Source organism: Benincasa hispida, chromosome 6, assembly GCF_027475165.1.
Source record: "Benincasa hispida cultivar pf3 chromosome 6, pf3_genome.v1.1, whole genome shotgun sequence".
NCBI lineage: Eukaryota > Viridiplantae > Streptophyta > Magnoliopsida > Cucurbitales > Cucurbitaceae > Benincasa > Benincasa hispida.
The window spans coordinates 1,388,722-1,460,810 of record NC_143483.1 but is presented as its reverse complement, the minus strand read 5'-3'; the positions used below and the strand labels follow the sequence as shown (position 1 = coordinate 1,460,810).

At 36.1% G+C, this 72,089-nt stretch overlaps 3 protein-coding genes across 5 annotated transcripts; 1 reads left to right on the top strand and 2 right to left on the bottom strand.

Annotated features, from left to right (window-relative positions):
- Positions 1–27,882: 27,882 nt before the first annotated feature.
- On the top strand, positions 27,883–33,514 carry MES17 (methyl esterase 17). The gene is made up of 4 exons (XM_039034542.2): positions 27,883–28,265; positions 28,376–28,516; positions 32,427–32,561; positions 33,055–33,514. The coding sequence occupies exons 1-4, from the start codon at positions 27,996–27,998 to the stop codon at positions 33,337–33,339; spliced, it is 831 nt and encodes a 276-aa protein (XP_038890470.1). The 5' UTR covers positions 27,883–27,995; the 3' UTR covers positions 33,340–33,514.
- Positions 33,468–39,462, bottom strand: LOC120080019 (thioredoxin H4-1-like). 3 transcript variants are annotated; one of them, XM_039034543.2, is made up of 6 exons: positions 39,339–39,462; positions 37,943–37,994; positions 36,334–36,410; positions 35,507–35,621; positions 35,202–35,324; positions 33,468–33,921 (listed from the first exon to the last, which is right to left on the bottom strand). In XM_039034543.2, exons 1-6 carry the CDS (start codon positions 39,344–39,346, stop codon positions 33,769–33,771), a joined length of 528 nt encoding a protein of 175 aa, XP_038890471.2. In that variant the 5' UTR covers positions 39,347–39,462; the 3' UTR covers positions 33,468–33,768. The 3 variants fall into 3 exon arrangements, with proteins under 3 accessions (XP_038890471.2, XP_090170666.1, XP_038890472.1); XM_090314540.1 differs by having other exon boundaries at positions 35,507–35,632; positions 39,339–39,357; XM_039034544.2 differs by lacking the exon at positions 39,339–39,462 and having other exon boundaries at positions 35,507–35,632; positions 37,943–38,208.
- LOC120080153 (uncharacterized) lies at positions 39,346–43,744 on the bottom strand. The gene is made up of 3 exons (XM_039034719.2): positions 43,043–43,744; positions 41,734–42,006; positions 39,346–39,844 (listed from the first exon to the last, which is right to left on the bottom strand). The coding sequence occupies exons 1-3, from the start codon at positions 43,637–43,639 to the stop codon at positions 39,581–39,583; spliced, it is 1,134 nt and encodes a 377-aa protein (XP_038890647.1). The 5' UTR covers positions 43,640–43,744; the 3' UTR covers positions 39,346–39,580.
- Positions 43,745–72,089: the final 28,345 nt, after the last annotated feature.

Below are 72,089 nucleotides of genomic sequence, written 5' to 3'. Positions count from 1 at the left end.
AATGCATAAAATAATTTTACAAATTTTTATACGCATTTTTTTAAAAAAATAATTATTTATATGTGTTTATTGCTTGTTTAATTTGTAACCTAATGCTCATCCATGTCAACGCGACAACAAATATTACTATTCCTCCCATTCTATTTACGTATGAATGGTTATAAAGTTTATAGTAAAAATAAATCTAGCTTAACTAATATAGTATTTATATTATCAATTTCAAAATTAGAAGTTTGATTTTTTCAGACAGTATATTGTAAGAAGAAGGTTGAAAATTTTCATATCTTTTAATAAAAGCATGGAAGACAATTATTTGAATTTTAAGGTCTCTATTGGTAATTATTTGTTTTTTAATTTTTAAAAATTTAAATCTATTTTCTCTCAATTTCTTAGGCTCTGTTTCGTAACCATTTCATTTTTTGTTTTTTATTTTTGAAAATTAACTCTATTTCCTCCCATTTTCTTACAATGATTTGCATCTTTCTTAAGTACAATGGTTGAATTTTTAATTAAATTTTAGAAACAAAAACAAGTTTTTAAAACCTAATGCTCATCCATGTCAACGTGACAACAAATATTACTATTCCTCCAATTCTATTTACGTATGAATGGTTATAAAGTTTATAGTAAAAATAAATCTAGCTCAACTAATATAGTATTTATATTGTCAATTTCAAAATTAGAGATTCGATTTTTTCAGACGGCATATTGTAAGAAGAATGTTGAAATTTTTCATATCTTTTAATAAAAGCATGGAAGACAATTATTTGAATTTTAAGGTCTCTATTGGTAATTATTTGTTTTTTAATTTTTAAAAATTTAAGTCTATTTTCTCTCAATTTCTTAGGCTCTGTTTCGTAACTATTTCGTTTTTTGTTTTTTATTTTTGAAAATTAACTTTATTTCCTCCCATTTTCTTACAATGATTTGAATCTTTCTTAAGTACAATGGTTGAATTTTTAATCAAATTTTAGAAACAAAAACAAGTTTTTAAAAGATACTCTTTTTAGTTTTTAAATTCTGGCTTGGTTTTTTAAACTATTGGTTTTAGGTAGATAACAAATGAAGAAATTTGGAGGTGGAAGTATTGTCCAAAGGCTTAATTTTCAAAAACAAAAAATCAAAAACCAAATGGTTATCAAATGGGACTTTAGGGTTTTATCTTTCTTAAGTAAAATAATTGAATTCTTAGCTAAATTTTAAAAACAAAAATAAGTTTCTAAAAACTAATTTTTTAGTTTTTAAAAATTAACTTTACTTTTTAAAATATCAGTAGAAAATAGATAATAAATGAAGAAATTTATAGATAGAAGAATGCTTATAGGCTTAATCTTTAAAAACTAAAAACAAAAAACCAAGACACCATTTGGTAACCATTTTGTTTTTTATTTTTTTTTTTAAAATTAAGTCTATGGACACTACTTTCATCTCCAAGTTTCTTCCTTTGTTATCAACTTTTCATCAACGATTTAAAAAACGAAATCAAATTTTGAAAACTAAAAAAGCAGCTTTCAAAATATTGTTTTTGTTTTTGGAATTTAGCTAAGAATTCAACCATAGTGATGCAAATTATTGTAAGAAATGTAGATAATATAAGCTTAATTTTCAAAAGAAAAAAAAAACAAATGATTATCAAAGGAAATCTAAATATTTTGTCAAATAATTTTAAATGAAATAAAAAATTTTTTAAGAAAAATAAACATCATATTTTGTCTATTTACAATATTTTTTTAATACAACAAACAAGAGTATTAGAATTTCTATAGATTTCGACTAAAATTTCAAAAGGTCTAGATTTAAATCTCCCATCCTATATTGAAGTATCGTAAATTTGTTATTATTATTATTATTTATTTATTTTGGTTATCTTTATTGAATTGTTCTTATATTACGTTTCAATTTTTTTTTTTTTTTAGTATCTATTTTTTAGCTTTAGCTTCAACTTAGGTTTTTGTATGTTTAATGTTTCGTATTGTGTAGCATGCAAATCTTTAATATTTAAAAATGATTATTAGTTGAGCTATATGCTTAATAAATAAAATATTGACTTTCGGATGGCTGGTTGGGATGTAGAGTTGAGTTGGTTGTGTCGAGTGGGGTCGGGTAAGGGGGTACGTAGTAAGTTGTTCGTGTTTTTTGGTGTGCTTCCATATACTACATCTGGCAAGAGCGTAATCGGCGGCTGCATGGAGGTCAACCAACTCTGGTTCACCTTATAGTCTCTACGGTTCGTGCTCGTGCTACTTCCTGGCGGGTTGACCTTCTTGGTCTTATCTAGTGTGTACAGATGATTTTTCTTAGCCCCTAGTTTGTGGGGTTTTGGGTTCTTTTCTCTGCCTTTCTTCCTGATGGTTTGCGAGTTTGGGTTTTATGTGTTGGTTTTGTTCTAGTCTTATCCTGTTGCTTTGTTTTGGTTTTGTTACCCTATCTTTGCTTGTACTTTGTTGCTTTGATGCTTTGATCCCAAGCTGTGGGATCCCCTTGTTGTTTATAATAATATCACTTATTCTTAAAAAAAAAAAAAAAAATATTGACTGTTTAAATGCTTTGACCAAATTGATAAAATATTGACTGTTTATACGCTTTGACCAAAGTTTATTTAATATAATGTGGCTGCCATTAGTAAGAAGAATAATAAACAAAAATCCAACCAGATTTAGCTCTTTCTGGATTATACTCTAAGATAAACATTAGGCACTCGAATAAAAATGATTATCTAAGTCGCAACTTGATAAATATTTTCATTTTTAATTTTATGCTTGTTCTCTCTCTTTTTTTTTCAAAAATTTAATATTCACCTTTATTTAAAAAATAATAATAAGTTGTAGGGTCCGAGAAAAGAATAGTAAAAATAATTTTACTATGTCTCTTGTTAGAGGTTTGGTGTTAGCAATATTTTTTTAAGGATATTGTGGTTGCTGATGTGACATTTATTATTTTATATCTTTCTTTGTCCTTCAAGATGTCTTTGCAATTGTCGTTCAGATTATCTGATATCCCACGAATCATTGATTCTGCAAAATATTTTTTTCTTTATCAGGAAAATCTTAGTTATTTATTTTTCTGATTTTGCTTCCTTTTCTAGGTTTTGCAGATTTTTCTAGAGTTGTTTCAGCTTTTTCGCTCTGCATATTTAAGAGGTGATGGTTCTCATATAGGGTCGGTCGTTCAAAAGAATATTAGAGTCGATGTTCTTGTGGTTGCGTCAAAAATTACAAGGGTGTCAATCTTATGATTGTGAAGGTTGTATTGCTGTCGATCCGAATGTTTCTCTTAATCTTGTTGAATCGTTCTACTACATCTTAAAAATATTCTTTCAAATTTAAGAAAACTTAAATTCATAAAATAAAGTGATCTTTATTTAAAGATGAAAAAGATAAAAGTCTACTTTATATATAATCGTGAAACGTTCATAAACATCAATAATAATAGTATTACATCTTATAAGAATTGAAGTACTTTTTAAAACAAATTACGGATATATTTTTTTAATAATTTAACCTTTTTATAACTTTTGATGACGTCATTACAGTTGTTCACTTTCAGACTCAAAAAATTTCCCATCTTCAAAGATGCAAGTGCGATGCTGCGTTTTGCCAGATGGATCCCTTTTTAATTATTTTATATTTTTAGGAAAAAAATACATTTCTTATTCTTAGATTTTGGATATAAATTCTATTTAGTCTTTAAGTTTCAAAATGTTATACATTTAGTTTTTAAGTTTTGAGTTTGATTTCAATATAATCTTTAAGTTTTAAAACGTTACAATTTTACCGTTAACATTTGAATTTTGCTTCAATTTGGTCCCTATGTTTCAAGATTTGTACTTTTAAACTCAATCATTTACTAAATACTTATTTTCCATCTTTAATATTAATTTATGTTAATAAATTACAAATCAATAAAAGAATTAAAATTAATTAAGTTTTACTATTTTTTATCACTTGTAAAATTAAATTCAAAATTTTCACTTCATAACTATTTTTAATTAATTAAAAGAAATTGACATAGATGATTGAAAGTGGGTAATTAATGAAAAATTGAGGTTAAAAATGTAAAATCTTGAAACCTAGGGACCAAATTGAAATGAAACTCAAATCTCAAGGATAAAATTATAACATTTTGAAACTTGGGGACTAAGTTGAAACAAAATTTAAAACTTAAGGACCAAATGTATAATATTTGAAAATCTATGAATCAATAGAAACTACAGCCAAAACCTATGGATCAAAAAAGTATTTTACCCTATTTTTTAATATTTTAGTTGTCGACATTTTACTTCTTCTCCTTTGTAATAACATTTTTGTTTTAGATTAAATTTGATTAATTTGTAAAAAAAAAAAAAACATTTATTATACTAAAAATTTCCCACAAAAATCTAGTCGCAAAGATTGTGTAACAAGTCAAATGTCAAGAAATTGCATATATTCTTCTTGATTATTTAGTTTTGGACTTCGAATTTTAGAGACTTAGAATTGGTTTGTTTTGGTTAAATTGATTTAAATTAATCTTGGTCAAGATATAGAATTAATTCAATTATTGGGACTAGGATTTAATTTGGGTTTTGGAATTTTAATTATTGAGTAGAAATGGAATTAAATAAAATAACTTAAATTTTCTTTGTTGTTGGAGAAAGGAGATATTTTTATTTTTGGTTTAGGAAAAGGGGGAAATTAGGGTTTAAGAGTTTATTTATTTAAATGGTAACCTCCTTGATTTGCATGCAATGAAAGAGAATGGAAAAATTAAAAGAAGAAAACTCTTCTTCTTCTTCATGAGCAATTCGCGTCTCCTCCCTTCATGAGTTCTCGCACGCCTTTCGACTGGGAGTCTTAGACGCGACCAGATGCAGGTGTCGATCCAGACACCGTCGCCGATTTGAGTCGCGCACGGCTGCTAACCAGAAGCCCTCAGATGCGAGCCACACACGTCGCCATTGATCTAGCCGCGATCAAAGTTCCTCCAACCGTTGTTCATTGCGTAGCTCCACCGTCGTCGACGCTATTGTCGGCGCCCAGGGCAATTTCGTCCAGACAGTGTTTAGATCGAGAATCGATGTGTTAATTCGACTTCGAACCGAAACAAAAGATAATTTGCAAAATCACCGAACTACTTCTATCACTACTTTAACGTAGCAACAGTGGTAAGTGAAGGGTCGAACCACAGAGAAGTGAAGAATTAATTTCTTTTGTGTTAGATTTAACCGTAAAAAAAAGTAAAAAATTGGGGTTTGGTTTTTGGTTTTAAAATTGAAAACATGCAAGAAAAGGAAATTGCAAGAGACATACGGAACGTCAATGGATTCATCTAGTTCATGGATTAAGTAGCCATTCAATGTAATTTAAATCATTATTTTCTGCCAAAATATCATGTATTCAAATTATGCATGCATAGCTACGCAATCGATAAGAATTAATTAATCTCTACAGACGCTGAAAATCAATTAATCTGAACCAATCGAACGTCCTAATTCGTAATTAAGGCTGAAAAGATAGTTCCTCAACTAACCTACATGCTCCTAGATACAATTAGGTCCTCAGCGGCCATAAGAAACTAGAAACACATGCATTAAGATTCAGGATTCAACTATGTTGATTAAGTGTTAGGAAAACCATGTTCAAAGAATCAATTTATTCTTTAAATCTGGATTAAACGTGCAATGCAAAGATTCAAGGTCACCCTATACACCTAAGCATGCTCTACAAAGGTAAATTCAAAGCATGGACGATTACAAAGATGTGTGTGAACTTGAATTTAACTAGCGAAGACATACAATCATGATAGGGGCGTCAATCCAACACATAAAAAGCAAGTCTAAATTAAACAAGATTCAAGAAAAACATAATTCTAATTTAAAGCATAGAATTGAACAGAAAACTCATCAAGATATAAGAACGCTTGATCCAAGAACTAAACGAAAGATTACCTCGTAGATTCATAGACAAACCAATGGGATACAAACCAAAATACGTCCATTAGTTAGAAAATAAAATAAAACTGACCTAAGAATACTAAATTTTGAAGGGAAAGGAAGACAAATGAAGTTTTACTTTAGCCTCCAAAGTTCAACATGTTTTGACCTAAAACCGAAGAGGAGTATTTATAGAAATCATCCTAGCGTTGCAACACTCGATAGGAAAGGCCACGAGCGTCAGGGGAACATTGCAACGGTGGTGTTGTTGAATAATAGGAGCGTCTGATGCCAGAAGTAGTGTTGCAATGCTAAGTATTCAGTTAGAAACTCACTACTCGAGACCCGATGACTCAATACTCGACGCTCGTTGACTTGATAGCATTTTACTTGATTACTCAACAGCTTTTTACTCGATCATACTCGATGGTTGATTATACTCGGTGGAACTCGATGACATCTTGGTAATTTCAACTCCTTTGAAGCTCGGATGTTCAAATCAACTCCAAATTGCTTCAAATTAACCTGGTTCTTCACCAAATGATTAATTTTACCTCTTGATTGCTCGGTACCTACAAAATAAAGAAATAAACACATAAAATCCACTAACGAGCTCGAATTAAGCTAGGAATAACAACTCATTTTTAAAACTATCACGCAGCTTCAAGTCTTCTCATGTGGCCCTCTGTCCGCGCACTGTTGAGTAAGAATTTGGTTGTCTTTTCTCAGTTTCTTAGGTTTCTTAAAAGATCTTGGCTATTTAGTGTGATTTTGGTATGACACTTGGTTCAATCTTGAATTTAGGAGGTTGAAGTTGAGATTCTAAGGCATTTTAGCAGCTGCCCAATTCTTCATTGGCTTATTTTTGGCAAGTTTTGGGGTAATTTATGTGGGGATTGTTGGTTTAAATTGTGTAAGTTTTGGGGGTTGGCTCCACAAGTTGAACTGTGTGTTTATGGTTGGTGTTAGAGACTTTGATTCAAGCTTTTGCTAATTTAATAGGAAGGTTCAACTGCTTGATTGCTTTTTTGCTTAAGCCTAAATATGAGGTAAGTGCTTCACTACCGGTTCATCCTCGAACCCAAGTTGTTGTTAAGTATGAGATTGTATTGAAAGTATAATTTTGTGTGTTGGTTTGCACTATTATGAGTTACTATGTGACTATCTGTGTTTGACAGCTGGGAGGAGGGGGTTACGGAGGCTTATGTTTATGCCATGAAAATTGTGTTGTATGTGAATGCAGTAGTATCTAAACCGTTAAAATCAAAAAACACACAACGAAGAATAACGGATCAATAAGCATTCTAATTCATTAATTTTAGCTTTAAATTAAGCATGCTCATAAACTAATAAGAGGGTTCTGTGATATACCTTTGAAGAACCACTTGAATCTCGATTCCAGCTGCAAATCTCCTCCAAATCAACTTGTAAACTACCTCAAGGCCTTACCTACTATTGTCTTGGTGCCTTAGATTGAGTTGTGGGACTCAAAATAAGCTTGAATAAAGGAAATTTGGAGAAGAAGATCACTACTGCACCATGGAAGAAGACTTTCTTCAACATTTAGTTTATCAACAAAAACTTAACAAGTGCATCAATTGCATGCCAGATTTTCACTTCAACCTTCTTTATTTATTGTAAAACTATAATGCAAAGAGGATTGTTGCATGAATTGCATCTTATGCTTGAAAATTTGACTCAAGGAAATGGTGAAGTATGTGTGAGCAAGATGGAATGAAAAGTGGAGAAATCTCACTTTTTCCATTTTCCATCTTTTCAACTTTGATTATTAAATTAATTTCCAAAATCAATTTTTATTTTCAAAATTGAAATCTTTATTAATTTTACAAAACTAATTCATCAATTAATTTTCTAATAAAATTAATAATAAACAATTAATTAAACAATTTAATTAATTCTAATTAATTTGATATCAATTATTAAATTAATTTAACACTAATTCCACCATCATGAATCTCTATTCATGAATTTAATATTTAAATCACATTTAAATATTAATTGATTCCCCAATTTCGTTTAATTTCAAAATTAAACGTGTAATTATATCACATATAACTACTAATTCTCTTAATTCTAATTTGAACATTTCAAATTAACTTATCATACTACTCTAAGGCTAATCCATTTGTGAGCTAGTATGGGGACCTCGTGGACCTACAGATCATGGGTTACAACAATTCAAGATTAATTGGTTAAACTGTTTACACCGAATTAACCCCCATTCATTAACTGTTGGATCACTCCACTAAAGCCCAAAGTTGCACTCCCCTCGCTGTAGATATATTATGTCCACTCGATATAACCATGACTAGTAAGTTATGAAGGATCCCATACCGAGAGTTCCATGAGCGTGTTCAAATCGCTCCGATCTCACAATGACCGAAATAGAACAATATACATACAACACATACAGTTATGTAATAAAAACTTAATTAACGGCATGCTACGAATAACAAATTAATAAAGGGAAAGAGTTCCATACCAGTTGAAGACTATCTTCAAACTTCAGAACTCCAATGCAGCGGAAACCCTCCAAGTGATCTACCAACGTCCGGCGAGAACGACGACTGCAGCAGCACGATCAACGCGAACTCACGATCGCAACGGGGACGACACACCACCACTAATGAGCCCCGAGTATTCTCAGAGTGAAAACCCAAAGGGTGGGCTTTGGTGAATTTGGTAGAGGACGGAGGAAATACGAATCGTGTAAGCGATAAGCAAGTGGGAGGGAGAAAGCCGCTATCGCATAGCAGAAATGCTTATCGTCTACAGGAGCTACACGATCGTGTAGAATTTGCTGAACGATCGTTTAGGAAAAGGTATACGATCGTTTAGCTAAACAAACACACTATACGATCGTTTAAAGAAGCTATCCGATCATTTAGGCGATAGTGTGCGATCGTTTAGGCACGAGGTATACGATCGTTTAAGTGGAGAACATCTATCATATAGTCTCTCGAGCGATCGTTTTTACAAATCACCAGCGTGCTTTCGAATTCTCTCGGGCGAATGACGGAAGATCGATTGCACGATTCAAAAATGAAAATTTTTTTCATTTTAACTCATTGGTTACCATAATATATATAATCATATATAATCGAACTTCCTCTTATCAATTTGAACATTTCAAATTAACCCAAATACTGGTTCTTGACTTTATCCAAGCTACCCAGGGGACCTAATGAACCTGTGGCTTGAAGCTCCAACGGTACGTGAATAGCTGACTAAACTCTTTAGCCACGAGATCCACCATTCGTTAACTGTCAGGCATTCTACTAAAGACCAAAAGCTGAACTCTTCTAACCACAGATATATTTATGTGCCCATCAAATATAACCAATCATAAGTACGATGACCCTTCACAGATGTTCGTAAGTAAAGTTGAGCCAATTTACCGTTTTGCCTCTGTAGTTACATCTCACTCCTTAAGTACCACTGATTTCTCTAATGAACAATACAATATAGTCCTACTATGTGTGAACACCTCTTGGGCCAGGAGAAGGTGTGTGGCACCACATCGTTCAAACCTCGGAATCAGCCCTTAAGGTAGCCATCTATCTAATTACCCCTGCTTCGGGAAAAAAGTGAATTCCATCTTGTGCAGCAGAGTTCCCAGCTCCCAAATCAGACGAATCCCCAAAATGGTAGGTTTGAATTGGCGACCTGGCCACTCGCACCTATACAAATCAAAGGACCACTCTCAATGGCAGAAGTTCCCAACTCACTCAAGATTGAGGTCATGTTACTTATGGTCATCCTAGTGAAGTGAAGTCTCTGTCATGAACGGTGTTATATAACGAGACGTTAACACTTCGTGGTCAAGTCTTATACAAACTCTTTGTATAGGACACCCCCGCTCGCATGTCCCCCACATGAATGATCAGGATCAGACCATCTGTGACAAGTCACAACACTTGTGACCATTCCACAAAGCAAGCCGCGTCCGTAGCATTACCAGGATAAGGTTTCCCTCCTTTATCCATATATTACAGACCATTTTGGTTATCACTCAAGACATGATCCACTTGTATGTCACCACATATATGCTTGAGTCATATATAGATAACCAAGGATTTTATGTTTAATGGTTTGTGGTAAAGCAAATAAAACAAGTAACTGAGCAATAACACAAGATGTGAAGTAAATATCATATATTAACAACATAACCGTTCGTACAAACTGTTTACAAACTACAGGAAATGGGACTTTAGGGCATCAACCCAACAATCTCCCATTTGTTCTAAAGCAAAGTGGGGTGTACAATAAACTAGTACAAAACAATAAACTAGGGCATAAAAGCCCAGTACAAGAAAATTTCCCACTTGCCCTAGTCCAGCCGCAGGCGATCCTGTAGACCCATGTTCCGTAGGTGACCCTCAAACACTGTAGCCGTGAGAGCCTTCGTAGACGGGTCAGCAACATTGTGCTTCGAAGCGATCTGCGTGATGATCACGTCCCCTCGATGCACTATCTCACGGATCAGATGATACTTCCGCTCTATATGTTTGTCGCGCCTATGACTCCCTGGCTCTTTGGAGTTCGCCACTGCCCCACTATTATCACAATAGAGGGTAATGAGCTTAGACATATATGGAACAACTTCTAGGTCTGTCAAGAACTTTCTGAGCCAGATGGCCTCCTTAGCAGCTTTTCAAGCCGTTACGTACTCCACCTCCATAGTGGAGTTGGCGATGCACCCCTGCTTAGTTCTTCGCCACGCTACAACTCCTCCGTTAAGAGTAAAAACTGACCCTAATGTGGACTTGTGAGAGTTCTTATCAGTCTGAAAGTCAGAATCCGTGTATCCTGTAAGGATCAAATCCTTCGAACCATACACGAGCATGTAGTCCCTCGTCTTCGAAGATACTTGAGGATGTTCTTCACTGCGGTTCAGTGACCCTGGCCTGGGTTAGACTGATACCTACTGACAATGCCCACAGTGTAGCAGATGTCCAAACGAGTACAGAGCATCACGTACATCAAACTGCCAACGGCAGACGCATATGGGACCTGTCTCATCTCCTCAACCTTTTGAGGTATCTTAAGACACATGTCCTTAAACAAAGTGATTCCATGCCTGAACGGCAGTAGGCCTCACTTGGAGTCCTCCATCGAGTACTTGAGCAACATTTTGTCAATGTATGATGCCTGAGACAGTGCTAGCACTTTGTTCTTACGATCCCGAAAGATCTATATACTTAGAACAAACTGAACCCCTCCCAAATCTTTCATTTGGAATTAGGTCGCTAGCCAGTTCTTAACTGCAATTAGTAGACCTACATCATTCCCAATGAGTAAGATATCATCTACATACAACACTAAGAAGACTACTGAAGCATTGATGATCTTCTTGTAGATACAAGATTCATCAACGTTTTGATCAAATCCATACGACTTGATCGTAGTATCAAACCCTATGTTCCAAGATCGAGACGCTTGTTTCAGTCCAAAATGGACTGATTCAGTTTGCAAACCTTTTTCTCTTGACCTTGGGCTATGATTCCCTTGGGCTGCACTATATAAGTGGTCTCCTCAAGATTACCATTCAAAAAGGCCGTCTTGACGTCCGTTTTCCAAATCTCATAATTATAAAAAGCTGCAATGGATAGGAGGATGCGGATCGACTTTAACATGGAAACAGGAAAGAAAGTCTCCCCATAGTCGACTCTCTCTACCTAGGTATAACCCTTTGCCACAAGTCGAGCCTTGAAGGTCTGTACCTTCCCATCAGCACCCCGTTTGGGCTTGTAGATCCATTTACAACCTATAGGGCGAACCCCATCAGGCTGATCTACAAGATCCCATACTAAGTTGAAGTACATCGACTCCATCTCGAAATCCATGGCCTTGACCCATCCATCTTGGTCAACATCCTCCATTGCCTTCATATAAGACAACGAATCCTCAATGCCGCCATCTACTACATAGCAAGGATTTTCGTAAAACCCAAATAATGAACGGGTGGGTTCGCAACCCTTCCACTACATCGAGGTTCCCTCAACTCTTGAGGTGGAACCGACCTACTGGATGAATTCCCATCAACAACTCTTCTTAATATAGCACGCTCTTCAACAACTCTTGTTGAAGTTTTAGTAGTTTCATTGGAAAGTTCACGTAACACGACTTTGCTTCGTGGACTGTGCTTCCTTATATGATCCTCCTCCAGGAAAGTAGCATTTGTGGAAACAAACAACCTATTTTCCGTCAGATCATAAAAATAACCCCGTCGTGTACCTTTGGGGTAGTCTACAAATAGGCATAACCTCGACCGTGGTTCCGACTTCTTAGGATTAGCCTCAAGCACATGTGTAGGGAAACCCCAAATGCGGAAGTGACGTAAACTAGCTTTACGCCCATTTCACAACTCCAGAGGTGTTCTTGCAACACTCTTGGAGGGAACACAGTTGAGTATGTACACCGTAGTCTCCACTGCGAAACCCCAAAATGAGTCCGGTAAAGAAGCGTAACTCATCATCGAGTGAACCATGTCTAACAAGATCCTATTTCTCCTCTCCGCTACACCATTTTGCTAAGGTGTACCCGGCGCTGAAAGTTAGGAAATTATTCCATGTTCTATCAAATAGTCCTGGAATACCGAGTCGAAACACTCTCCACCTCGATCCGATCGAAGTGTTTTAATCCGTCTATCTAATGCGTTTTCAACTTCAGCCTTGAACTCTTTGAACGTTTCAAAGGATTCAGACTTCCATTGCATAAGATAAACATGCCCGTACCTAGAGTAATCATCAGTAAAACTGATAAAATACTCATAGCCACCTCGGGCTCGCACATTCATAAGACCACAAAGGTCAGAATGTACTAACTCAAGAGGCTCCTTAGCTCTATAAATTTTTCCAGTAAAAGGTCATTTAGTCATCTTACCCTCAAGGCAAGATTCGCACACAGGTAAAGAATTTTCTTTTAACTCACTTAGAAGTCCATTCTTCACCAATCTCTCAATCCTATTGAGATTATTGTGCCCTAAACGTAGATGCCAAAATTTGGCATTTTCTTTTGTAGAAATTCGTCGACGTTTTAATTGTGTTACGGAAGTTCTAAACATTTCAGTATTATGGAGGGAATTAATGGCTAACAGCCTTAACACATATAAATTCGATTCCAGATTTGCTGTACAAATAAAAACACCATCTTTATGAATAAACGCTTTATTCACATCAAAAGAGACAGTATATTTACATTGCAATAAATACTTTATAGAAACAAGGTTCCTTTTTAGTTCAGGAACAATATATACATCATTTAAAATAAGAAACCTATTCTATAAAGCTAACTGGAGTCCTCCCACTGCCAAAGTTGAGACGACGTACCTGATGCCTACTCACATCGTCATCTCACCAGCCTCTAGCTGTCGCCAAAATCTAATCCTCTGAAAAGAAGAAGAAACATAGTTAGTGGCGCCTGAATCAATTATCCAGGCAAAATCATCATTCTCCACTAAACAAGTTTCAAGCACAAGTAAATCATATTTACCTTTATCGGCCTTGGCCTTAGCCTTGGTTGCTTTCTTCTCTTTTAGATACTGAGGATAGTTCCTCTTCCAATGTCCCTTAACAACTTGTGGACGCCTCTTTAGGGCAACAGGTAGTGGGTTAGCAGGTGCCTTCCTTTTTCCCTTACCACCCTTCTTCTTCTTCCCCTTTGCAGAGTTAGAAGCAGAAGGTGCAGACTTCGTTTCTGAGGTCGAACCTCTGTGGAACTTCCTAGAGGATGAAACTACATTTACCTCACCCTTCTGCCTCTCCTTACTTTTCAGTAAAGATTGGTATGTTTGTAACTCGTTGAGGAGAGTTGTAAGGTTATACTTCACTTTGTTAAGAATCACATTACTAACAAAGTGCAGGAAGCTCTCCGACAAAGAATGCAGGATTATGCTAATCTGGCTGCTCTCATCGATGGTAGACTCATTCAACTCCGCCACATTAAAGTGGACCATCATGTTTAGCACATGTTCACGAACAGAGGTACCTTCTTGCATTTTGGAGTTGAATATGTATTTAAGAGCCTCATGCATAAGCTGTTTAGATGGTTGTCCAAACATCCCCCACAGGGACTCCATGATCTCACGCGTTGAGACCATAGGCTCATGTTTCTTGGCCAAGACTTCAGAAAGACTTGCCAAGATGTAGGCTTGGGCCTTCTCATTCGCCCTTGTCCATCGCTCGTATGCCTCCCAAACATTTCGAGTGGCATTTGGAGCTGGAATAGGAGGACAAGCCTCCGTGAGAGCGAACATGACATCCTCGATGATTAGGATCGTCGTGATCATGTGTTTTCATGTTGCGAAATTATCGCCAGTAAGTTTTTCGGCGCTTAACAACGATAACGTGGTTGTTGCCATTTGAAAATGTTGTTGAAAATACGAACAAAACTTTATTATAATTTGCTAAACCACTTTTAAATCAATCAATTTTGCAAAACAATTTCAAGTACCTAAGTTATAGACTTCTATTTTGCAATGATGCTCCAGTGAGGCAGGACAAACGCCACCGGTGGGGTGATCAGTTGCCCCTTCGCTGGGATGAGACATTCTCGACCATTAGGCAGAACCAACTCTTGAAACTGAATCTAACAGCCACCATTTTAACTATTTTGCGTAAGTGTAACCCCTCGCTTTCGGTGCTAGAGTCCCGCCCTAATGCACTTACCATAGGGAAAAGAAAGATTAGGATAAGAGACTAAGTTACTTTATCATCTTATAGGAGATCAAATAAAGAAACGCGCAAAACTGCCATCCTTTAGAGGGACACTCCCAGGGTGCCTCGAGGCGATGCGCAGTAACTTTATTCAACCTAATGAGGGAGACCGAGGGATATACTGTCTCACTTCCCAAGTACCTCCCAATGAATGTTTTAACTAGGGGGACACACCAAAGGTGCCACGAGGTCGATGATAGATCTCACGGTGTGGACTATTTAGGAGAAAATGAAAGGTTTAAGTGAGGCATCTCATGCCCCAAGTACCTACCAATGAATGTTTTACCTAGGGATTCATTAACCTAGACAATCCAGCTACTGATTTTAGTCTAAGTCATTTTTTTGAACTCTGCTCATAAACAACGTTTGTCTATGAAATATGAACAAGTTCAAGTAGTCACATTTAAACACTTTAATGGACTATCCTTAACTTACATGCATGCATCAAATCTATCTAATTCAGCTTTCCAGGTAAGTTCCCAGGTAGGGGTGTTACGTTTCCATCAACCTAAATACCCCAGCCTAGACAGAACCCGCCTTAGACAAAAGGTCCCTTATAGATAGATTTGCTACACTTTAACCTTATATTAGCCAATTTAATCCTATTAAACTGATTAAAAGATTAAAGCCTTAGGGTTGCTAATCGTATTAGAACCGTGATCTTATGTCTATGTGATCCAAGTTTTAAACACTTTAAAACCATGAATTAAACCTAAGTGAGCATGCATGTCTTTCTTATTTCTTTTCATTCTAATTTCTCTTTAACTTTTAAAAAGAAACAATTAAAACCATTGTGCACAACGAGGCGTTTATAACATTTATAAATATAACCTATGTGTCATGCTTTATGCAATGTCCGGTCATTACTATATATAACTTTTATATAACGCATAACAACCAAGCAAACATGTTATCATTCACCCCTTATACTATAACATTTATAATATAAAAATGATGCATGTCGATGCCTTTTATACATGCATAAATATAACTCTTATATTATATGATGCATGAGCATGCTCTTACATAATTAAATCATGCTTCTCTAAATTATAACAATTACAACAAAGAGATGATGCATGACCATTGCATAACCTAAGGTGGGATTTACTATATGTGCATACCATATGACACATAAAAACATATATCGCATGTAATAAATAAAGGATTAATGGACCGGGATGAGCCTTTATAAAAACCGGAATGAAAAAATCCTATCTATTACATTTTTCATCGAGCAAACCGGTTCATAGGCCCTGCCAAGAGGTCTTCATCGTGTAGCAAACTTTAGTAGGTATACGATCGTTCAGCGCGCACTAGACGATAGAAGCATAAGTAAACGATCGCGTAGACGAAGATGACATTGCGAAGCCAGATCATCTATGCGATCGTGTAGTGCGACGACAGGTAAACGATTTACCATGAGTTACTAAGCGATCGTTTAGTCAGTTACTAAACGATGAAGCTTGCTGACCTAAACAATCGTCTAGCGCACACACTTTAAACGATACACCAGTATCTCATCATCTACACGATGCATGCAACCAGGTAAACGATTTATCTTGCGATGCTAAGCGATCATTTAGTAAGTTACTAAGCGATGAAGCTTGCAGACCTAAACGATCGTTTAGCGCGCCCGCGTGTTAAGTGATCCACGAGCATCTCATCATCTACACGACGCGATACTCAGCGATTACGTACCCGATCGTCAAAATAATACGATCAACTCTTAATACCATACCCCATAGTTTAACCGATGCGTTCAACCACGATCGCATACTCCTTCATCTTTACGATGCGATCAATGACGATCGCGTAGAACATCTTCTGCACGATGTGATCAACCCTAGATCGCCTCCTTCTTCGAAAAGCCACAACCTTTGCCCAGAACTTCGACAAACCACTCAAAACTTCAAACAAACTTTGAATACCGACTTGATAACGAGGCTAATCATCCCGAAAATGTAAATCGTGTAGAACATCTTCTGCACGATGTGATCACATATCTACTATAGTATTTTCTTCTCTACTTGATATAAATCATATTTATATCTAATTTCCTCCATAGTAATGTATCTCATACATTTGCCAATTATATCATATATAATTAACCAGTCCAATTATATCATATTTAATTGAACTTCCTCTTGTCAATTGGAACATTTCATATTAACCCAAATATTTGTTCTCGACTTTATCCAAGCTACCCAGGGGACCTAATGGACCTGTGGCTCGAAACTCCAACGGTACGTGAATAGCTGACTAAACTCATTAGCCACGAGATCCACCATCCGTTACTGTCAGGCATTCCACTAAAGATCAACAGCTGAAATCTACTGATCACATATATATTTCTGTGTCTATTGGATATAACCAGTCATGAATACGATGACCTTTCACAGATGCTCGTAAGTACAGCTGGGCCAATTTACCATTTTGTCCCTGTAGTTACATTTCACTCCTTAAGTACCACTGATTCCTCTAATGAACAATACAACATAGTCCAACTATGTGTGAACACCTCTCGGCCCAGGAAAAGGTGTGTGGCGCCACATCGTTCAAGCCCCGGAATCAGCCCTTAAAGGAGTCATTTATCTACTTACTCCTACCTCGGGGAAGAAGTGAAATCCATCTTGTGCAGCTGAGTTCCCAGCTCCCAAATCAGACGAATCCGGAAAATGGTAGGTTTGAATTGGCGACCTGGCCACTCGCACCTATACAAATCAAAGGACCGCCCTCAATAGCAGAAGTTCCCAACTCACTCAGGATTGAGGTCATGTTACCTATGGTCATCCTAGTGAACTGAAGTCTCTGTCATGAACGGTGTTATATAACGAGACGTTAACACTTCGTGGTCAGGTCTTATACAAACTCATAGGATGCCTCCGCTCGCATGTCCCCAACACGAATGATCAGGATCAGACCATCTGTGACAAGTCACAACACTTGTGATCATTCCACAAAGCGGGTCTGTAGCGTTACCAGGATAAGGTTTCTCTCCTTTATCCATATACTACAGACCATTTTGGTTATCACTCAAGACATGATCCACTTGTATATCACCACATACATGCTTGAGTCACATATAGATAACCAGGGATTTTATGTTTATTGGTTTGTGGTAAAGCAAATAAAACAAGTAACTGAGCAATAACATAAGATGTGAAGTAAATATCATATATTAACAACAAAACCGTTCGTACAAACTACAGGATACGAGACTTTAGGGCATCAACCCCAACAAGTTAACCCTTCACAAGTTGTTCGTAATAACGGCTGGGTCAAATGGCTGTTTTACCTCCGAGATTACCTCTTGTTCCTTAAGTCCCACTAATTCTCTAATGAACAATTGGTTTGTGATCTGATCAACAAACCGAGTCCCTCTCAGGTCAATGAGAGGGTAGGGCCCCTTATTCAAGACCCGGAGTCAACATTTAAGGGAACAACCTCTCTACTATCTCTGAAATCGGGTAGGAGAGAATTTCATCTTGCACTCTATGTCCCCAACTGTCTACCCAGTCTTAGCCCTGAAATGGAGGTTTATTGAGTCGACGCTGTTAAGCCAAACCTCACCTACGCAAATCTAAGGATAATCCCGAATAAACAGGACTTCATAGTTAGCTTAGGATTAAGGTCAAGTTACCTAGGAGTTCATAGTTAATATGCAAATCATATTATATTCTTAACCTATAGTTTGATATCATATATCTACTATAGTAATTTCTCCTCTACTTGATATAAATCATATTTATATCTAATTTTCTCCAAAATAATGTATCTAGTCAATTATATCATATATAATTAACCAGTTCAATTATATCATATATAATCGAACTCCCTCTTGTCAATTTGAACATTTCAAACTGACCCAAAATCTGATTCTCAACTTTATCCAAGCTACCAAAGGGACCTTATGGACCTATGGCTTGAAGCTCCAACAGTACATGAATAGCTGACTAAACTCTTTAGCCACGAGATCCACTATCCATTAACTGTCAGGCATTCCACTAAAGACTAGTAGCTGAATTCTTCTTACCACAGATATATTTCTGTGTCCATTGGATATAACCAATCATGAGTACGATGACCCTTCACAAATGCTCGTAAGTACAGCTAGATCAATTTACCATTTTGCCCCTGTAGTTACATCTCACTCCTTAAGTACCACTAATTTCTCTAATGAACAATACAACATAGTCCAACTATGTGTGAACACCTCTCGAGCTAAGGAAGGTGTGTGGTGCCACATCGTTCAAGCCCTGGATTCAACCCTTAAAGGAGCTATCTATCTACTTGCCCCTGCTTCGGGGAAGGAGTGAATTTCATCTTGTGTAGCTGAGTTCCCAGCTCCCAAATCAGGCGAATCTCCAAAGTGGTAGGTTTGAGTCGGCGACCTGGCCACTCGCACCCATGCAAATCAAAGGACCACCCTCAATGGCAAAGGTTCCCAACTCACTCAGGATTAAGGTCATGTTACCTATGGTCATTCTAGTGAAGTGAAGTCTCTGTCATGAACGGTGTTATATAACGAGACGTTAACACTTCGTGGTCAGGTCTTATACAAACTCTTTGAATACGATGCCCCCACTTGCATGTCCCCTACACGAATGATCTGGATCAGACCATATGTGACAAGTCACAACACTTGTAACCATTCCACAAAGCAGGTCGTATTCGTAGCGTTACCAGGATAAGGTTTCCCTCCTATATCCATATACTACATACCAGGTTATCACTTAAGACATGATCCACTTGTATGTCACTACATACATGCTTAAGTTAAATCCAGATAATCAGGGAATTTAGGTTTATTGATTTATAGTAAAGCAAATAAAACATATAACTGAGCAAAATCAAGATGTGAAGTAAATATCATATATTATACATCACAAGCATTCGTACAAACTGTTTACAAACTACAAGATACGAGACTTTAGGGCATCAACCCCAACACGGGGAAAGAGTGAATTCCATCTTGTGTAGCTAAGTTCCCAGCTCCCCAATTAGACGAATCCCAAAGTGGTAGGTTTAAGTCGGCAATCTGGCCACTTGCACCCATGCAAATCAAAGGACCGCCCTCATAGGCAGGAGTTCCCAACTCACTCAAGATTAAGGTCATGTTAGCTATGGTCATCCTAGTGAAATGAAAATCTCTGTCATGAACGGCGTTATATAACGAGACTAAACATTTCGTGGTCCGGTTTTATACAAATTCTTTTGTATAGGACACCCCCGCTCACATGTCTCCACATGAATGATCAGGATCAGACCATCTGTAGTACTTTACAACACTTGTAAAATCTACAAAGCAGGTCGTATCCATAGTGTCACCGGGATAAGATTTCCCTCCTTTATCCATATACTACAGACCATTTAGGTTATCACTTAAGGCATGATCCACTTGTATGTCTTTACATACATGCTTAAGTTACAACGATAACCATGGATCTTAGTTTATTGGTTTGTGGTTAATGCAACTAAAATATCTCATACGTCATAGGCAACATTGAAGAAAATATCTCATATTATTACATCACAAATGTGTGTTCATACACATGTTTACAAACTACAGGACCCTACGAGATTTAGGTCATCAACCCTAACAGTTCGATCTCATCCACGCATTATCAAGAAAAATAATAATAAATAGGTTTAAATCCTATTTTGGTCCCTGAACTATGAGCTTTGTTCTATTTTGGTCCTTAAACTTTTAAAAACATTCATTTTGGTTCTTAAACTTTAAAAGAGTGCTTGTTTTTATCCCTATTGTTAAGATTTTGTTAACTCTAACATAACTGTGAGGCCGCTTTTATTTTTAGATGATTTACATCTAAATGGCTTGGTCAATATTAGGTTAAAAATTGTTGCATCTTGAGGTCTCTTCTACTGATAAGCATTGTGTGGTTAAAACATTTTGTTATCTTATCACATGTTCAACTAGAAACAAGATTCATTACTTCATCTTTCTGATTAAAATTTTTTAGAAATGGAGAAAAATAATGTCGAAAAGGACATCAATTAAATCAATTTTAACGAAGAAAGCGAACAAGTGTTAATACTAGTAGTGGCTTCCTAACCAGACTAAAGGAGCATAGCAATGTTATATCTCACGTAATTCACCATCGCCTCTAGCTTGTTCCGCAGTAGCTTTATCCTCGTCAGACCATTTCCATTGTCGTTTTGTTGTCATCAAAACCCCACTAAAAAAGGGGAAAAAAATCAATCAATTAATCCATCTTTCTGTTATAAGGAAATAATAAAAATTGATGAATAAAGAAAACCCTATTTCTCACAAGCTTTTTGTAATGCCCCTAAAATTGATGGCGACCATTTACCTACATTTTAAAGCAAAATGGGGTGGATCAGAAAACAAAAATCCAAAACCCATTTATGAAAAATAAAATTAATACCATTGGAGGAGTTGTAGCCATGACGGAGGACGGTGATGAATTGCTTGACGATCTTGATGGAACAAGTAGTGACTTCAGTGGTAGCGCCCATGGCTAGAGAAAAAAAAAAGGGGGTGACGATTTACAAAGAAGAAGTAGAGTGACAACGAGAAAGTAAATAAAAACTACAAACCACCTCACAGTTATGTTAAAGTTAACAAAATCTCAACGATAAGAACCAAAATAAACATTTTTTAAAAAGATTAAGGGCTAAAATGAATGGTTTTAAAAATTTAAGGAAAAAAACGAATGTTTTTAAAAGTTTAAGGATCATAATAGAACAAAGTTCATAGTTCAAGAATCAAAATAAGATTTAAACCTTATAAATAAAGATAAATACCTCTTTCATCGATTGTAACGTAATAAATCTTTTTATTGCGAATTTGAAGATTTTATCACAAAGATTCATTCTACAAGCAAATGTTCATGTTTCATATTAAAAGCAAATGTTCATGTTTCATATTAAAAGCAAAAGTACAAGAGGGCAGTTTATACTTATGTAAATTGGGCTGAAACTGTTTGCAACTTTGTAAGGTGGTTTTTATTAAAATTGTGGGTTTAATTAATTTTTATATTTCAAAATATTATACATGTAGTTCTTGACTTCTGAGATTGATTTTAATTTAGTTCATAAAGTTTTAGATAATAATTTTATCTCCGATATTTGAATTTTGTTTCAATTTGGTCTCTCGATTTTAATATTTTTATTTTTCACCTTAAATTTTTTACTAAAAACTCATGTCTTTAGTGTTAATGTCTATCATTAATTTAAAATAATTATGAAATAAAATTTAAAATTAATTTTAATATATATATTTTGCCAAATGGAAAGTATCAAATTCTTAAAAGTATTCGTTTTTGTCTTGTTCCACTATTATTAAAAAATAATAGAAATTATTATCGTCAATTTAGGAGTCACGCTAAATTTAAGAATTATTCTCCTTCGTTATTTGATTTTATAAGAACGAAGAATGTCATTCTCATTCTCTTATATTTTGACCTATAACCTTTCATTATAATTATTCTTTTTTTATTTCATAAATAAATAATCCAGCTAATCTTGAGGATTTTTTTATATATGAAAAAAATTGCTAAAGTTGAAATCATTTTGATAACAATAGTTTCATCTCATTTTTTAAAATTATTTTCAAGCTAGATAACTATTTGGTATTTAAAAAATTAAGTTACTCATATGTTTGGATGTTTTGTTTATTAACAATTTTAAAATCAAATTAAATTTTGAGGAAAAAAATCTCATTAAGTACTGATTTTGATTTTTGTTTCTGATTTGGAAATGTATGCATGTTTTCTCCTAAATCCACACATTGTGTTCCTTTATTTTTGCTTTTAGAATTTAACTAGAAATATAATATAAGTAAAAACAATAATTGAGAATTTGAGAAAAAAACAAATATAAATTTTAAAACTAAAAATTAAAAACTGAGGCCCGTTTGGTAATGATGGTCTCATTTGATAATCATTTTGTTTTTTGTTTTTGTTGTTAAAAATTAAGTTTATTGGCTTGGTTTTTTAAACCATTGGTGATTAGTATATAACAAATGAATGAATTTGGAGGTGGAAGTAGTGTCCGTAAACTTAATTTTCAAAAACAAAATGGTTACCAAACAAGACCTTAGTTTTTTGTTTTTGCTTTTCGAAAACTAAGTCATCTCAATTTTTTTTTATAATGATTTGCATTTTTCTTAAGTACAAGAATTGAATCCTTAGCCAAATTTCAAAACCAAAAACAAGTTTTCAAAAATTATCTTTTATTTTTAATTTTCAAAATATGACCAAGTTTTGAAAATATAAGTAAAATGTAGATCACAAGGCAAGAAATTTAGAACTGAAATGGGTACTTATTGGCTTAATTTTTAAAAAATCGAAAACCAAAAACTAAATAATTACCAAACGAGGACCTTTGTTTTTTTTTTTTTTAATTGCGTTTGTTTCTCACAATGTCTTACTCTTCTTAGTCAATCTCTAAAAAAAAGAGTTTTTGAAAACTACTTTTTTTAAGTTTCGTTGGATAACCATTTCTTTTTTTTATTTTGGGTTTTTGAAAATTAAGCCTATTAACACTATTTCTACTTCCAAATTTCTTTATTTGTTATCTACTTTTTAATAATGGTTTAAAACACCAAGCCAAATTTTGAAAACTAAAAAAATAGCTTTTAAAAACTTGTTTTTGTTTTTGGAATTTGACTAAGAATTCAACTATTGTACTTAAAAGAAAAATGTAAATGATTGTAAGATATTTGGAGGAAATATGCTTAATTTTCAAAAGAAAAAATCGAAATGGTTACTGAAGGGGACCATAGTTTTCCAAATTTGATTTTGATTTTGAAAACATTTCTAAGGTGTAAACAACAAAACATAGAAAACAATAGATGGAAGTGATGTTTCTAGGTTCAATTTTCAAAAACAGAAAACAAAAAATCAAATGGTTATCAAATCGGGGCCTAGTTTTTTTCAATTCTCAAAAATTTGGCTATGAGGTTAAAAACACTCCTAAAATATATACTACAAAAATATAAAAACCAATAGACAAAAGTAATATTTATTGACTTAATTTTCAAAAACAAAAAATAAAAATTCAAATAGTTAACAAATAGAGGCTAAATCTTTAATCAACTGGACCTAAACTTTATAGAATGATTTTCAACTGCAATCTAAATAAATAAACTATAGAAGTGAAAATCTTACCTCCAACATTGATATAAATAGATGTATTAACGCAAAGATGAACATAATTAAACTATTATGCAATTTTTATGGTTGAGTTCGAGATTAGAAGTTTAGTTCTCTTCTTTTCGTTTACATATCTTTTATAAAATAATTAATATAGAGTAACAATATTAAAAAAGGGATTAGGTCAGTGGGTAATTAAATTAAAAGATATAATCAATGAATTTAGAAAAAGGAAAATAGTGAATTTGTTTTATAATCCAAAATCCTTATCTTCAATACAAACAATAAATAAGACAACGAAAGGGAAATCAATGAGGATATTGTCGGGGGCCTGCAAAGTGGGCATAAACAAACAAAACAAAACCAAATTCGCCTCAAAACATGGGATCCCAATAAAACCTCCAAATAAATTTTGCATTTAATAATATTCTGTTTGTTTTTATTTTCCACCCCAAAAAATATATATATTTGCCATCTTCCACTATTTTGCTGATGTGTCTCCTTTGCCAAAATATCCTCGATGGACGTTGACATGTGGAATAGGTCGAAAGATTTAGGTAGTCTGAATTTAAGAAAATTGTGTTTGAAATACCTAGACTGTAAGGTTTAGGTAGAATAACTATTAAAGTTTTTAGTATAAAAAAATTATCAATTTCGTCGAGTTATTTATACTATTTATTTGAAGAAGTTGTTTAGTCTTGATCGGACTAAATTAATCAATCATGAAATTATATTTTTTAAGTAGTGGGACCCACAAATTCATCAGACCAAATAAAGAATATGATATCTCAACTTCTTACTTATTGCTCTAATAAACTTAATAAAACATTCATGAAGTTTCATTTTTGTTCTTAACTTTTGAAATTTTTCTCAAAGTTCTTTTGAGCTTTGAAATGGTTTAAAAAACATATCACTTTTATTAAATTAAATTATGAAAATTGACATAACATGATGTGAAAATTAGAAGATATATGTAATAATATTTATAACTATATGGAAAAATAAGATTATGGTTATAATTTATTCCATCTAAAAGATACGTTAAAGTAATCATTTAAATTAATATATTTTTAGTCAAATATCAATTCGTGCCTCTAAATTTTGAAAGTCATATTAATTAACATCATGAACTAATAATTGTACCAACGTAAACTCTGAACCTTCATAAATGTATGAATTTATGCCCTCCCTCCAAATTTCGTTTGACGAATATTATATGAAACTTATTATTTAATTGAATTAAACTTCTCGATCTTCACAAACCAAATAATTTAGACCATTCATTACAATTAACTTTAAAAATAATTCTCAAATGTGTATAGACTTATTTAAATATTGGTTTTACAAAGTGGATAATTAGAGCAAGTGCATGGTCGGTTTTAAAGTAAATTTGTCTAAGAATCTAAATTGATTTATTTATCAAAATTTAAGAGTTTAATTGACACAATTATAAGTTTCACACGAGTTTTTTCCAAATGGATCATAATATATGATGTAAACTAATAAACTTACAAATGTTAAGTGTTTAAATTGATACAATTATTAATTCGGTGTTTAAATTGATACAATTATTAATTTTTTAGTTTAATCCATTTTTTTACAATATTGTGGAACAAGAGATCAAATCTCAAAACTCGACATTCATCATATAACTTCATGATAATTGAGTCATGCAGGTTAATAAGTTCAAGCTACCTTAAGTTAATAACATGAGTATGTAACACAACATAATTTTTTATGAAACTTCTATCGAGTAATTGAAGGTTCGAAATTTCTCATTCGTTGCACCAATAAAACCACACAATTTTTATTTTTATTTTTATTTTTATTTTTTTTTTTTTGCTAAAGGTCACATGAATACTAAGGAAAAAATTACATAAAACTGAGTTGACATCCTCAAAAAACTTGGATTTGTGAAGTTTAGAATTTTTTTTTTTTTTTTTACAAATAACATTTTTATACTGTCTTTTAAATTACTAAATCTTAAAAGTTATTTTTTTTAACTAATTGTTATAAAAATTAATTTGAAGAACTAAATTCTAAATATATTGAAATCACATCAACTAAATTTAATATTTATTGAGGGTACATGAATTAAATTTAGACAATTGAAAGCATGTGGAATAAAATAGAATAAAAAAAAAAATACAATAACTAAAATAATATTTTAACCCATTTTAGTACAACAAACTACGAGTGATAATTTGAACCTCCGATCTTTAAAGAATATGTGTATCCAAATTAACACTCATATTGGCAAGTTTAAGATTGTTTTATATGTTAAAAATGTATTATAAAGCAATGTTCCCATGAATTAAACTATATGAGTCAAGAATAATTAAGTCCACTTGTATGTAATCGATATTTAGTTTGTACTAAAATAAATTGTAGAAACTATAATTTATATTGTTGAGTTTTAGCAAAATAATATAAGTGAAGCAAATGTGTAAAACTTTATAAGTTCACTAAAGTTTGAAATGAAAAAAAATTGATGGAATGTTTCGGCTTGTAGCAAGTGTAAGATGGAATTCCAATGCAATTCCGGAGGGATTCCACCATAGGTTCAAAGAAGAGAGTTTTCAAGTAAAAGATAAGTTGTTGGGAATGCGAACAGTCTGGGTGCATGACAAATAAAATAGGATTGTCAAATGGCTCTAGATCAAATGTTGATGTTGTCTTTCTCATTAGGGAAGATGATGACTTCCTCTAAAGAAGACGGAATTCATCCTTATGGTATGCTCGCTTTACCATGATAGAGATGTTAGCAGTTCCATAAATTTTTACACACAGACATTGACTTGATGGTTTTGCAAGGTGTGTGTTAGAAGTTATATGTTGATGGCTAGAGAACTTCCAGGGAGCCAAGTAGGAAGTTGCACATGATGAAATATCTTGTAAATATAGAATTTATTGAGTTTTGGCAAAATAATAGAAGTGCAGTTGTTCCACATTCGAAAAAGTTCAAGAAAGTGGTGGGCTCCAAGCACTATAAAAGGAGTCTATGTCGTTAATTTCAAATCATCCTGATTAAAAATACTTTAAGCTTGAGTATGTCAACTCTAGTTAAATTCCCTTTTGTATTCTTAGTTTGAAAGTGGAAATAAATGGTATGAGTAGTAAAAAAATTTTGAAAGAGTGCTTTTGTAATTGGAGCCGAAGAGAAAAATTTATGTGATTGTAATATTTTTAATATAGTGAGTTTTTTTATCTGTAGTTTTTTTCTCTGATTTGGAATCTTTTCTAGATTAATTATTGTGTTCCCAATTTTATCGGTTTCTTTTAGACCCCGTTTGGTAACTATTTTATTTTGTTTTTGAAAATTAAATCTATATCATCCACATTTCTTACCATGATTTGCATCTCTCTTTAGTACAATAACTAAACTCTCAACCAAATTCCAAAACAAAAACAATTTTTTAAAGTACTTTTTTTTAGTTCTCAAATTTTTGTTTGATTTTTTAAATCATTCGTAAAAAGTAGATAATAAAAAAAGAAATTTAGAAATGGAAATGATAGATTTAATTTTTAAAAACATAATGGTTATCAAACGAAATCTTAATTATTTTGTTATTTTTTTTTCTTATTCAGTAGTAATAGTGAGAGGTTTTTCCCAATATACATATAAGATAACATGTGTTTAAATCATATATGTGTAATTTATTTTAAAAAAAATAGTATTGTACATTTAATTATTTAACCATTTAAATAATACAATTAAATCGTCCAACAATAACTAGTTCAACCGACATAAATTAGTACTACCAATTTCAAGGTCGAGTTTTAGATCCCATTTTTCGATCCAAAAAATCTATCTCTTGACAGTCAAATTATTTACACAAAATTACATCACCAAAATTGGCATGAAATAACTATATCCTACTGCAAATTCTGGAATGTTATCCCATGCAGTCGCACACACAGAAGGCTCAATATGAGCGAGACTCTTTGGTCACCAACCCTCACTGGGATTAAATCTGGACCGTCCATTCCCCTCAAACTGCATCAGAGCCCTAGTTTCTTCAACGATGGTGGAACTGAAAGTAAGAATAAAATATAAATAATTAAAGCTTGTAAGTCCGACGAAACCAAAAAAAAACATTATAATGATTTCAAGGACTAGTTCAACTACACAGAGCTATATATATATATATATAATGCACATCTGCAATCATGATTTTCCAATTCATAAATATTTGAAGAACCGCCATGGGAGAGAAAGAAAACCTGGCGCCAAGTTCAGTGGACTCTGTTTCAGTGCAGAAACCGCCGCACTTCGTTCTCGTTCATGGCATAAGTGGAGGAGGATGGTGCTGGTACAAAATCAGATGTTTAATGGAGAATTCTGGCTTCAAAGTTACCTGTATTGATCTCAAAGGCGCCGGAATCGATCGCTCCGATCCGAATTCCGTCCTCAAATTCGACGATTACAATAAGCCTCTCCTCGATTTCATCTCTAGTTTACCGGAAAACGAACAGGTAATATTATTATACATTCGTCGTTTTGTTTTTGTAATTTCGTTCTTCGTCAATCGATTACGATCGAGTGGAGTTCGATTAGTTCAGAGATCGTTCGATAACTTTTACAGATCATTCTGGTTGGACATAGCGCTGGAGGTTTAAGTATTACTCAAGCGACGCTCAAATTCGCGAAGAAAATCCGGTTGGCGGTGTATGTAGCAGCGACGATGCTGAGATTTGGTTTCCAGACTGATCGAGATTTCAAAGACGTAAGCAGATTCTTCTTCTCGCTAGTTTTAATTCATGTTTGATCTTACAAATCGTAATTGAAAGTAAAACTTGGCGTAGTAGTGCGGCGGCCGGACGACGAGGTTGTTCTGAAGCTCGTCACCGGCCGGTGGTGGTGATATGATGGTGAAAACGTGTGAATAGTTTTGACCGTTAGTCGAATCGCTAAGCTCTTGCTGTCATCGCAAATCGCATGAGGCAGAGGAAACGCGCCGGCTGCTAAATGATTTTCTAATTCATTCGGTTAAATTGCAAATTTGACAGCAGCATTTTAAAAAATAGAAAAATAACGAAAATTATTTATATAAAATAGTAAAATTTAGACATCATCGATATCTATTCGTAACAGAAATCAATAAAAATCTATCTTTAATGTGATTAAGTTGATAGAAGTCTTAGTCTCTATGAGTTTTTTTTATTATTATTATTTTTATAAATAATTTGACATTTTTTCTATTTATGACTCAATTTTATAATTTTAATAATCAAAAGATTAAATTTATAATTTAAATAGAAAAGTTATTAATCAGGTTTTTTTTAGAAAATTTATTATTAGGTTAATTAAGTATATTTGTTTTGCCTTTTTAATTAGGAAAATGAATTCTTAAAAAAAAAAAAAAAAAAAAGAAAGAAAAAGAAATGAATTTAGAGACAGCCACCAGCCAGCTGGTTTCTAAACTAAACCGTTCCTATTGCCATCCTCTCACTCTGACTCATAATAGTCCGATTAACGATTCCATTTATAAGTAATCCAATTTGCAAAATTTAAATCAGTTGAGTGTTAATTGTCTCATTGATTACTTCATTTTCTTTATTAAAAATTTCATTATTTTTTTAATATTTTTTCTTTAAAAAAAAAAAAACCGTATCACTAAAAAAATTTAAACTCGAAATAATGTATTAATCGAGCTATATTCAAGAACATTCTTTTTTCCAAACTAATAAGTAGAAATTTATTTTTGTAAACAAACAATGCTATACAATCAAATTTGATTATCGAGCTAGTGTTCAGAAAGAAGAAAATTTAAAAAGTGAAATGAGAAGTTTTTTTTTTTAAAAAAAAGTTATATATATAATTTAAAAAAGAAATAAGAATAATTTACCATATGGTGGATTGTGATTGGACAATTTAGTAAAATCAGATTTGAGTTTAAGAAGAAATTTTTAAAAAATTTCTACTTCATGAATATTTTTATAATGCTAGTGGATTTCAGGCTATTTTTAAACATGTTGATGTGATATGTAATAAATTATAGTGTAGTATTTAATATGCTCTAGTACTATGAGATATAGTAAAGGTTTTTTTTTTATTATAATTGAAAAGGATTTTTTTTAGTACTTATAATTCAAAAGGTTAATGTTATGAAATTTGAAAAATAAAAATACATAATTAAGAAATTGTCGTAAATAATATAAAGTTGAGGTTACTTGGATGCGATTTTTATCCCCAAGTAGATTGGTACGGTGGAATTCCAGCGGCAGCCAAGAACGTGTCCCCCTTTCTTTGGTGAAAAGTTTCTTTTTGGGTGGTGTAATTTTTTTTGCTACAGTCCACCGTATGATACAAACTTTCTATATAATTCTTTCGGAATAAAATACACTTTTTAGTCCTAATTTTATAATTAAAATCTTATTGGATTCTTTTAGTTTTAAAATCTGACCTCTCAACTAGGTCTATAGGACAATGAGTTAATTATTATACTATATATTTATTATAATCCGTTAATTTGTATGTACAGTGCGTGTAGACTATTTTAAAATTTGACTAATTATTATAACTAGAGTTTCAAATATGAAGTGGGTTTTTCCACTTGAAATCGAGGCTCAAACACTAAGTCTTCAATTTTGGAAAATAGTTTTAAAATTTTATTAGTGTCTTTAATTGAAACATGATATCATGGTCAACTTTAGCCTACATTCTCTATTTTAGTTCAACATATATTAAATTTATATTGAATTAGAGCTTATGCGACATATCTTTATTATTTTTTCCTTTCTTCCTTCTTCTTCTTGGAAACGTCTTCCTTCTTTAATTTACACGATTTTGTCCTTTCAAAAATAAATATATGAGATTGTATAATTAAAAATATATATGTGTATGTAGTAAACTTACCAAGATAGTTTATTAAGTTATTAACACGTGATAGTACAAATAAAATCACATGAAAGTTATAACAGGTAGATTTATTTTTTTCTTAATTTTAACTTAAATAAATTTAATCTAAGATTGAAACATTCCATTAGAAGAATATCGAGTGTATTTAAATAAAAATAAGGATGTAATTAAATATTATGTTACAGTGAATGGAATAGAAATAAAGTCAAAATTAGGTTAAGCAAGTTGGACTTCTGAAGTCCACAAGTTAGTGTGCTGAATAGGAGCCGACAACTTTCACAACTTCGCGGTTCTCACGTGTGCAGTCATTGTATTGTAGGACATGATTTATACATCTTTTTCTTTATAAAGCTAATTTCTTTAATGATCAAAGAAAAATAGCATAATACAATAGTATAAAAAAAAATTAATTTATTATTTAAATATAGTTACAAATATAGCAATAAGATTTAAAGTATTTACATAGTACAGTAATATAATAAAATTTAGATCAGCTTTCAGAATTGATCATACTATTGATACTATATTTACAATTATTTTAAAATGTCACACACTTGATTATTAGTTTTAAAATTACTAGTTATTTCAATTACTGTATTATTTACTAGTGTCATTCTATTTCTATTTCCCTCTTGACTGGGCAGAGGACAATGTCATTCTATTTCTATTTCCCTCTTGATTGGGCACAGGAATTCCTGCTCTGCCCAAGTGGCCCAATTGGAAAAGGACATTTCTTATTTATTCAAGTCAATTTCTTTCATTTTCCTACATTGAAATAAATAGTGTCCCACCCTTTTATTCCTTTCCCTATCAATGTCCCTCTCCCTACTCATGAGCTTAATTTCTCTATTCCTTCCCTTTCACTCTCTCTACTCTCTAGCTACCAATACTCGGCTCGAGAAAATGCTCGACGGTTGTAGTATGGAGCTGTTGAGAGAGAGAGAGAGAGAGAGTGAGTGAAGAAAGCAGTATAAGAGTTAGTGAGAGGGAGTGGGAATAGGGTGGGATACTATTTTTCTGGATAAAAACCACTGTAATTTTAGATTGAGCCACGTGTCCTAAGCAATAGGGGAGTAAAATTTCCGCATGTCTTATTGTCTTAGTACACCCGTGTTACCTCCTCCCTACCTCCCACTAGAAATTTTCTTTCCATAAATTATTGTTTAGTGTCTAGATATAACTCTCTCGAGACTTTAGTCCTATGACTTTATACATTGGTATTAAATAATTCAATTCCATCAATTTCAATAGTGTTATCTATCGAAGTTTGTACATTCATAGAAAAATTCTATCTTTCTCTCTTTTGTACATTTATTGAAAAATTTCATCTTCACATCTCTACACCTCAAACACAGACTTTTTAATTTCATATTCTATAATTTAACACAAAGTCCAAACACCTTAATCAAGTAATGGGATTGTGTGAACATTTTGAGATAAGATAGAGAGATAATGTGGAGATTTTTTATTAGGATTTCCAACTAAAGTTACAAAGAGATTGAAAAGGATCATAAACAATACGTCTAGGCTCAATAGGTTTTTACATAAGGAAATAAACATAAGTTAATTACCAAATGTTATTACATTAGCGGCACGTATTATGGTAGTGTAAGAAATTTTCCCTACAAATATTGGAAAAGTCTTCACTTACTTTTTCTTATATTAAGTTATCAAAGATGAAGATGATTATGTCATTATTAACGAGTTAATAATTTCAATTATGATGATTACCTTTTTCTTCTTCTTTTTTTTTTTTTTTTGGGTAAAATTTGCAGGGAGTGCCAGATTTATCCGAGTTTGGGGATGTTTACGACGTAGAATTTGGACTAGGACCCCAACAACCTCCCACCACTGCTGTCATCAAGAGGGAATTCCAACGTAAAATCATCTATCACATGAGTCCCCACGAGGTGCTCAAACCCAAATTGTTTTTCACACATTTTCTAAGTTTTGGGAATCATCCGATCCAACCATATAGCTCCATTTGATTTGGTTTTTTAAATTATTTATAAAAGGTAGATGAAAACGCAAAAAATTTAGAAGCAAAAAAAATGGTTACCTACTTGATTTTCAAAAATTAAAAACAAAAAAATCAAATAGTTACTAAACGATACCATAACTTTTTAATTCTAAACATTTATTAGGTCTAGATAAGAGATAACTTTAGTGTGCTATGACTTTGTAATAATCCTAGGACATATTTAGAAGTATTCTAAAATAATTAAAATAATTTTTATTAGGTTTAAAATCACAATCAAACACGTTTAATCATTCAAAATTTTACACAATCAAACTCAATTTTCAAACTTGAATAATTAAACACATGTTTTTGAATAGCATGTGTGATATTGAACATGACATCCCAAACCTGCCAACAATTCATGTTTGATGTTATTTTCTCAGGATTCGACATTAGCCGCCATGCTTCTGAGGCCAGGGCCAATCCTAGCGTTAAAGACCGCACAGTTTATGGAGGAGCAGGACGGGGCCGATAAGGTGAAACGAGTGTATATAAGAACAATGTATGATCGAGTAATAAAACCAGAGCAACAAGATGCCATGATAAAGGGATGGCCACCCGAAATCGTATATGAAATGGATACTGATCACAGCCCCTTTTTCTCCGATCCATCCCTACTCTTTGGCTTGCTTGTAAAAAGCTGTAGCCTAAGTATGGGATGTAACTAAACAAAACAAAGGGGAGTAGCCTAAGTATGGGATGTAACTAAACAAAACAAAGGGGAGGGACATTTTTTTCTTTTTTCTTCCTTTCTTTCTCCTCCCTAAAATAAGAAAACATTATCTCATATTCTTGTGATTCAACAATAAAAACTACAATTATAAGCTTCGTAATTGTTTCAAATTGCATAGCGTTTGATAGCAGTACATCATGTTCGCTTGCAAGCAAGGAACCATAAAAGAATGATTTATCCTCTTGAGTATGTATGAATTTCATACTGAAATTGATAACAAAGCAGAAAAGATTTCCTCCTCCTACACTTTGTTTGGCTCAATGACTTTTTTTTTTGTGTGTGTGTGTGTATGTGATGGGAATTCTCTTTTGTGCTTTTAAGACTTTTCTATGTATGATATAAAATGAGGAAGGAAAAAAAAGTATCAACTCTGAGATTTGATTACCGATTCGTCCATTGCAGCTATCTTTTGTTGCAGATCTGACTTGTCAGCTCCTACTAATTTATCTACTTGGCGACCATCTTTAAAGAACACAAATGTCGGAGTGGCTTTGATATCCCATGATGTACTGAGCTCCTGCGGAAACCCACCCTCACCCGAGATTAGTGTAAGAAACTTCCATTCAACTCATCATCTAAAACAATAAACTTTAGAACTCAATGACCTGTACAATCTATAGAATTGATCCTCCTCAAGTAAGGTTGTCCAGAAACAATAAACGCAAACTAAATCAATAATGTAAATTAGGAGATGTTATTTGGTATTCTTTTCAATTTTTTGTTTATCATTTTTTTAAGAAATACAAGCATTTAGTAATGGTTGTTTGTGCTAATCTAAGCATAACTCAACTAGTTAAGTCATATATTCCCGACCAAGTGGACCCCACATGTTATTAGAACTAAAAAAGAGCAATGGTTGTTTGCAAACGTTCAAAATTATATACAAATTTAAGAAATAATTAAATCTAGTTTCTGGCATCACATTTCATGTTTCTAGTTTTTCAAACGCATACTAAATTAACATTTATTAGGAACAAAAACCATATATACAATTGAAAGGATAGTTACCGACAATTAAAAAAAATCAATAAAGAATTACAAAACATGATTAAACAAAAAAAACAAAACAAAACCAGGGGATGGGAGTCAAGAAATAAGAAACCAAAACCATACAACTGTTATAATCAAAGAGTAAAGTCATGGACAAGAACACCGTCAATGGAGAGAGCTATTTAGATTCATATTCATATATGCCTCTGAAAACATCAAGCTAGCTTATGTACACCTTAACTAATCACACGAGACAACTCACCTAATACTACAACTAAGAAGTATGGACACTTTAGTTTGGCTAGTGTATCCGTGTCCGGCACGTATCGGACACTTGGACACTCCGACACTTGTTGGACACGTATCAGATGCTTATTAGTGCAATAGATATATTAGACACTAGTTGTAGAAGTCAAAATAGGACCAACATTTGGTAGACATGTTATCAAAACACTTCCTACATATTCTAAGTCATCACATATATGACAAAAATAATAAAATTTGAGAGCGAAATATATCGAATTAATTTTTTAAGCATAGATAAATAAACTCATTGATTTTGAATTTCCTTCTCGTTTAAGAATGATATATATTTTAAAGAATGTATGTTTTAATAAACGTGTCCTTGGCATGTCCATGTCCTAGATTTTTTAAAAAATGACGTGTCCACTCCGTATCCGTACTTCTTAGTCCTACAACATTTGGGCTTCAAGGAAGCTTATAGGATATTAAATCCTAGGTAGGATATTCATCAAGTATCAAGTTATATAAATAAACAAAGGGTAACCAAAAGATGCTTTTACTCACAGCCAGTTCATCAACGTCAATGGCCAAAAATACCATGGAAGTATACTTATCAGCAAGCTCACAATATGCTGGCGTCATGGATTTACAAGGTCTACACCATGGTGCACTGAAGTTTGCAATAACCTGTTGCATAGTTTTAAGATAAAACGCTCTGTATAGTTTTCCTCACCGTTCACTTATATAAAGCAAAAAAATGGAAAAAAAAAATCCTGAATTTGTTTAAATGTCAAACACAATGAATAAATTAACTAGAAAATTATTTGTCATCCTAACATCCAGGAAATAATACTTGGGGAGAAACTTACAATCTTGCCATCTTTGGTTGCTTCCAAAAGCTTCGCCTCCCACTTCTCCATCGACGTAATGAGATGTACATTTTTGCTATCAACATTCTGGACTTCAGCATAGTCTTCTTGGACACTATTGAAAAACTGCAAAATGTCAAGTGTGGATGTAACTCACTTAGAAGATACAAAAAATTAATTGAGCAGGTTGAAACAGCATGATTTACAATTTAATCACATTGGAGATATGACAAAGAATTTAAAATTTGTGGTTTCATCGTACATCTAATGAATAGGAGATGACCACGTTCACATTTACGTTCACATCCAATAATTTTTCGGAGGATGGGTATCAAGGATGGGCACTTGGACACTAACACTCCTACGCTATCATCTAAGGGTCAAACATTGACATCATGTAAATGAGGAAAGTGGAACAAATCAACACTGACCATTAGCAGGCATAGACAAGTGGAACTCCGAACAAAAATTTCAGGATGAATATCTTTAAAGTAGATTTATTTAAAAAATCTATGTGAAAGAGAGTTCAGATATGATATTTAAAGAGAGAAATTTTGATCCTCTGAAAATTTAGAGGACTTGCATGATTCTGAACAAGTAAGAATCCACAGAAGAGAAGTGTTATTTTTTTTTCAAACCTCCTCTTGATTATGTGGACCCAGATGACCACGAACTTGATGAATAAAAATAAAATGTATAAGAGACATGCCAGAAACTGTGGGGCTAGCAAACAAAATAAATCAGAGAGCACTATACCAGAAATTCAATACAAGACCCTGAAATAATAAGATGGGAGAGAGAGAAAACGAACTTCCAGTGAAGCCTACCTTAGTCCAGCAGTTTCCCATTGAAAATGCAAGATCGAATCTGTCTGAAAAATTAAGGTTGTCTCCAAACAGGACACCTGTTAAGTTGCATAATATGTATCAGTCCAGAGTACATGTAGGATTAGGTATTAATTCAATTTCCAATGGAGCCTGCAATCAGTTGCACTGGAAACTTGAAGAAAAAAGTCTCACACTTTGTTCAAGTTTTCACGAAACTCTATTTTGAACTTCTTTTTCCTTTTGCTTTGTGCAATTGTCATTTTTGTTCTAACCCTATACGATAAAAATGCTTTAGATACAGACAAGGAGGGCATAGGTAGATTTCCCTTCATAATCGATCTACTTTTGCACTAAAATCCAACGAATTTCTCATCGGTAAATTGACATCGCAAGGTACCATACTTTCAAGCTCAAATATATATGTCTTTTCCAAGCACACGAGTAAAAGAAAGGAAAACGAAAAAAAGATGTTCTAAGCTAATGCAAGACCCCGAAATCCTACACGTGGAAACATAAGTTGCTAAGTCTTCTTCCCATTCTTTTTGCTCACCGGTTTTAAGCTGGGGAATGCTAAGTCAAGTCAACTCAATATTTTTTTGACCGTGACCTTAAGACATGTAAAGTGAAGGTGAAAGGAGGAAGATGTCCTAACAGTCAATGCATCCATTGTTGTTATCATAATAATTACAATTACAATTACTATTATTATTAGTTTGAGTTCAACAAAGTCAAGGAGTTTAATCTTCATTCTTTAGGGAGGTAACCAATTGAGCTAATCTTTCATAGGAGAAATGGCATTTTTTGTTTTTCAAATCTCATGTCTAATTCTAAAATTTGAACCTCATCAGAAATAATTTCAAGTCAACTCTGTTTTTCATTCATGGAAACAAAGATATGGAACAGTGAATAGCAAATACAAATACAAATAAACTATTTCTCCTAAAAGATATTGAAAAATAAAAAGTTACCTTCTCTTTTATCTATTAATGAAATGGTGATGAGAAACTGAAACAAATGGATCATCCGGAAACTGTTATTTAAATGCTCCCCTTGTTTAAGGGGAAAAATCAAATTAACATGTTCGTTAACCATTTCACAAAATAGTCTTTCTTCCTTTCGTAAAGCGTGTTTTCAGAAATGATCGGTTTTAAAAAATAATTAAAATTATCTTCCAAAATCATGAACAGGGATTACAATGTCAATATATCAGTTTCTATAAACCATTCGATCACAATTCTAAAACAAACTATGAAAATAAATACGAAAAAAAATCGTTTCTAAAATAGCCCTCAAAGATGAACAAAACGGTCTCTCTTCGAAATTTACAACCACCGCCATGACCACATTGCATCAAAGCAGAGGATTTCATTTCACCTCAGAAGCAAATGTCAGATGCAGATATTAAGCAAAGGACAAAGAATCAGACAAAAAAATAACACAAATAACTCATGATCAATGAATACAAATAATGAGCGCAAAAGAACTAAACATTCAGGAATATAAGGTTTAATCGAATCAATATAATTCCGTATTATCTCCATATAAAGAAGCTCGACTACCAGAATAAAAAAAAAAGTGCAAAACATGGACAGATCATCTTATTCTTTACCTCGGGATAGCGTTGATTCAGCATCTTGTACAACTCGTCATTGAAGCCGATCCTGAAATTTCAGGAGAATCAGCGCCAAAGAGAAGGGAAGAGGACGAAGAAGAAAACGAAAATTTCGAGAAAATGCGGTCTAATTAAGGCTGAAATGCATTGATTGAAGGAGAAAGAGGATTATCAGAGCAGAGGGGAAATTATCGAGAAGGACAAGCCAATTTTTGCGGCGAGGGATCAAAATAGAGATCAACTTCCATTTGTCACGATCGGATGAAGAATAACAGCTGCCATCGATCGTCAAACAAAACTTCCATTGAATCCAAAATTTTGAGATTCTTCCAATTTTTTTAGGTACAAATCTGTTGGAAAGATGATATTTGAAATAGAGATTTATGGATTTAGGTAATGTAAAATCTATTACATACCAAAAACTGGCGGGAGAATTTTATATTTATATATATATACATCCTTTTAGTCCCTCAATATATTTTTTTATTTACATATAAACTAATTATAATTTTGGTGACTGCAGTTGAAAATTTGTTTAATTGTAGTTTTCGAATATTTAATTTTAATCTCTATTTTTAATAAAATTTAAATTTAGTGGCTGATGAAAAAAAAATATATATATACGACAAAATGGTACTTTAATCATTATTATGCTAGAATAATTTTAAAAATACATTTTTAGTTTCCAAATTTTTATGAATGTATTTTAGAAGGTTACTAAGTAATTTTTTTATTATTTTAAATCAATAATAATAAATAAATAAAGGAGGAAGAGAATGAGGTAGAGGAAGAATAGAAAAATTAATTACTATTTTTAATTTAAAATGTCATGTCAAGATTTTAAATATTAATAAAAAAAATTGAGAAACATTTTAAACATATCCCTCCAAACTCGAAAAATTAAAAATATATATTTTAAATCTTGTGGTAGAAAATTCAATGACAGAAGGTATTTTTTTTTTATAAATGTTAATTAACTCTAAACTAATTTTAACATTTTCAAACAAACCATCCAATTTTCAAACAAACCATCAATTAGAGATAAGTATCTAATAACTTCAATTTTTTTAAAGATGTTGTATTAAAACATGGAGTGAAGATATTGAATCTCGAACCTCAAGATTGATAGTGCAAACACAATAACATGTGAGCTACGCTCATATTAGTCTCCTAAATTTTTTTCTCATGCTACACAAAATAGTACATCTTTCACTAAATTTAGAATGGATGATGGATGATTTGTTTAGAAAAATTAAATAAATGCATTTTTTATTCTCAAACTTCGTATGGATTCAAACACTAAATGTATATGTTTAAACTAGTCAAACTAAGTTCATTTTGAAAGTTTTATTTGGATTAAATTAGTAATAATCACAGGCAAAAGCATACATACATAAACATGACGTAATAACATTGCAAGCTTTATTCAACATTTCAACTTGCTTGCCGGAATGATCCTTGTGAAAACTCTAAAATTCAAAGGAAATCTTGCACAAAGTCAAAAAGTGAGCCTTCAAAAAATACAATAAACATACAGAGTTGGGGTTCTTAAAATCAAGTGGATTTTTCTAAGATGAGGTTAGATACTCAAAACAGCTCCAAAGAATTGCTATGAAGACAATGATGTTGCAAAATTCATCGCCCTTTCTCGAGTTTTTCGATCTCTTCTTGGTGCTTTCTCTCTGCCTCTTGAAGTTCTCTCTCTGCATCCTCCTTTTCCTCAATTTGGTCGAGATCATCAAATTCCTTGGTAGCAGCCATAGCTTTCACAACAGGGTCCCTTAGTTCAGATATCAGTCCACCACCTATTTTGTATTCTTCTTCGTTTCCAATCAGAAATAACCGCTGGTCGGGTCCCGATGCCATGGGAATGTCAACTGCCAGTAGCTTCATATCATACTAAAAAGAAAGATAAGACCATATATTCAGATGAGGGAAATTATTCTACTTAAGCACATTGTACAATATGCAATAGAATTTCTTCAGCAACTTCATAACTGATCTTTTGGTGTGTGGGTTGGTGGTTAGCCATGGGAGGATGTAAATAACTACAAATCATGAAATATCCAATTCCGAGTTCAATTCCAAATAACCATCATGCCTTAGCCTAATGGTAAATAAATGACATTGAGTTTGATAAAATGCTAAGGGGGATGAGTTCAATCCACTGGTGACCACCTACTCATGATTTAATATCCTAAGAGTTTCCTTGACACCCAAATATTATAGGGTCAGGTGGGTTGTCCCAATTCCAGATAATAGACTGAAACATCTAAAATTAGTTCTTCTTTTATGCTACTACTGTGGCTCACGTTTTAAAAGAAATTGACCATATTTCTCCCCGAGTATAGACTTGGTAAATTTGTTTTGTTTCTACAGGATTCCTTGAAAATTAATAATTGTCCATTGTATGACTAAAGAAACAAAAATCCATGATTGATAGCATTTTTCCAAGTCCTTGACAGATTCAACTACAATTCTTGGATGTGAATGTGCAAAACACAAAACTTGGGATCACAGGATTCACCACTTCCCAATCAATTGCAGGATGATCATTTGTTAAATACAAGTAGCCTCCACAAAGAAAAAAGATTCTGCAAGTTCATCACACGGGCAGAGTGAAAAAGGGAGGGGCAAAAACTCCACCTCTAGTTGATCACCGTCGATGTTCCTATAAGGCAGTTGCGTGCACTATTTGAAACCTCTACCTTAATATAACTTAGTAAATTCAAGCCAGATCATCTCTGATGGTTTATCCTTAACTTGTTAATGAGTGTAAATCATGGGTCCACAATCTTGCACAAATGGTACTCTTCAAGAGGACCCTCAACCATCCTCCAGGAATGGTCGAGTCTCAACCACAATGGGTTGGCCTAATGATCAATAAAAGTCAATATAATTAGCATTTAGCATTTGAAATGACATCAAGAGAATGGGTTCAAGCCATAACAGCCACATACCTAGGGTCAAATATGCTGTAAGTTACTTTGTCGACTAAATGTAGTAGGAGCAGGCAGTTCTTGAGAATGGTTGAGATGCACACAAGTTTGCACAAACATTCACAGATATCCAAAAAAAATTATGAGTCTCTTTCTCACTAATTAGTTTATCAACTCCTCTCAATATTGTTGTCTTCTCTTCAACTTATTTATTTAGTCAGCCTTCCAGATTCTTTTCATCCATGACACCAATGATGATTCTCTAAAAGTGATAGGAGCTCATTATGTATATTTGTGTAGATTAGGATAATACAAGGTCAATCGCGTGTTGAGACGACTCTCTTTCCCACAATTCTATCCCTATATTTGGATAATTCTCCAACAACATCCTTCATAACTTTTAGCTCAGGGCCAACAAACTCCTTAAACCATATTTCAACACTCAAACCAACATATGTCAGCAGCTAATCTATGTCAACTAACTCACGTATCTACTTCACCTGCCTATCAAAGATCTATTGGGAAATCCAATTACAACAAACGGGTATGTTCATGTAACGTGCATTCGTATAACCTCTTTGATGCATTATGAATTAACAGGCATTCGTTATACGTTAACTAACTAACTTAAAGAACTAGGTAGTGGAAAAATAAAGAGGGAAGGAAGCCAAAATAGACATTTCTCCACATAAAAAAAATCATAAAAACATAGTGATCATCCAGAAATTAAAAAGAAAATCCATATATAGCTTCATGTCAAGAAATAATACCAAAATGATTCTTCTAGATTAAAAAAATATAACTTCGTGATATTTAAACATAAAGAAAGTGGCAAGCAAAAAAGCAAACCTGGCCCTTCTTCTTTTTTACTTCAACACTGACTAGACCCTTCCTTTCAGAACCTCTAATCGGAAAAATAAGAAAGCACCGCTTGCTCCGACGATTTGGTGTGAGATTCTTCAGAGTAAACCCGCCTCCTGACATAACATAAGCTCTCAAGTCTGATCCTGTAAGAGGGGCACCCATAACCTCAAGAATTCCTGCTGACGTATTGAGCTTTCTCATGGCCATTCTATAAACTCTATCAGGATTGACAGTGAATCTCGAGCGCATATAGAGGCCCTTGAAATGAAAAAAAGGGCAGATACCATTCAACATTGGTAATCCACAAAGTAGGCTATAAATTTTTTTATTGCACCAAAGTAGGCCAATTCTTCATAAAGAAAAAAATAACATTCAATTTTCACAAACTGGAGTGAGGAGAAAAGGTCAAGACAAATAGGAAAGCTAGGTCTCAACAGAAGCACAAATGGACTCTGGATTTATATAGAAACAAAAATAATCTGTGCTTGTTGTGTGTAAGCAGAAGGTCACCTTCAAATTCCTTGACTAGAAGCTTAAAACGAAATAACAGAAATCAAAAGTAAATTAATGAGCTTCTTAATGAAATCATTAAGTTCTGAGCCTATCAATGGACTGGCTAAGGCCAGTAGTACTTTTAATTGGAAATGAGAAGGTCATATCATCCAAACAGCTAAAAGCCAAACAAAACATCGTAAAGGACAAAGGGACAAGAAGTCCCTTCTCCAACAGAGGGGGCCAAAAAAAAGTCCTCCATTCTAAACTTTTTTTAGAAAACGATACGAAACTTTTCATTAAGGTAATGAAAAGAGACTAGTCCTCCAATCTAAACTGATCGTATAACGGTATAAGTAGAATAGTTTGTAGAAAACTTGAGTTCAGCACTCCATTTAGAGATGTCGAACTGTACAAGGTCACAAGTAGTACATTTTCTTTCCTTCTTTCTTTTCCATAACTATCAGAGAATAGTTCAAAATCCAAGAGAACCTTCCAAAGTGCGGAAATCAGAAATAGAAGGCCTTAAAATTTCCCTTCCAAACATCAACACAAACAAAAAGGTTTCCACATGGTTTTCTCTTTAATAAGCAGGAATAATTTCTATACCAGTCCCATAATTTGTCATCTCAATCATATCTCTTCGGGGTACACGAGGAACATATCACCGCATTTCCACTGATGACAAGTAAACAGCAAAAGCTCAACACAACCATCATCAAGGCAAACAAAAGGATCAACAAATCCATTTTCTTAGATAATGAAGTTAACACAGGGCAGAGAGATAATAAAGAAAACTCACAGCAAAAGCAACGATAGCTGAAGATAAAGCGAGAAATCCATACTTGGCCATGCCTTCAGAGAGCCCAACAAAGGTGTTGGCAATACCAAACATAATCCTCCAGAGCAATGCACAAACTAAAGCTGCTCCAAACCCCAGTAAAACTAGATAGTTTCTCTTGAAGAAAGCCTCAATCTGCAATCCAATAGCTTCCCGATACCGCGAAAATGCAGAACTAACAGCCGTAGCGGGCTTATCAAGGACTTTCTTAGCGAAATTACCATTGATTTTACCCCCAAAACCGGGAATCTTAACAGAGAAGAATCTAAACCTAGAAGCAGAACGATAGACATTGAATTGAGTAGCTAGAGAAGAATTTCCGGCAGTTAATTTGGGAGAATAGAGGATTTGGGACAAACCCAGATTTGAAAAGATGGGTTTTGAAGGGAATTTCGATTGGAAAGAGGAAAATGTAGAGAAGGAATTTGCGATGATTGGATCTCGAAGAGGATTGGCATTGGAAGAGCTGATCGGATGATGACTGAAATGGAGTCTGAGCCTGAGGGCGAGAAGACCCTCAGCAACTCTTTGAGAGGGTTTTGAGATTCGGGAAAGCATGGAAATTTTTGAGAGAGATTCACACAACAAGAATTGCTGGAGAGTTCGTAGTGAACAAGTTCTGTGTTCGGTCCAAGAAGAACGGGACACACAGAAGAGGAGACGACCGCAGCGATTACAAGAAAAGGAAATTCCCTCGCAGAATCATCCAGCCGGACCGGGTTTGGACAGAACCGACCGTAGCTACTTGGTTCGGTTGGATCGGATCAATTTCATACAGTGAGCCGTTTTTCTCTTTCCATAAATATACAAAATAGAGAATATTAAAATTGAATTGTTTGACACTAACTTGCAAAGTTGGTGAACTAAACACCCTAACAAGATTTGTTTTAGAAAATGACATTAACGTATACATTTTTATTTTTGTCTACATTAAACAAGAATATGTGCATCAATAATAATGGTTAAAAGTAACTATAAATGTGACGTCCTAAATTGTTTAGACAATTTAAATTTAATGATCTTGAATTATTTTGGGATTATTTTGGAATTTTGAAGTTAAATTGAATTATTGGGCAAGGATATTCCAATTTCCAAATTTGCTTCGATGAAGCATTTGGAAATTTAAACTTAATTTAAGGAGAGTTTGGATTTAATTTAATATTTAATTCAATTTGAAAATTTTAATTAAATTTGGGAGATTTAGAAATTATTTATAATTTGGAGAGAAAATTAATTTAAATCGATTTTATAGATAATTGATTTAAATGTGTTTGCAAAAGGATTGGGTTTTAAAATTCAAAAAATTTTGGAGTTTTATTTAGACATTAAGAGGAAAAAGGAATATGTATATAATTAATTGAAATCCAATTAGGATTTGGCTTTTATATATATATATATATATATATATATATATGTTCTATTAGAGTTAAGTTAAAAAGAAAATAAAGGAAAATAAATAAAATAAATAATCTCTCTCCTTCTTCCCGTGACGAAAAAAAAACACTTTAGCATTTCTCCTCTCTCGCAGATGTGTTCAAGCCTTAGCCGTGTTAGAGAAAGAGAAGAACAAGTCAGTAGCATACATGGACAAATAGTCAGCACACTCAATCCATGCCATCATCCTTCTAGAAGAAAAAGTTGTTAGAGGGAATATTTATCTCAGCCAATCAAAAGTGTACAAATATATTTGTTATTCTTTATTATTAAAATTGTGTAAGGCTATTTAATGCCTCTGTATACCAACACTAAATACAAGGGAAGAAATACAAAGAAATATTCACAAAGAAAACGTCTCATCTTCTTCCTCTCTTTGCCGCTTCGTCTTTCTGCCTTTTCATCTTCTTTGTCGGTTTTAATTCTCTAACTTGGTATCAGAGCGTATTGATGGCCAACGCCTCTTCAAACGCTTTATCTTCCTCAACCACTGCCATTTTCACCAACCCACCCTTGAATCAATTGTTAAACCAAATCAACTCCGTGAAACTCGACCGAAACAACTACCTATTATGGAAAACCCTCGCATTACCCATCCTAAGAAGCTACAAACTAGAAGGCCATCTCACAAGTGAAAAATCCTGTCCTCCGAAGTTCGTCTCAGCAATGACTGAAGATTTCGGTCTCCTTTAAGGTGGGGACGTTGCCGAAAGCACCGATGAAGCCTCGTCTAGCTTCGCTCGCTCCAGAACAGTAAATCCTCTGTTCGAACAATGGGTCATAACAGATCTCCTACTACTCGGATGACTCTATAACTCGATGACCCCTGAAGTAGCCTTGCAGCTGTTAGGCTTCAACAGCACTAAGGATCTGTAGAAAGCTACCCAAGACCTCTTCGGTGTGCAATCAAGAGCAGAAGAAGATTTTCTTCGCCATGTTTTTCAGACTACCAAGAAAAGTAACTCTAAAATGGAGGACTATTTACGCATTATGAAAACTAATGCTGATAACTTAGGACCGGCTGGAAGTCCTGTACCTAGATGATGTTTGATATCTCAGGTTCTTCTCGGTCTGGAGGAAGTGTACAATCTGGTCATCGCTGTTATACAAGGAAAACAGGATATCTCTTGGCTGGATATGCAGTCCGAGCTCCTCATCTATGAGAAACAGTTGGAACACCAAAATGCTCAAAGAAACCTTGGTAACATTGTCCCTGTTGTAAACATGGCTCAAAGTCGAAACTTCAATGAATCCAGACAGATGAACATCTACCATCAGACCAACTCTCGACCCTTCTTTAATCAACAACGTGGAGGAGGCAATGGCAACTCCAACACTGGTCGAGGACGTGGCAACAAACCTACATGCCAAGTTTGTGGTAAATATGGACATTCAGCCCTTGTGTGCTTTAATCGTTTTAACAAAGAATTTGTTGGGAATTTTAGATAGAACAGGGGAGGACAGAGCTCAAATCCTGGTAACAATACCCACCCAACCCCACCGCATTCATAGCTGCCCAAAACTCCAATCCTTTTGCTGGTCCAGAAACAGTTGTTGATCTGAATTGGTATGTGGACAATAGAGCTACAAACCATGTCACGACTGATTTTTCAAACTTGAACAATCCAGGGGAATACTCAGGTAATGAGAAAGTTATAGTAGAAAATGGAAATAAACTACAAATATCTTGTGTTGGTAATACCTTATTATCTGATGGAAAGAACACTGCCATACTTGAGAATGTATTGTGTGTTCCTGAAATTACAAAGAACTTGGTTAGTGTATCTAAGTTAGCCCAAGATAATAACATCTACTTTGAATTTCATAATGTGCTTAAAGACAAGCGTACAGGTCAAACGCTACTGAAAGGAAACCTTAAGGATGGGTTGTATCACCTGGACCAAGTAGTTATGGAAAGGAAAGAGGGGTGGAAGAATCAGAACATTGAGGACAGAAGGCCTTTGAACATAAATAAGAACATTTCTACATTAGTTTTGTCTGGAAAAATAGCAAGATTTAATGTAGCTATATCTAAAGCCATATGGCATAGACGTCTAGGTCATCCTTCAATGAAAATTTTGAATTCTATCATTAGTGAATGTAATCTGAAAGTTCAAAGTAATGAAGAGAATTTGTTTTGTGAATTATGTCCTTTGGGTAAAGCTCACTGTCTACCTTTTTCTAAGTCTGGTAGCCATGCTACTAAACCTTTTGAACTGATTCACTCTTACCTATGGAGACTTGCCTCTATTGTTTCATTAGATGGTTTTAGATATTACATACTGTTTGTTGATGATTACAGTAGATACACTTGGATTTATCCCTTGAGACAAAAAAGTGCTACCTTGGAAGCATTTCAACACTTTCTTATTTATGTTAAGAATCAATTCAACAAAACAATTAAAGCTCTACAATCTGATAATGAAGGTGAGTATGCTAAAATTCATCAGCTATGCAACTCAAATGGAATCCTAGTCCGGCTATCATGCCCTTACACTTCTGCTCAAAATGGTTGAGTAGAAAGAAAACACAGACATGTTGTAGAAATCGGCCTCACACTGCTAGCACAGGCCAGCCTACCCTTGAGTTTTTGGTGGGATGCCTTCCTCACTGCCACCATGTTTATTAATGGACTCCCAACAGAGGTACTGCGAGGTAAATCCCCTATCTCTATTCTATTTAACAAGAGCTTAAATTTTGCAAAGCTAAAGGTCTTTGGTTGTGCTTGTTTTCCATACCTCTGGCCCTTTCAGCACAACAAATTCAACTTTCACTAAAACAAATATGTGTAGTAGGCCCCAGTCAACAACACAAAGGATTCAAATGTTTATCCAAAGATGACCGGATCATCATCTCTTAGCATGTCACCTTCAATGAGGATGAGTTTCCCGTCACCCATCTATCCCAGTCTAATACCAAAAACCAGCTCAATCCCTCACCCACACACACCCTGCCCATCCTTCCAACTAATAATCTCTGCCCACAAGTAGATGATCGTTTACCCATTGCTCATCGCCCATAAAATCCAATTGATCGTTTACCTATCACCAATCATCTACCCGATCGTTTACCAATTACCACACGATCGTTTACCCCACATCTACATGATCGTTTACCTATTGCTCATCACCCACAAAAATCCAACTGATCGCTTACCTATCACCAATCGCCTACCCGATCGTGTATCCAACCAATTATCACACGATCGCTCACCAAATGCTCATCGCTTACCAAATTCATCACCTGATCGCTTACCTACTACCCATCTCTCACCTTCTCTAAATCGCCTACCCGATCGTATACCAAATTCATTTCCACACGATCGTTTACCAAATACCCATCGCCTACACGATCGTTTACCAAATCCTTCACTACACAATCACTCAACCAATCGCTTACCCCTACCAGATCGTCTACCCGATTGCTTACACGATCCATCTCTAAACGATCGTCCACCTCTTGACGATTGCTTACCTACCATACATCGCCTACCGTCACGTAATCGTCTACACGATGGTTTACCAATAACATCTCTACGTGATCGTCTACCAATATCAATCCAACCCGATCGTTCACCTCTCTCATCCCTAAACGATCATTTACCCACACCCGATTACCTACACGATCGTTTATCTACATCCACGATCGTCTTTCTGTCCCTTCCTCACCTGATCGTCTACCAAATCCTTTTCTAAACAATTGTTCGCCTATACCTAATCGTCTACCTGATCGTCTACCAACATCATCACCACTTGATCGTGCACCCTCTGCCTCCTCCACTCGACACCTTCAACCTGACCTTACCAATCCTTCATCAGCCAAACCTATTCCCTTACCTACTCATCCTATGATAAACCGAAGGAAAGCTGATATCTTCAAACCAAAAATCCTCACTACCTCATCCTCTGTTGACTGGTTGGCCATCGAACCTACTCGAACTCAAGATGCCTTAGCTTCCCCTCCATGGAAGTAGGCCATGGATGCCGAGTATGTTGCCTTAATGAAAAACCAAACCTAGTGGCTTATACCTCCTACATCAGACATGAATATAGTAAGGCACAAATGGGTGTTCAGAATCAAGCGCAATTCTGATGGTTTAGTTCAAAGCTACAAAGCACGACTTGTAGCTAAAGGATTTCACCAGAACTCAGGCATAGATTTCTTTGAAACATTCAGTTTGGTTGTCAAGCCTTCAACAATTCAGGTGATTCTTAGCATTACTGCCTCTCATGGTTGGAGTCTACGGCAACTAGATTTTGACAATGCATTTCTGAATGGAACTCTAGAAGAAAATGTGTATATGAAAAAGCCCTCCAGGTATGTAAATCCATCCCACCCACATCACGTCTGCAAGCTTGAAAAAGCTCTTAACGGCCTAAAACATGCACCTCGGGCCTGGAATGCTGCTCTCACAAGGGAGCTTCTTCAATGGGGATTCACAAACTCATGGTCTGACTCTTCTCTATTCATCTACAATAAGCAATCATCGGTAATTTTCCTTCTGGTTTATGTTGATGATGTTATTGTAACTGGTAATGATCCCTCAACAATCAATCAACTCATTCGGTCGCTGGACAACACTTTTGCTCTCAAAGACCTGGGGCAACTCACTTATTTTATTGGCCTTCAAGTTCACTATCTTGATTCTGGCCTCATTATAAATCAAGCAAAATATGTTGATGATCTTCTACATCGTTTACAACTCACAAACTTGAAGACCACCCCATCCCCCAGTGTTCTTGGAAAGCACCTGTCTATTACCGATGGCATTCCTCTTGAGGATCCATTTATTTACAGAAGCACCATTGGAGCTTAGCAGTACCTCACCACAACCCGATCGGATATCTCCTATATAGTTAATCACCTAAGTTAGTTTCTTCAAAAACCAACGGATGTTCACTGGTAAGCTATAAAACGCATCCTTCAATACATCAGTGCAACCAAACATTCTGGTCTATTGTTTCAACCAAGCTCTAACCTATCAGTCTCTGTCTACTTGAATGCAGATTGGGCTTCCAACATTGATGATCGAAAATTCATTGCAGCTAAAGAATATAGCCAACCTAAAGGTATATCGTTAATGATGGTAAGCTATTCAAAAGAGGCTTATCGGGAATTCTGTTGAAAGATCTCGAAGAGCAGGATGACAGAGCTCAACAAAGGAATGCAAGAGATAAGAAAAGAAGAAAACCACTGTAGCCCGATAGCCCGATATAGTACTGAATTTGAATATCGGGCCTTAGCACACACTGCATCTGAAGTCATATGGCTCAATCAACTGATGTCGGAACTTGGGATGTGACAACTTAAGCGCTGCTGCCATAGCCACTAATCCAGTGTTTCATGCCAAAACAAAACATATTGAGATCGATGCTCACTTTGTACGAGATCATGTCCTTCGTGGAGCCTTGGAAGTGCGATATGTTCCTTCTGAAAGTCAGCTTGCTGATTGCCTCACAAAACCTCTCACATATTCTCACTTCCAGTCTCTTTGTTCCAAACTCAGTGTACTTGACGTACCCTCTCGTTTGAAGGGGGATGTTTGAGAAAGAGAAGAACATATCAGCAGCATACATAGACAAACAGTCAGCACACTCAATTCATGTCATCATCCTTCTAGAAGAAAAAATTGTTAGAGGGAATATTTATCCCAACCAATCAAAAGTGTACAAATATATTTGTTATTCTTTATTATTAAAATTGTATAAAGCTATTTAATGCCTCTATATACCAACACTAAATACAAGGAAAGAAATACAAAGAAATATTCACAAAGAAAACGTCTCATCTTCTTCCTCTCTCTGTCACTTCGTCTTTTTGCCTTTTCATCTTCTTCGCCGGTTTTAATTCTCTAACTAGCGCAGCCCTTATCCAGCCACCGTCGGTCGGCCTCCTTCGCCACTTGTATCCGCCGTCCATTGGGTTTCGCCGTCGCGCCTCTCTTTTGCTCATGCATCGACGTCGTTTGCCGAGGAGCCGCTCGTGCACGCCACCTGTTCCCGCCACTCCGTCACTGCCTAGATTTGTTCCAGTCATCGCCGACACTCCTTTCTAACACCTCCGTTCTACCAATCGTTTGCCGCTGCCTCTGTGGACGTTAGTGAGCGCTGCCCAGCTGTCGTTGATCGCTTCCATCGCTGACCTGTCATCTAAAGTAAGTCTTCTACTATTTTGAAAGGATATTTTTGCTAATCTTAAATACCTAATAACGTTTGGTTCCAAGTTGTTAACACCCACTGGATTTTGGATTTTAAGCTCGAGATTTGAAGTTTTACTTTGCTGTCCAGTGGAGTTAGAATGGTGATTTTGACAATTCAACAGTGGAGTTGGTTTGGTTTTGAAGTTTGGAGTGGTTTCGAGTTAAACCACGTGTTGGGTAAGTGATTAGGAATTAGTTTTTGGAAGTTTGTGACTAAGGTCGCCTATGTTCTTATGCTCAGGTGATTCGAGATTTTTCTGATTCAAGAAGGAGGTTCAATTTGCTAATTGTTTGAGGTAAGTGATGCTACTACTAGAATGTCTTAGTGCCAGGAAAAATTAGATATAAGTTGATGTATATGTTTTCATGTCATCTGTTTTAAAACTATGAATGTATGCCATGTGATTTAATATGAAATTATGGAAGATTTATTATGTACATGTTTTGAGTCTAGTGCATGAAAGTGATGAATTAGGGTCGATTCATTAATATGAGATTATGCATGCTTGTCAAAACTTTTTAGCATGATATTATTTATTAGATTTTACATAGGACTCATGTATATGTAGATGTTACATGAAATTATGAATTTGGATGTGATCTCTTTTTCTTATCACAGTATTGACTACATGAAAGTGGTGCATGTCTAAGGGCTCTAGTGCATGAAAGAGATGTGTTAGAGTCGGTATGTATGAAAGTGATACATACCTAAAAGGGACTAAAGTGTACGAAAGAGGTGCATGCTCGACGGGTTATGCGTATACGAAAGAGGTATATTCACAACCATGTGTACGAAAGAGGTGCACATCCCGACATAAATAAAGAGGTCTGTGGTGTACGAAAAAGGTGCATGCTCGATGGGTTATGTGTATACAAAAGAGGTATACATAACCATGTGTTCGAAAGAGGTGCACATCCCTACATTGTTAGAGAATACCTGGGATGTATGAAAGTGATACATTCCTAGAGGATACAATGTATATGAAAGAGATATACATCGAATCTGGTGAATGTGAAAGTGACACACGTTTAAGGAAAAGGTAAGAGAATGAGCCAAGTAAAAGAAATATTCAGGTTCTACTAGTATAAAGTTCCAATTCATTTTGAATTTTTATTGGACATAAATGCTTAGTCTGACCCCAATAGTAGGGTTACTTATTGAGTATTTCATGTTCATTCATTCTCATATTTCCTTTTTCAAGAAGATGTAAGCACGCACTGACGAATGACAGACGAGATCCGTAATCGTGCCATTGGGACTAAACAAAATTTTTCTGCTCATGTCTTTCTATGTTTTTATGGTTTTAAACGTAGTCAATTGTTGAATTTAGAAAATTTTCAGTTTTTTCACTTTTGGTGGTTTGGACAAAATTTTCTAGTAATCTTTTATTTAATTTTAGGGTATCTTGAATTCTGATTTTGAGCTAATTTGATTTAACAAAATTTATTTATTTTAGTCTTTTCTTTTGTCTTTTCATGAAAAATTTCATTCCCAAATATATGTATTCGCATAGTAACGGCCTAGCATAAGTTCTAGGGAGTCGAGTCATTACAATAAAACCAGTGACATGATAGAGGTTCAAATCTACACTTTGAATTGTTAGTTAAGAAAACATATTTTTTTTCTTAGCAGTATTCAAAAATTGCCATTAGTAAAATTAATATGGTTAATATTGATTCACATCGTGAGCAACTAATTTGATATGAAAATTTTGAATCCCTAGTGCTGCCAAAAACTTTTATGGGAATAGTTTTTCAGATAATGGTAGTCGAGTAAGGTCTTGAATTTTTTTTTTTTTTTTTTAAGAATAGATGATATTATTATACAACAAGAAGGATCCCACAGCCCGGGATCAAGGCATCAAAGCAACATGCACAAGCAAAGACATGGCAATAAAATGCAAACAAAGCCAACAAGAAAAAAACCTGAGCAAACTAAACATAAACGTAAAAAAAATCCTCAAAACACCGGAGAGAAAGCCAGAGAAGAAGAACCAAAACCCCACAACAAGGGACAACAACAAAATAGAGAGCAACAGCAAGTTCAAAAAGAATAAAAGCAACTGTAAACACGTTAGAGAAGGCCAAGAAGATCAACCCGCCAAGAAGCAGCTCGAGCACGAACCGTAGAGACCATAAGGTGAAACAAAGCAAACACCGACCTCGGACAACCTCCATGCAGCCCACGATTAAATTCCTACCAGATGTAGTAGATGGAAGCACACCAGAATACATGGAACAACTTGCTACGCTCCCTCTTACTCGACCCCACTCGGCACAACCAACTCAACTCGATATCCTAACCCGCCATCTGATGCAACGAACCCAACTGATGCAAGACACTAGACCACACCTCTCTCCCAAACCCGCATTCGAAAAATAAATGATCCCGAGACTCTATACCTTCCCCACACAAAAAACACCCCCCTCCCTTTCTGACAACATACCTCAGCTTCTCAACCAATCCCGCGTACCCAACCTGTCCCTCACAGTTAACCACGCACAGAAGGAGTGGTACGGAATACCACCCTCCGCCCACAAAATACTAGCCCAAGAAACCCTAGGACGATGAGGATGCAAACTCTCACATGCACTATTGATAGAAAATCGTCCACTAGCACCCGAATCCCAAACCCAATAATCCTTCCCCCTCACCCTAGGCCCCACTACATGAATAAGACCCCAGATCTCAAGCAACTCCCAAGTCACTGTAAGCCACCTCCAACCTCCCTCATTATCAAAAAACTCCGACAACCGCGCCTCCAAACTATTCCCTGCATCATAAACCATCGTAGATTTATATGAATCCAAAATTGCACCCCCAAAAACCAAGGATCCCACCAAACAAAACAAGACCGACCATTGCCGACCATCAAACGAACCAGATGCTTGAATCTATCACTATAATGCAAGATAGCCCTCAAGCACCAAGAACTTTCAACTCACTACGAACAGCTCACAAAGACCGCCCATGCAAAACATATGCCTCTACCCACGCCACCTATAATGAACCCGATCGAATTCAGAGAAGCCAGAGCAGTTTCATAATAGTAGCCTGATTCCATAAAGCCACATGTTTCACACTCAACCCCCCCTCCCAACAGCAAGCACACCTCAACCCACACCACCTGCACACCACCTCGACTCATCGCACTTCCCTTCCATAAATAACTACATAACAGACGATCAACCTCATGAGTTACACATGCACGCAACACGAAGATGCTACACCAAAACACCTGAAAGGACTGTAAAACAAACTAATAAACTGCAACTTTCCAACAAAAAAGAGGGTTTGCACCGCCCAACTTTTAATACGAGTTGTAATCCTATGAATTAAAGGCGCACAATCCACAACCCTCAACCGACCAGTCAATAGCGATAAACCTAGATACCTAACAGGCAGCAAACAAAGAGAGAATCTCATAAACACAGCTAGTTCCTCCGCCTCACCAAGATCCACACCCGCAACAAACATGCTCTCTTCCCAACATTTGCAACTAACCCAGACAGCCCTACAAAATCCACTAGGACCTGTCTCACAAACTCCAAAGAATCTCTCTCAGCTGCACAGAAAATCATCAAATCGTCTACAAAAACCAAATAAGTCATGCCGACATGCTCACACCGATCATGGAACCTAAACCACACAGGAGGTTTATTCAACAACCTGGACAAGACCTCCATCACCATCATAAAAAAAAATGAGACAACGGATCTCCCTGCCTCAACCCCTTCCTGGTAGAAAAAACCTCTCAAGGGAACCATTAATCATCACAGAGAACGTAGGTGACGTAACACAAGCCCTCACCCAACTGACAAACTGAAGAGGCGTACCTATAGCCAACAACACACCAAACAGAAATTCCCAATTCATCGAATCGTACACCTTTTGAAGATCTACCTTCAACACACAACGCGGATTCCATTGTCCCTCCTTGTAGCCCCCCACAAGCTCTCGACACAATAAAATGTTATCGAAAATTGACCTACCAAGAACAAACGAATATTGGTTATCACTGATGAAAGAAGGCAACCACAACATTAATCTCTTAGCCAAGATCCTCGAGATACACTTATACATAACATTGCTACAAGAAATAAGGTGAAACTCCTCCATACGTTCAGCTCCCCGCCTCTTTTCCATAATGTAATAATAGTAGAATTAACTCCACCAGGCAAGTAACAGGACTAAAAAAAGTTCAACAAAAAATCACAGAAATTATCCCCAACCACACTCCAATCAGCTCTGTAAAAATCCACCGAAAACCCATCAGGCCTAAAAGTCTTCCCAAACTTCATCGAGAATAAAGCTTTATGAATCTCATCCTGACTCACTGGACTACCAAGCACCTCCACCTCTTCCTCGGACCACCTGAACTACACAATATCCTCAATCCAGGCAGTAAAATCCCTATACCCCACAGGCTGAGACCCCAAACTACCTCGAAAGAACTCAATCGCCACCCCTGCCACTCTATCATGCACCGTCTAGCGCGTCCCCCCAACATCCACAACCGTAAATAAACCACTGCAACTATGACAAGATCGAACACAGTGATGGAAAAAAGCCGTGTTCATATCCTCTAACTCCAACCACCTCACCCTGACCTTTTGTCGGAGCGATGCCTCCTCCAATCTAGTCACTAACCAGAACACCTCAGTGGCTCGAGCAGCCTCCGCACATACCGACTCTGAGTGAAGATCCCTCTCCACCTCAGCCTGAGCAGCCTCCAAAATCTACCTAGCCATCCGCATCTTCTCAGATAACACAGAGATACACCTACTAAACGATGCACGTAAAACCCACTTCACTGCCTTCAAATTTCGCACAAAGCTAACCATGGGAGACACATCCTCTAACCTTCTTCACACTGACCTAATAGTATCAATAAAACTATAAGCCTCCGCCCAATGAGAAAAATAGCAAAACGTAGGAGGTGGCCTATTTCTCATCTCCCCCGTAGAAACCAGAAAAGGGCTATGATCAGAAATCTCATACTGATATAATTAGCTAAATGTATGAGATACATTAATTTGGAAGAAATTAGATATAAATATGATTTATATCAAGTAGAGGAGAAAACACTATAATAGATATGTGATATCAAACTATAGGATATAAATATAATATGATTATATTTATTAATTGATTGATTGATTAATTATATGATAATTAACCAATTCATCCACGTTCATACGTGGGTAATGGGCTGCGTTGGTTATGGTAACCGACGGGTTAAAAATGAAAATCGTTTTCATTTTTCAAAAGAGTGCATTCATTTTTTCGTCCGCCCAAAAAGAATTCATGGAAACGATCGCAAGAGCCTATACAAGAGAAGCTCTTCTGTCTACACGTTCGTCTACCTCACGATCTCTCTAAACAATCACATACGTTTTTCCTAAACTATTGTTCAGCCTTTCCTACACGATCGTGTAGCTCTTTTATATAATAAGTACTTCTGCTATACGATAGCACAGTTTTACTTATCGTCTACACGACGCGTTGTCCTCCGTCCTCTACCAAACTCACCAAAGCCCACTCTTTGGGTTTTCACTCCGAGGATACCTGGGTTTCTTTCGTGGTGGTTTCGTCCCCGCTGTAGTGTTTGTGTTCATACTGATCGTGTTGTTGCAGTCGACATACCCGCCGGGTGTTGGTAGAACTGTTGGAGGTTTCCGTTACTTAGGGTTCGTTCGAAGAGAGTCTTCAAATGGTATAAACCCTTTCCCTGTTATTCATTGTGTTCTGAGCATGCCGATAATTAGGTTTATATGCATAACCGTTTGTGTTGATTGTATATCTTTTGTGTTTCAGTCACTGTGAAATCGGAGCGATCTGAACACGCTCATGGAACTCTCGGTATGAGATCCTTCAATTGGTATCAGAGCCAGTTTCTGATACTCCAATTTCATCTGTTGCAACAAAATAACATATACATTCATGGTGGGTGCATTTCTACGCTATTTTAATTGTTAAATTTGCTATGGTTATGCCAGATTAATGGATGTTTTCGAGATGATTCGCTTTGGTTTATTTAAGATCCTTTTACATTTGCGATTATTTGTAAAGGCCCCTGCGTTTTCGGGCAATGATAATCGTTATCGAGTATGTATTCAAAGTTGTTTGAAGTCTTAAGTCATTCATCGAAGTTCTGGGCAAAGGTTGCAGCTCTTCGAGGAAGAAGATCATTTAGGGTTGATCACATTATGCAGAAGAAGTTCTATGCGATTGCTATCCATCGCATCATAAAGATGAAGGAGTACGCGATCGCGGTTGAACGCATTGGTTAAACGATGGAGAATGTGATCAAGAGTTAGTCGTATCGGGTTGATGATCGGGCACACTATTACTGAGTATCGTTTAATGTGCGCTCATGCTAGACAATCGTTTAGGTCAGCAAGCTTCATTGCTTAGTAACTGACTAAACGTTCGCTTAGCATCGCAAGGTAAATCGTTTACCAAGTTGCATGCATCGGTTAGAAGATGAGACATTCGTGTATTGTTTAAAGTGCGCTAGACAATCATTTAGGTTAGCAAGATTCATCGATTAGTAACTGACTAAACGATCACTTAGTAACTCAAGGTAAATCGTTTACCTATCGTCGCGCTACACGATCGCATGGACGATCAAGCTTCATAGCCTCATCGTCGTCTACGCGATCGTTATCTTATGTTCCTATCATTTAGTGCGCGCGGAACGATCGTCTACCTGCTGGAGTTTGCTACACGATGAAGACCTCCTGGCGGTTCAAGACCCGGTTCACCTGTGAACTGATATGCTCGATGAAAAATGTAATAGATAGGATTTTTCATTCCGGTTTTTTGTGTAAAGGATCATCCCGGTCCATTATTCCTTTGTTTATTACATGCGATGTATGTTTTATATGTCATATGGTATGAACATATAGTAAATCCCACCTTAAGTTATGCAATGATCATGCATCATCCCTTTATTGTAATTGTTATAATTTAGAGAAGCATGATTTTAATTATGTGAGAGCATGCTCATGCATCATATAATATAAGAGTTATAATTATGTATGCATATAAAGCTTTGACATGCATCATCTTCATATTATAATTGTTATAATATAAGGGTGGATGATAGCATGTTTGTTTGGTTATTATGCATAATATAAAAGTTATATATATAGTAATGATCGGACATTGCATGAAGCATGACACATAGGTTATTTTATAAATGTTATAAATCCCTCGTTGTGCGCAATGGTTTTAGTTATTTATTTTTAAAGGTTAAAGAGAAATTAGAACTAAAAGAAATAAAAAAAACATGCATGCTCACTTAGGTTTAATTCATGGTTTTAAATTATTTAAAACTTGGATCACATAGACCTAAGATCATGGTTCTAATATGATTAGCAACCCTAAGACTTTAATCTTTTAATCAGTTTAATAGGATTAATTAGCTAATAAAAGGTTAAACTGTAGCAAATCTATCTATAAGGGACCTTTTGTCTAAGGCGGGTTCTGTCTAGGCTGGGGTATTTAAGTTGATGAAAACGTAACACCCCTACCTGGAAAGGTGAATTAGATAGATTTAATGCATGCATGCAAATTAAGGACAGTCCATTAAAGTGTTTAAATGTGACTACTTGAACTTGTTTATATTTCATAAACAAACGTTGTTTATGAGCAGAGTTTAAAAAGACGACTTACACTAAAATCAGTAGCCGGATTGTCTAGGTTAATGAATCTCTAGAAAGAACTTTTCACTTTTCTCTTAAATAGTCCACACCGTGAGATCTATCCTCGGCCTCGCGGCACCTTTGGCGTGTCCCCCCAACGGATGGTGTTTAGGTAGGTCAATATCAAGGTGGATGGAGAGAATGTTCATAATAAGTGGGAGCGGGCAGTGCGACAGCATATCCCTCGGTCTCCCTCGTTAGGTTGAATAAAGTTACTGCGCATCGCCTCGAGGCACCCTGGGAGTGTCCCCCTAAAGAATGGAAGTTTTGCGCGTTTCTTTATTTGATCTCCTGTAAGAAGATAAGGTAACTTAGTCTCTTGTCCTAATCTGTCTTTTCCCTATGGTAAGCGCATTAGGGCGGGACTCTGACACCCAAAACCAGGGGTTACACTTACACAAAATAGTTAAAGGTTAACGATTCTGGACCGAAAAATGGTGGCTGTTAGGTTCAGTTCCAAGAGTTGGTTCTGCCTAATGGTTGAGAATGTCTCATACCAGTAAAGGGACAACTGATCACCCCACCGGTGGCGTTTGTCTTGACTCACTGGGCATCATTACAAAATAGAAGTCTATAACTTAGGGTACTTGAAACTGTTTTGCAAAATTGATTGGTTAAAAAGTGGTTTAGCAAAATCTAATAAAGTTTTTTTTTGTATTTTCACCAAGTTTTTCATATGGCTACAACCATTTTATCGTTGTTAAGCACCGAAAAACTAACTGGCGATAATTTTTCAACATGGAAACACATGATCACGAAGATCCTAATCATCAAGGATCTCATGTTCGCTCTCACGGAGGCTTGTCCTCCTATTCCAGCTCCAATTGCCGCTCAAAATGTTCGAGAGGTATACGAGCGATGGAGAAGGGCGAATGAAAAGGCCCGAGCCTATATCTTAGCAAGTCTTTCTGACGTCTTAGCCAAGAAGCATGAGACTACGGTCTCAGCCAGTGAAATCATGGATCCCTGCGGGGGATGTTTGGACAACCGTTTGAACAGCTTATGCATGAGGCTCTTAAATACATATTCAACTCCAAAATTTAAGAAGGCACCTCTGTTCGTGAACATGTGCTAAACATGATGGTCCACTTCAATGTGGCGGAGTTAAATGGGTCTACCATCGATGAGGGCAGCCAGGTTAGCATAATCTTGCATTCTTTGCCGGAAAGCTTCCTGCACTTTGTTAGCAATGTGATTCTTAACAAAGTGAAGTATAACCGTACAACTCTCCTCAATAAGTTGCAGATATACCAATCTTTACTGAAAAGTAAGGAGAGGCAGAAGGGTAAGGTAAATGTTGCTTCATCCTTCAGGACGTTCCATATAGGTTCGACCTCAGGAACGAAGTCTACACCTTCTACTTCTAACTTTGCAAAGAGGAAGAAGAAGGGGGTGGTAAGGGAAAAGGGAAGGCACCTGCTAACCCACTGTCTGTCACCCTAACGAGGCGTCCACAAGTTGCTAAAGGAAAGTGTTTCCATTGCAACCAAGATGGACACTGGAAGAGGAATTGTCCTCGGTATCTAAAGGAGAAGAAAGCAGTCAAGGCTAAGGCCAAGGCGGATAAAGGTAAATGTGATTTACTTGTGCTGAAAACTTGTTTAGTGGAGAATAATGATTCTGCCTAGACAATTGATTCAGGTGTCACTAACAATGTTTATTCTTCTTTTCAGGAGATTAGATCTTGGCGACAACTGGAGGTTGATGAGATGACGATGCGAGTAGGCACCGGGCACGTCGTCTCAACTGTGGCAGTGGGAGGACTCCAGTTAGCTTTACAAAATAGGTTTCTTATTTTAAATGATGTATATATTGTTCCTGAACTAAAAAGAAATCTTATTTCTGTAAAGTGTTTATTGCAATGTAAATACACTATTTCTTTTGATTTGAATAAAGCGTTTATTCATAAAGATGGTGTCTTTATTTGCACAGCAAATCAGAAATCGAATTTATATGTGCTAAGACAGTTAGCCATTAATTCCCTCCATAATACTGAAATGTTCAAAACTGTTGTAACTCAATCAAAACGTCGACAAATTTCTCCAAAAGAAAATACCCAACTTTGGCATCTTCGTTTAGGGCACATCATCAATAGGATTGAGAGATTGGTTAAGAATGGACTTCTAAGTGAGTTAGAATAAAATTCTTTACCTGTGTGCAAATCTTACCTTGAGGGTAAGATGACTAAACGACCTTTTACTGGAAAAGGATCTAGAGTCAAGGAGCCTCTTGAGTTAGTACATTCTGACCTTTATGGTCCTATGAATGTACGAGCCCAAGATGACTATGAGTATTTTATCAGTTTTACTGATGATTACTCCAGGTACGGGTATGTTTATCTTATGCAACAGAAGTCTGAATCTTTTGAAAATTTCAAAGAGTTCAAGGCTAAAGTTAAAAATGCATTGGATAGACGGATTAAAACACTTCGCTCAAATCGAGGTGGAGAGTTTTTGGACTCTGCATTCCAGGACTATTTGATAGAACATGGAATCATTTTCCAACTCTCAGCACCGGGTACACCTCGGCAGAATGGTGTAGCGAAGACGAGAAATAGGACCTTGTTATACATGGCTCGCTCGATGATAAGTTATACTTCTTTATCGGACTCGTTTTAGGGTTTCACAGTGGAGATTGCAGTGTACATACTCAACTGTGTTCCCTCCAATAGTGCTGCAAGAACACCTCTGGAGTTGTGGAAAAGGCGTAAAACTAGTTTACGTCATTTCCGCATTTAGGATTGTCCTGCACATGTGCTTGAGGCTAATTCCAAGAAGTTGGAACCACGGTCGAGGTTATGCCTCTTTGTAGGCTACCCTAAAGGTATACGAGGGGGCTATTTTTATGATCCGACGGAAAATAGGGTGTTTGTTTCAACCAACACTACTTTCCTGGAGGAGGATCATATAAAGAAGCATAGTTCACGAAGTAAAGTCCTGTTGCGTGAGCTTTCCAATGAAACTACTGAAACTTTAACAAGAGTTGTCAAAGAGTCTGCTACATCAACAAAAGTTGTTGATGCGAGTTCATCCAGTAGGTCGGTTCCACCTCAAGAGTTGAGGAAATCTCGACGTAATGGGAGGGTTGCAAACCCACCCGTTCGCTATCTAGGTTTCATAGAAATCCTTGCTATGGTAGCCGATGGAAACGTTGAGGATCCTTGTCTTATAAGAAGGCAATGAAGGATGTAGACTGGGATGAATGGGTCAAGGCCATAGATCTCGAGATGGAGTCGATGTACTTCAACTCAGTATGGGATCTTATAGATCAGCCTGATGGGGTTCGCCCTATAAGTTGTAAATGGATCTACAAGCGCAAACAGGGTGCTGATAGGAAGATACAGACCTTCAAGGCTCGACTTGTGGCAAAGGGTTATACCCAGGTAGAGGGATTCGACTATGAGGATACTTTCTTGCCTGTTACCATGTTAAAGTCGATCTGCATCTTCCTGTCCATTGCAACTTATTACAATTATGAGATCTAGCAAATGGACGTCAAGACGGCCTTTCTGAATAGCAATCTTGAGGAGACCATTTATATGGTGCAGCCTAAGGGATTCATAGCCCAAGGTCAAGATCAAAAGGTTTGCAAACTAAATCGGTCCATTTATGGACTGAAACAGGCATCTCGATCTTGGAACATACGATTTGATGCTGCGATCAAGTCGTATAGCTTTGACCAAAACATTGATGAACCTTATGTCTACGAGAAGATCATCAACGCTTCAGTAGTCTTCTTAATGTTGTATGTAGACGATATCCTACTCATTTGAAATGATGTAGATCTACTGATTACAGTTAAGAATTGGATAGTGACCTAATTCCAAATGAAAGATTTGGGAGAGGCTCAGTTTGTTCTAGATATCCAGATCTTTCGGGATCGAAAGAACAAACTGCTAGCACTGTCTAAGGCATCGTACATTGATAAGATGTTGCTCAATTACTCGATGCAGGACTCCAAGAGGGGCCTACTGCCGATCCGGCATGAAGTCACTTTGTCTAAGGAAATGTGTCCTAAGACACCTCAAGAGGCAGAGGAAATGAGACGAGTCCCATATGCGTCTACCGTTGGCAGTTTGATGTACGCGATGCTCTGTACTCGTCCAGACATCTGCTACGCTGTGGGCATAGTCAGTAGGTATCAGCCTAACCCAGGCCAGGGTCACTGGACTGTAGTGAAGAACATCCTCAAGTATCTTCGGAGAACAAGGGACTACATGCTCGTGTATGGTTCGAGGGATTTGATCCTTACAGGATACATGGATTTTGACTTTCAGACTGATAAGGACTCTTGCAAGTCCACATCAAGGTCAGTTTTTACTTTTAACGGAGGAGCTGTAGTGTGGTGAAGCACTAAGCAGGGGTGCATCACCGACTCCACTATGGAGGCAGAGTATGTCGCGGCTTGTGAAGTTGTAAGGAGGCCATCTGGCTCTGAAGTTCTTGACAGACCTGAAAGTTGTTCCAGATATGTCTAGGCCCATTACCCTCTATTGTGATCATAGTGGGGCAGTGGCGAACTTCAAAGAGCCAAGGAGTCATCGACGCGGAACACACATAGAGCAGAAGTATCACCTGATCTTCGAGATCTATCCTGAGTTTTTAACCCATCGTTTGTCACCCCGATGAGGCGTCCACCAGTTGCTAAGGGAAAGTGTTTCCATTGCAACCAAGATGGACACTGGAAGAGGAACTGTCCTTAGTATCTGAGGAGAAGAAAGCAGTCAAAGCGGATAAAGATAAATATGATTTACTTGTGCTCGAAACTTGTTTAATGGAGAATGATGATTATGCATGGATAATTGATTCAGGTACCACTAACCATGTTTATTCTTCTTTTCAAAGGATTGAATCTTGGCGACAGCTAGAGGCTGGTGAGATGACGACGCGAGTCGGCACCGAGCACATCATTTCAACTGTGGCAGTGGGAGGACTCCAGTTAGCTTTCCAGAATAGGTTTCTAATTTTAAATAATGTATATATTGTTCCTGAACTAAAAAGAAACCTTATTTCTGTAAAGTGTTTATTGCAATGTAAATACACTGTTTCTTTCAATTTGAGTAATGCATTTATTCATAAAGCTAGTGTCTTTATTTGCACAGCAAATCTGGAATCGAATTTATATGTGTTAAGGCCGTTAGCCATTAATATCCTCCATAATACTGAAATGTTCAAAACTGTTGTAACTCAATCAAAACGTCAATGAATTTCTCCAAAAGAAAATGTCCAACTTTGGCATCTACGTTTAGGGCACATCAATCTCAATAGGATTGAGAGATTGGTGAACAATGGATTTCTAAGTGAGTTAGAAGACAATTCTTTACTATTGTGCGAATCTTGCCTTGAGGTAAGATGACTAAACGACCTTTTACTGGAAAAGGTTTTAGAGCCAATGAGCCTCTTGAGTTAGTACATTCTGACCTTTGCAGTCCTATGAATGTGCGAGTCTGAGGTGGCTATGAGTATTTTATCAGTTTTACTGATGATTACTCCAGGTACGGGTATGTTTATCTTTTACAACAGAAGTTTGAATCTTTTGAAAAGTTCAAAGAGTTCAAGGCTGAGGTTGAAAACGCATTCGATAGACATATTAAAACACTTCGATCAGATCCAGATGGAGTGTTTTTAGACTCCACATTTCATGACTCTTTGATAGAACATGAAATCGTTTCCTAACTCCCAGCGCCTGGTACACCTCAGCAGAATGGTGTAGCAGGGAGGAGAAATAGAACCTTGTTAGACATGGTTCACTCGATGATAAGTTATGCTTCCTTACCAGACTCGTTTTGGGGTTTCGCAGTGGAGAAAGCGGTATGCATACTCAACTGTGTTCCCTCCAAGAGTGTTGCAAGGACACCTCTAGAGTTGTGGAATGGGCGTAAAGCTAGTTTACGTCATTTCCGCATTTAGTTGCTCTGCACATGTGCTTGAGGCTAATTCCAAGAAGTTGGAACCATGGTCGAGGTTATGCCTCTTTGTAGGCTACCCCAAAGGTACACAAGAGGGTTATTTTTATGATCCAACGGAAAATAGGGTGTTTGTTTCAACAAATGCTACTTTCCTAGAGAATGATCATATAAGAGAGCACTGTCCACGAAGCAAAGTCGTGTTGCGTGAGCTTTCAAATGAAACTACTGAAACTTCAACAAGGGTTGTTGAAGAGCTTGCTACATCAACAAGAGTTGTTGATGGGAGTTCATCCAGTAAGTCGGTTCTACCTCAAGAGTTGAGGGAACCTCGACTTAGAGGGTTACAAACTCACCCGTTCGCTATCTGGGTTTCACGAAAATCCTTGCTATGGTAGCAGATGGCGACGTTGAGGATCCATTGTCTTATAAGAAGACAATGAAGGATGTTGATCGGGATGAATAAGTCAAGGTCATAGATCTTGAGATAGAGTCGATGTACTTCAACTCAGTATGGGATCTTATAGATCCGCCTGATAGGGTTCGCCCTATAGGTTGTAAATGAATCTACAAACGCAAACGGGGTGCTGATGGGAAGGTACAGACCTTCAAGGCTCGACTTGTGGGAAACGGTTATACCTAGGTCAAGGGAGTCAACTATGAGGAGACTTTCTCACCTGTTGCCATGTTAAAGTCGATTCGCATCCTCCTGTCCATTGCAGCCTATTATAATTATGAGATCTGAAAATTGGACGTCAAGACGGCCTTTCTGAATAGCAATCTTGAGGAGACCATTTATATGGTATAGCCTGAGGGATTCATAGCTCAAGGTCAAGAGCAAAAGCTTTGCAAACTGAATCGGTCCATTTATGGACTGAAACAGGCATCTCGATTTTGGAACATATAGTTTGATGTTGTGATCAAGTCGTATGGTTTTGACCAAAACGTTGATGAACCTTGTGTCTACAAAAAGATCATCAACACTTCAGTAGTCTTCTTAGTGTTATGTGTAGATGATATCCTACTCATTGGGAATGATGTAGGTCTACTAGCGGCAGTTAAGAACTGGCTAGCAAACCAATTCCAAATGAAAGATTTGGGAAAGGCTCAGTTTGTTCTAGATATACAGATTTTTCGGGATCACAAGAACAAAGTGCTAGTACTGTCTCAGGCATCGTACATTGACAAGATGTTGCTTAAGTACTCAATGTAGGACTCCAAGAGAGGCCTACTGTCGTTCAGGAATGGAGTCACTTTGTCTAAGGAAATGTATCCTAAGATGCTTCAAGAGGTTGAAGAGATGAGACGGGTCCCATATGCGTCTATCATTGGCAATTTGATGTATGCGATGCTCTGTACTCGTTCAGACATCTGCTACGTTGTAGGTATAGTCAGTAGGTATCAGTCTAACACAGGCCAGGGTCACTAAATTGCAGTAAAGAACATCCTCAAGTATCTTCGAAGAACGAAGGACTACATGCTTGTGTATGGTTCGAGGGAGTTGATCCTTACAGGATACACAGATTCTGACTTTCAGACTGATAAAGAATATCATAAATCCACATCAGGGTCAGTCTTTACTCTTAACGGAGGAGTTGTAGTGTGACGAAACAATAAGTAGGGGTGCATTCTTGGCTCCACTATGGAGGTAGAGTACGTAGCGGCTTACGAAGCTCCTAAGGAGATCGTCTGGCTCAGAAAGTTCTTGACAGACCTGAAAGTTGTTCCATATATGTCTAGGCTCATTACCCTATATTGTGATAATAATGGGGCATTGGCGAACTTCAAGGAGCCAAGGAGTCACAGGCACGGTAAACACATAGAGCAGAAGTATCATCTGATCCACGAGATAGTGCATTGAGGGGACGTGATCGTCACGCAGATCGTTTCAGAGCACAATGTTGCTGACCCATTTACGAAGGCTCTCACGGTTATAGTGTTTGAGAGTCACCTATGGAGCATGGGTCTACAAGATCACCCGCGGCTGAACTAGGGCAAGTGGGAGATTTTATTGTACTGGGATTTTATGCCCTAGTTTATTGTTTTGTACTAAGTTTTTGTACACCTCACTTCACTTTAGGACAAGTGGGAGATTGTTGAGGTTGATGCCCTAAACTCTCGTGTCCTGTAGTTTGTAAACAGTATATACGAACACTTGCGATGTTAATATATGATATTTACTTCATATCTTGTTGTTTTGCTCGGTTATTTGTTTTGTTTACTTTACCACAAACCAATAAACATAAAATCCCTGGTTATCTGTATATGACTCAAGCATGTATGTGGTGACATACAAGTAGATCATGTCTTGAGTGATAACCAAAATGGTCTGTAGTATATGGATATAGGAAGGAAACCTTATCCTAGTAATGCTACAGATGCAGCCCGCTTTTTGGAATGGTCACAAGTGTTGTGACTTGTCACAGATGGTCTGATCCTGATCATTCGTGTTGGGGACATGCGAGCGGGGGCATCCTATACAAAAAGTTTGTATAAAACCTGACCATGAAGTGTTAACGTCTCGTTATATAACACCGTTCATGACAGAGACTTCACTTCACTAGGATGACCATAGGTAACATGACCTCAATCCTGAGTAAGTTGGGAACTCCTGCCATTGAGGGTGGTCCTTTGATTTGTATAGGTGCAAGTGGCCAGGTCACCATTTCAGACCTACCATTTTGGGGATTCGTCTGATTTGAGAGTTGGGAACTCAGCCACACAAGATGGAATTCACTCTTTTACCGAGGAAGGGGTAAGTAGATAGATGACTCTCTTAAGTGCTTATTTCGGGGCTTGCACAATGTGGCGCCACACACTTTCTCTTGGCCCGAGAGGTGTTCACACATAGTTGGACTATGTTGTATTGTTCATTAGAGGAATCAGTGGTACCTAAGGAGTGAGATGTAACTATAGGGGCAAAACGGTAAATTGGCCCAACTATACTTACGAGCATCTGTGAAGGGTCATCGTCCTCGTGATTGGTTATCTCATCGACACAGAAATATATTTGTGATAAGAAGAGTTCAGCTGTTGGTCTTTAGTGGAATCACTAACAGTTAACGGATGGTGGATCTCGTGGCTAAAGAGTTTAGTCAGCCATTCACGTACCGTTGGAGCTTCGAGCCACAGGTCCATTAGGTCACCTAGGTAGCTTAGATAAAGTCGAGAACCGGTGTTTGGGTTAATTTGAAATGTTCAAATTGACAAGAGGAAGTTCAATTATATATTATATAATTGGACTGGTTAATTATATATGATATAATTGGCTAAATGTATGAGATACATTATTTTGGAAGAAATTAGATATAAATGTGATTTATATCAAGTAGTAGATAAAATACTATAGTAGATATATGATATCAAACTATAGGATATAAATATAATATGATTATATTTATTAATTAAATTAATTGATTAATTATTTGATAATTAACGAATTTATCCACGTTTGGACGTGGGAAGTTGGCTGCGATGGTTATGGTAACCAGTGGATTAAAACAATGAAAATGGTTTTCATTTTTATCAATTTGTGCATCCAAAAAAGAATCCTTTTCCTAAATGATTGTGTTACTCTAACATAACACATCCTCCCTTCTTCCCTTGCCTTAAAGGCTTGAAAATTCCTAGGAGGTCACCCAACATAGGATTGACCCAAGCTAAGCACACTTAACTTTGGAGTTCTTATGATTGTGCCATCGAAAAAGTAGGTACACCTAGTTGTTGGCATAGGTAGTAACCTTCAATTCTTTTAAGCCTTTCTTAGACATTTTTTCATGTCCTTAGGATCCATCTCGTTCAGATGTGATACAAGTTCATTCATGTCATTCATGTACCCCTCCTGAACTCGGGTCGTTACATGCCCACCAGCTTCCGCTTGGTTCATCCCCGGACCACATCTTACTGGGAGAGGTTCCGCTATGATACCATCTAACTGTAACGACCTGACCCCCTAGGACTTAAGTTAGGCCGTTACTAAATACATGTATGCATGGAACTCAAAACGACACTCGGTTATGATGAAATAAATGCTAATTAAATAAGGTAAGTTCAAAAGACTTTCATTAATTTCAAATATTAAAACAATAGTAAGGTACCCATAAATCATAAAGGATAATAAATAAGTCTGAAAAAAATTCTTAAAAATAAGTTTTAAACATCAAAACTAAAAGTTAAAAGAAACATGAAAAGAACTCTAAATTTCATGATGCGGAAGCGTCAAAACTAGTCCCAGTGCCTCGATCACGAATTCCGCTTGTCCATCGCTAGTGCATTTCTACCCTTACCTGAAACAAAAACATGAGAAAGAATGAGTATAAAATACTCAGTAAGTAACCCCACTACTGGGGTCAGGCTAGGCATCTGTGTCCTCTAGATACTAACCTTTGGTGAAACATATAAATTGCTCTAGTCCTCATGGGACACATATGCACATGAAACAAGAAGAAGACTGAGTCCTATCCTATTGTAGTTAAGTATGCCCACTACCTCTGGTGAATCTCGAAGGAGATACAAACTGGTGAATCCCAAAGGAGATACAAACTGGTGAATCCCGAAGGAGACACAAACTGGTGAATCCCGAAGGAAACACAAACTGGTGAATCCTGAAGGAAACACAAAATCTAATGGGCATCTAACTAATCAGTAAGGACATTTGCACAGTCTCAACATCATAATCATCACTTTACGAATCTATGACATACATATAAAACTCAACATCATGGCTCTACAACATACACATATACCTCAACATCATGGTTCTACCACATATATGTATACCTCAACATCATCAAATCAAATACAACCATGGAAGTACATACCATCTCATACTAGCATTCAAGTGTCTATGTGCATAAATAAATAATTCGAATCTCGTAACAAAACATACTGTAATCATGTTATACTATCAATCTTTCTTGCTGCCATTCTGCCATAACCTTCATTTAACATGCTAGCATACATCTAATGCCTGACCCGTGGGTAGTTCCAGTAGTAAGATTACTTACCTTGATATTAGGTCGAACCAAAAAGCAATTGAATCTTTGTGAAATTCTTGAATCCTTAATCAAGCCTAAACATAAACCAAGCTTTAAAATTAATAGTTAAGGCCAAATTCCAAACACCCAAATATTACAAAATATTTCCAAATAACCTTATCTAAGGTGTGGTTCAATTTGAATTCACCTTCCAAACCTTTAATTTTAAGTCCAAATAATTAGCAAACCAAACTCTTCTTCATCTTGAATGAAATTCTTGAATCATCCCTCTAATCATAATTTGAAATTAGGCTTACATGATTAAAGCTTGAATCAAATACATAATTCACTACCAATGTCTCAAATAAATTATCCATATGTAGCTTTGTCAAAAATCACATCCAAATTACTTTACCAAAATTTCTCAACAACCAAAATTAATCCACAAGAGGGTAATCAAAGCATAAAACTTATAAAAACTCACTAAAACAAACTCCAACATCACTGAACAACACCTCAATACCTTCACAAACTTGAATCCAAAGTTGAAATACAATGGGTATCAACCAATTGATGCCAAGAATAAATGAGTATTCAAGAATCAACCGAAAACAAACCCAAACGGCAGAAATCTTACCCAAATCGATCGATCTAGTGACGGCAAAAGCGAACAATGTTTGAGCAGTGGTGGACGGAGGTCATGAAGAAGAAACTGACGCAATGGCTTTGGGCGGCATCGGACGGGCTCACGAACGTGAGGAAGAAAAGGGGGTGGGGTTTAACTTTTTATAAAAAAAACAATAACAACAATAATAATAATAAAACAAAAAAGGAAGTAAATATAATTATATTTAATTCCTTTCCGTTTTATACTATTAAATTCCTTTCCGTTTCAAAATAAAATTAATTCCTGCCATTAATTTTTCATTTAAATTTCAAATTGAATAATTTCACACCAACAATTAAATTTTCGCACTTATACTTAAAGTCCAAAATTCCAAAAATGCCCTCCAACTAATAACAATTACTGAAATTCCAAATAATAAAGTTACTGAAATTACATTATTACTAAAAAAAATTGCAGGGTATTACATTCTTCCCTTCTCAAAGAACTTTCGTCCTCGTTTCTCACGCACGGCCCCAGTATGCCCAAAGGAACCACAACAAGCACACCTACGAGGTTTCTACTCATACACTACTGGAATAATTAACTCTTGACCCTGCATTCTCACAGTGACTGAAGAGGGCAATAATGCATCACCATCCACCTGAACACAAACCCTCACATACGATAACTATCATCGCTCTCTTGTTGTAAAATCAAAAGAGATTAGTTTACCCACGACACTAGCTAACACTACTAAACCCCTATCCACACACAACTATAAGGGAACATGCTCCAGTTTAATCCAGATAGGAACATAATTAAAAATAAAAGTTTCAGGAATAATACCTGGAGACCATTGTCGTAATAAGATGGGTTTGCCACCCAAGTGCCACAGACCATTCTCCAGCATCCAATCCCATGACTTGGCCTTCTAAAATTTAAAGATAATCAACTCGTTTTCCAACAAGGTAATAGTTGGCATCTCTACGCGTCTCCAAATTTTTTGAATAAGGCGACAAATAACAGAATACGAGTTTGGCATCCACAAACTAACCGACCAAAGATTTCTCCCACAAACACACACCCGCATCAATAATCTCCTCACAAGGTTCAAAAATAACTTTGTCATTTTCAACCAAAGGGGGAATAAAATCTAAATTTCCCCTCAAATTTGACCCCAAAAAGGCCACTCACAAACTTTCTCCTTTCAGACCGGAATCGGAACTAACTGAACCACCCCGCTCCTTCAACCAGTCTGACTTTGGACCAAACCCCCCTCCCCTCCACCCCCCCCTGCTGAACCGATTTTGAGGACCGTCTCCTCCCTCTCACAAGAACCCCGTTCGTCCACCAAATAACCTTTGCTTCTAATAAGGCCAACCCGTGTGACCTTCTCACGGTCTAATTTCTGCCCTCCCCCCCCCCCCCTCCCAAGGCTCCTAACGCCGACCCAGAACTACGCGGGCCACCCTCCAAAGCCCCCACACCTTTCGACCCTGTCCCCAGCTCCCCCTACACCAGTCCACTCCCTTCACCTAACCTCATCTCACTCTCAACAAGCCCGCTTACCCCAACTCCCTCAAGGCCCAACGCAACACCCAAATGTTGAGGTACCTGTTGGATCGGTAGCAGCACGCAGCGGAAGGGAACATGATCCATAAGCACTCTAATTCATTAATTTTGGCTGAAAAGAAACATGCTAAAACAAAGTTTAAGGGGTTTCAAGAACATACCTTGGCCGAACCATTGAAATCTTGATTTCCAGCTGCAAAATCATCCAAATCCTTATGTAGACCACCACAAGATCTTCCCTACTATTCTCTTGATGGTCTAGATTGAGTTATGGGACTCAAAATAAGCTTGAATCAAAGGGAATATGGAGAAAGCTCACTGAACCAACCCATTGAAGAACACCTTCTTCTTCAAGAATTTTTATCTAAAATTCTAATCTACCTCAACTTTTCTCCAATCTCTTCAATAAATTACAGAATGTCATGCAAGGATTTGTTGCATGGGATGCAACTCATGCTTGGAGTAAATCAAGGAAGAGGTGGGTTTCTATATGAGCTAGTATAAGAAGGAGATGGAAAAACCATTTTTCCTTTTTGTGTAATTTTTTTTTAATTTTCAATATCCAAAATTGATTTTTAAATCATATTTTATTTCTAAAATACAAT

Excerpts from the sequence above, each read along its gene's own strand:
- LOC120080019 (XM_039034543.2), bottom strand. Across the intron at positions 35,325-35,506 it reads CAACCAAAGATGGCAAGATT|GTTATTGCAAACTTCAGTGC; the intron begins GTAAGTTTCTCC and ends ACTATGCAACAG. Across the intron at positions 33,922-35,201 it reads TTGACGTTGATGAACTGGCT|GAGCTCAGTACATCATGGGA; the intron begins GTGAGTAAAAGC and ends GGGTTTCCGCAG.
- LOC120080153 (XM_039034719.2), bottom strand. The coding sequence starts at position 43,639 with ATGCTTTCCCGAATCTCAAAACCCTCTCAAAGAGTTGCTGAGGGTCTT. Across the intron at positions 42,007-43,042 it reads CAGCTATCGTTGCTTTTGCT|GGCCTCTATATGCGCTCGAG; the intron begins GTGAGTTTTCTT and ends TTTCATTTCAAG. Across the intron at positions 39,845-41,733 it reads TAAAAAAGAAGAAGGGCCAG|TATGATATGAAGCTACTGGC; the intron begins GTTTGCTTTTTT and ends CTTTCTTTTTAG.
- MES17 (XM_039034542.2), top strand. The coding sequence starts at position 27,996 with ATGGGAGAGAAAGAAAACCTGGCGCCAAGTTCAGTGGACTCTGTTTCA. Across the intron at positions 28,266-28,375 it reads GTTTACCGGAAAACGAACAG|ATCATTCTGGTTGGACATAG; the intron begins GTAATATTATTA and ends TAACTTTTACAG. Across the intron at positions 32,562-33,054 it reads ATCACATGAGTCCCCACGAG|GATTCGACATTAGCCGCCAT; the intron begins GTGCTCAAACCC and ends TTATTTTCTCAG.